Raw genomic sequence first — 72089 nt, 5'->3', positions numbered from 1 at the left:
GGAGCCGTTGAAGACAATGATATAACCTTGTGTGCAGCTACTGAATGAGCACATTGTGATCTTCATAGAAGATATGAACCGTCTCTTAGGTACGCGTACCCAGACATGTCGGAAAAGAAAGCGCATTTTCTCATGCGCGGTTTAAGGCAACAGATTTACGCCAGACTGAATCGTAAGCCGGCCTAAACCGTCGCAAAATTTCCAACGGCAGCCACATTGACAAGACGCTGCAACTGCGCACTCGGCAACATAGCCGCCTAGTGCTTTCGCTGAGGCGCAAAATAACGCGATTAGGATCCGACAAGCTCCCAAAGCCCATCGGAGTTATTGTACGCGAATATGGGCGTAGGATGTTCTGTTCGACGCTACTTCAAGTTGCCTTAATTGCGGACATCGTCTGAGGACATATCCAGCAGTCATTGAGTCCCTGGGTCTTCGCAGCTCAAGCAGGAAGTGATGACCTACGTCGCTGTCATCTGCCGTCGACGTCCCCCTTGTTAGGTTTGGCCGGACGCCAAGGGCGATACGTCATCCCCCTCCCTTCTACTTGGTCGGACGCCAAGGGCGATACACCATCCCCTTACCATCTACTTCACCGGACCCCACGGTGCCGAAGAGGGCCATTCACCCGACCTTCTCCCCGGATTCGTCGAAAAGAGTATCGACTTCTCCTTCCCGTGCTCGGTAATGCAGGAGGAGGAACCCTCTCTCTGTGCCTGTCACGTGTCATCGACGGAAGCAAGATCCCGTCCACACTTGTAGAGAGCCTATTTAAGGGGCTCCGAAATGTACTTTTTATATACTTCATACCTGATACTTCATGCTCTTCTCATTTTCTTTCATCTACATGTGTATAAACCGTGCAAGTTTCGCACTAGCAAATCGTCTCGCCCTTGCTTGGTCGCCATGGTCTACCGGATGCCTGCAGCCCGCCGACAACGCCACGCTACCCAATAAGTAATGTCGGTCGAGCTTCGATAGGCAGGCGCCGCTACTTCTCGGCAGCAGTACGGTACGCTACCCTGGAGTACGCAACAAACTGGCTGGCAGCGATTGGGATACGGAATCCTGGAGACCCCAATTTGGACGACAACTACGAGATCGTAGCCTCATCGTCCTGACAACAACGTTCGGAAAGAAGGTGTCTGGATCATGACTGCATATGGTGAGTGCACCGCTTTTCTTCACTGAGATATCACTTGGCGTTTACGTATTTTTTGGAAAGTACATAGCAGTGATTTTTCTTTAAACCGTTGACGGAAGTTTGAGTACGTCAAGGTTGTACAGAGCGAAGGTTTAGCAGCACTAAGGGCAGCCATGAACTCGAAGGCACTAAAGAAGCCGGAATTGTTGAGCTTGGCCAAAGAGTTGGGCCTCCAAATTGCCGAATCAAAGAGAAAACCGGAGATCATTGAGGTGATCGAAGCGACCGGGGCTGACGACGAGGAACTGACGGAATGCCTAGATAGCATTGAAGAGAAATAAGAGCGCAAGCGCCTAGAGGAAAAAGAGGAGCGGGAGCGGGCTTCACGTGAGGCCAAAGAAGACCGTGCTGCACCCGACGCACTCGAAATGAAGCGCTTAGAGATTGGGCTTCTGAAAGCACAAAATAGCGAAAGATCTAGCACAGAGGCACGTGAAAGCGAGCGCAGAATGACAGACTTGACGGCACCCTACGCAGTAGGAGTCTTTTTCTGGTACAGTTTGAGCGCACGTGCGAGAAGGCAAAATTCGCGAGAAACACGTGGCCGCAACGCTTGCTTACGTTACTGCCACGTGAGGTAGCTGATATTATCGCCCGCATGGGGAAGGAAGAAGCAGATGACTTCGATGAAGACAAAGCAAATCTGCTCAAAAAGTATAGATTATCAGCTGAAGCATTCAGGCGAAAGTTCAGGGAAGTCGAGAAGACCAAGAGTGCGTCATATTCAGATTTTGCGTACACCTTGGTGGTAAACCTGAAGGAATGGCTCAGAGAGAAGAGGGTGCATTCGGCGACGCCGGAAAAACAATGCAGTGTGTTGCTATAGAACAGTTCTACCGCCGGCTGCCAGTAAACATCAAGCATTGGGTTCAGGATAGGCCAGGCGTAGACACTATCACGAGAGCGGCCAATCTCGCTGAGGAGTACGTAACCCGCCGTACGTTCGAAGGCGACGAAGCTCCTAAGGAGGAGGTGACTAAATACAGAGCCGACAAGCCAGAGCGTTGGTCGATGTTGAATCAGTATAAATCAAAGGAAAGGTCAGATTCAGTGAAAAGTAGTGACGAGAACAGCAAGGGAAGGGAGGAGTCACCCGAACAGAGGGCAGAAAGGCAAAAGAAAAGGACTTGCGAGGCCAAGAAACCAATAGTTTGCTACAACAGCCAGCAAACGAGGCATATCTCCGTGGGATGCAAAAATCCCAAACTAGTGTTGATGTCACTAACTAGTAACGAGGAAAACCTGAAATTGCTGGAACCGTACATTCGAGACGTCGTGGTATGCGGCAAACCGTGTAGGGTGCTTCGCGACTGGGCAGCCACAATGGACGTAGTGCATCCATCGTACGTAGAGGAAGGCCAGTTCACGGGAGAATGTGCTTGGATAAGGCAAGCCGTGGAAACCTCCAGCGTTTGTCTCCCTGTGGCCAAGATTCGTATCGAAGGACCTTTTGGAGTACTAGACGCTGAAGCTGCCATCTCGGCACAACTCCCGCCTCAGTATCCATATTTGTTTTCTAACAAATCTGAGGATTTGCTACGACGCAGGGGAATCGGGTTTAGTGAAGGGATAGTGCAAGCCTTGACTCGTTCCAAGGCACGGGAGCTCGCAGCCAAGGCAGTGCATGAGTGTCCAGTAGTGGAGGAAACAGGTTTGAAGGAGGATTCGCCCACCAGTACCAAACAGGACAGCCCTATAGGGGATGATGTGGAAAGTACACCAGCTAATGAAGTCAGGAAAGCAGCAGAGCCTGAAATGTCTCGCGAGGCAGAATGCAGACAAAGGTTATTGAATGTAAGCCCTGCCACATTAATTGCTGACCAGGAAAAAGATTCCACCCTGCGAAACCCAAGGCCGGACGCTAAAGAAGGTGTGGCCAAACAGAACGTGAAATTCCTCAAGAGGGCAGGCGTCCTTTATAGAAAGTACACCAGTCGAAAGGGTGTGCAATTCGACCAACTCGTGGTGCCGCATCCCTATCGGGAGCAGCTCCTGCACCTGGTTCACGGGGGCTTTTGGACAGGGCATCTGGGCATTCGTAAAACAAAGGACTGCTTATTGCAGGAATTTTACTGGCCCGGCTGCTTTCGAGAAGTAAAAGCATTTGTAAGAAGCTGCGACACATGTCAACGCATAGGCAAGCCCGGAGATAAGGCTAAAGCGCCAATGAAACTTGTTCCCATTATCACGGAACCATTTCGCAGGCTCATAATAGACACAGTGGGACCACTTCCTGCAACGCAGTTTGGCTATCAACATATTCTTACTGCACTATGCCCCGCAACAAAATTTCCCGAGGCAGTGCCTCTCAAAGAACTAAGCTCGGCAGAGATCGTCAACGCGATTTTATCTATCTTCGCGCGAGTAGGGTTTCCCGCAGAAATCCAGTCAGATCAAGGATCCGTCTTTACGAGCGCACTGACCTCGACGTTTCTGGAAAGGTGCGGTATTAAAATTATCCACAGCTCAGCGTACAACCCCGCAGTCCAACGCGGTAGAGAAAGTCCACTCAGTCATGAAATGGCTTTTGCGAGCCCTTTGTTATGAGTACAAAGCCGATTGGGAGAGCCGCTTGCCTGCAGCCATGTTCGCGCTTGGAACTGCACTGCACGAATCAAGAGTGTTTCCATATTCAGAGCTCGTTTACGGACGCTGCCTTCGCTCCCCTCTCCGCATTGTTCGAGAAGCCTGGGAAGGCCGGGCAGACGATCCTTCGGTTGTGGCATAAGTGCTAGAGCTGTTGGACCGGCTGCACGCTTCTCAGGAATTAGCAGGGCAGGAAATGCGTAAGGCACAAAGCAAGGCTAAGCGTTACTATGACAGAACGGCTCGCACGCCAAGCTTTGAAGTGGGGGAAAATGTAATGATCCTGAAACCCTCTTTGAAAAACAAACTAGAGGTTCAATGGGAAGGAACGGTGGACATAATTCAGAAATTATCTGAAACAAACTACGTAATCACTTTACTGGGAAAACGAAGGACACCACAAGTGTACCATAGCAATCTACTTAAACCCTACAGGCAGAGGGAAGCCATATTGAACATGTCCCTTAACCAACCTGAGGAAATGCCTGTCGACTTTCCAGAGTTAACAGCAGTGACGGAGACAAAAGACATTGACGAGACCATTGATAAGTTAGTAGAACAGGCGGAGTTGAATCCCATTCAGATGACCGAACTGAGGGAACTCGTGTTTGAATTTAAAGACGTATTTTCAGACACACCGGGCAGGACGACTGCGATCGTTCACGATATCGAGTTAACCTCGTCGGACCCTGTTCGTTCGAAAGCTTATCGCGTTTCGCCTCGTCAACGTGAAGTCATGACCACTGAAATAAACAAGATGTTAGAGCTAGGTATAATCGAGCCAGGAGAGAGTGATTATACCTCACCTCTTATCTTGGTTGAGGTCCCAGGAAAAGAGCCGCGGCCATGTATCGAATACCGCAGGCTCAATTTAATCGCGAAGGACCAGACTTATCCAATACCGCATATCGAGGAAAGGCTTGAGAAAGTGAGCAGTGCTAATTTCATTTCTACGCTCGGTTTACTTAGAGGGTATTGGCAGGTTCCGTTGACCGAGAGGGCAAGCAGGCTTGCAGCGTTTATTTCCCCGATGGGAACCTTTCGTCCGAAAGTCCTGAGTTTTGGATTGAAGAATGCGCCATATTGCTTCTCTAGCCTTATAGACCAGGTGCTACAAGGAATGGAGGACTTTGCACTTCCCTATCTCGATGACATAGCTATCTTTTCTTCATCATGGGCGGACCATATGCAACACCTGCGAACCATGTTGTGTCGTCTACGAGAGGCCAACTTAACTGTTAAGGCTCCCAAATGCCAATTAGGGCACGCGGAGGTAGCTTATCTAGGTCATGTAATAGGGCAAGGTCATCGTCGGCCTCCCGAGGTTAAACTGACCGCGATAGACAACTTCCTGCAACCACGCACCAAGCGGGACATCAGATCATTCCTTGGCTTGGCGGGTTATTACCAAAGATATATTCCGCGGTATTCCGAGATTGCAAATCCTTTAACGGATGCTCTCAGAAAAACAAAACCACAAACGGTAAAGTGGGATGACGCAAAAGAAAAGGCTTTTAGTATGCTAAAGAACGCACTAACGAGTCAGCCAGTGTTGAACGCACCCGACTACTCTAAGCCATTCATTCTTCAGTGTGATGCCAGTGACAGGGGTATGGGGGTGGTGCTCTGTCAAAAGAAGGATGACGAGAACGAACATCCTGTACTGTACGCCAGTAGAAAGCTTTCAGTTCGTGAGGAAGCATACAGTGCATCAGAAAAGGAATGCGCCTGCGTAGTTTGGGCGGTACAGAAGCTAGCTTGCTATATCGCTGGCTCAAGATTCGCCATAGAGACTGATCACTGTCCCCTCACATGGCTGCAGTCCATGTCTACGAAAAACGGTCGTCTTTTGCGATGGAGCTAGGCTCTTCAACAGTACACCTTCGATATTCACTACAAGAAGGGTAAGCTTAACGGCAATGCAGACGGTTTAAGTCGTTGCCCCTAGAGTATCGAAAGCCTCATGCTCATCCGGGTTTCCGTGGCATTTTTTTCGTTCATTCATATGTTTTTCCGAAGTGAAGCCGATTGTTAGCTGATTTTAATAACCACGTCCTAACGCTTTCAAGAAATGGCTGTTTTTAGTGTTGAGGCGGAGAGGACGCGCGTAGGGAATGGGAAAGGTGTAGCGGGTTGTCTTTCTTTTTTAAATAGCCGGGTGTGTCTCGGAGGAGGGTGGCCTTGTGCTCGCTGTTTTTGGGTGTGGGTCCGGCACTGTTCTGGGGTGATTGCTTGCCCACGCAGGAGACGAAAAGTTGCGAGACCTGCTTGCAAGACCAATTTCACCGGGCCGGACCAAGGAGAAAATTCACAACAGCGCCACGAGGACGGATGACCACTCCCCGGAATCTACCTGCTACGAACGAAGGGTTCGTGATCTCTACGGGGAATCCGGATACCGAAACGCCGATCCCTCGTACAGCGGCTGCTGGCCCCTACACGTCGGCATCCTCCTCCCCAACCGGAGATGCCGTTAGGTATGGCCGGATGCCAAGGCCGATACGTCATCTCCCTACCTTCTACTTGGTCGGACGCCAAGGGCGATACGTCATCCCCTTACCTTCTACTTGGCCGAACCCCACGGCGCCGAAGAGGGTCATTCACCCGACCTTCTCCCCGCATTCGTCGAAAAGAGGATCGACTTCTCCTTCCCGTGCTCGGTAATGCAGGAGGAGGGGCCCTCTCTCTGTGCCGGTCACGTGCCATCGACGGAAGCAAGATCCCGCCCACACTTGTAGACAGCCTATTTAGGGGGCCCGAAATGTACTTTTTATATACTTCATGCTTGATACTTCATGCTCTTCTCATTTTCTTTCATCTACCTTTGAATAAACCGTGCAGGTTTCGCACTAGCAAATCGTCTCACCCTTGCTTGGTCGCCATGGTCTACCGGACGGATGCCTGCAGCCCGCCGACAACGCCACGCTACCCAATAAGTAATGTCGGTCGAGCTTCGATAGGCAGGTGCCGCTACTTCTCGGCACAGTACGGTACGCTACCCTGGAGTACGCAACACCCTCCGCGCCCGCACCAGAGTGCTGGAACTCTTTATTTCTGTCGCCTGGTTGCCGCCACCAACCCAGCCGCCCATCAGAAACTCAGGCCATCGGAAATGCAGGCCACGTCTACTGTCGACAACCATACCGTGAGATAGGACTACCATGCTTCGCGCGCTAAATCTCCACGTCCATATTGAGGGGAGCGACCACGTGAAATTCCCAACTACTTGACTGCAACTTGGGGCAGAGCCCGGCTACTTTCCCGATCGCCCTGGCCGCGTCACCAACTTTCATTGCAGTGCCCACAGTACACTGGCCGAAAACGTGGCCAGTATTTTCATGAACTCGTATTTGGCAGACTGAATGACATAGCAATCTGCACGACGTAGCAACGACGCGCTGCAATTTCGACTAACCTCCAATGGAAAAACACGCCGGCTACAGAGGGTGCGACGTAACTGCGAGGCAATGCGATCCAGACTTCATTCGAAGCCGCGAAATAACTAACACAGCAATAATAACTAGAAACCTCGACGTGTTTGAAGATGTTCACACAGTCGCCGCTTTAGTGGACACAGGAGCTGACTACTCCGTCATGAGTGAATCGTTCACCGTGCAGTCGGTGGAAGTTATGATTACATGACAAAGCCCCCGAATCCAGGCAGCTGGAAGTCAGCTGATAACGCTGACATGCAATGCTACAGAAAATACAGGCTTCGGCTGGTTGGTAAAACATAGCTACCCTGGAAGCATATCGTGCGAAGAACAATCCACAAAGGCTAGACAGGACAAGCGCTAACTTTCAATATAGCGTTAATTGCGGAACAGGAGCATATATACGAAACTGATTCTGCGAAGGGAAAGAAGGACATAAAAGCTTGACAAAAATGCCACATGCTGTCAGTCAGGAACTCGAGCTCTACATAATGCCACAGACGGCCTACTGACGCATAGATCACCTGCCCGTCCAATCTCGATTCTTCCTGGATTTCCTTTGTCAGTCCGATAGAAAACGCCTGTCTGATCGAGTATCAGGCAAAGGATGGCAAGGTGGTTGTGCAACACACTTTTTACAATGGGCCGCCAGATGACCGCCTATGGAAATATAGCCCGCTTTATTAATGTGCTCTTGGAGACTCACATTCAAACATCTGTCCGTTTGGCCAATGTAGTACCTTCCACACGAGAGCGGAATTTGGAACACAACCCCCTGTGGCAAGGCACGTAGGCATCTCTGTGTTTAATTGTGCATTCAGGCTTCCGCGTTCCAGTAGGGCAGCTCTTTTTTCAGACACTCAACAGCTTTTTTTGGCGCCGTGAAAACCATGTTTACGCTAGAACTTTACCCTACTTCCCTTCGATTGTGAGACACCCTATGCAGGTAAGGTATCACGGCTACTTCTTCTTTCTTCTTTTTTTGTTCCATTTCCTTCCATTTTCCAAGGTTGCAAAACCATCTTGCCATCCTTTGCTCGATGAGAAGGTCATGTTGTATCGGCACCGCAATGACCTGACAACAAAAATCATGGAAGCATCCGAGATAGCGCGGGCAGGGGATCTATGCGTCAGTAGGATGTCTGTGGCATTATCATCTACAGAGCTTGAATTGATGGCATGTGGCGTTTTATGTCAAGCTTTTATGTCCTTCTTTCTTTTAGCAGAATCAGTTGCGTATATATGCTCCTGTTCCGCAATAAGCACTGTGTTGAAAGTTAGCGCTTTTCCTGTCTAGTCTTTCTGGATCGTCCATTGCGCGCTATGCTTCCAGTGTAACTATGCAATGGTAGCGCACGTCACCGCAGAAGAAAATCTCGACGTCGTCAGCTTAAAGCACCATGCCGAGAAAGCACGACAACCTGCTTGCGTACGCGTCACGTGCTAGCCAAGAACGGACAGCCGAAGCAACAAACTTCGACGAAGATATGAGAAGCAGCAGCCAAGCGATCGTGTTTGAGCTTGGACCCCAATACACCGACATGGACTGAGTGAAAAGCAATGAAGTGTTCTGATGTATCGGAACATTATCGGTCATCCTCACTGATTGTATCTGTCACCTATGTTGTAGTGGGACATTTAGTAGTTAGATTACATGCATGACGCGAACAGTGTTGTACGTTGTGGAAGGCGCACGAACACATGCGATTATGCTCCAATCTTCAACTTATCATTTATACATAGCCGACGCTCTTGAGGCGAATATCAGCTTGACGACGATCGACACATGTGCTCGGCGCTTGCATATTCCACGAGTGTGACTTTTTTGTGGACACAGGTTTGCCCGATAAAGAGTTGATTCCCTGACTCACGCTTATTGCTACTGTGTTCCTCACCCTCCCTATAACGTGACAATATCGAGGAATAACGATTATCATAGCGTAAGTTTATTTGGTTTATACGGAGTTTCTAGGCTATGACGCCTTCCCAGAAATATCAGATAGGCTCGTTTTGGGGTATCCTCATTGGCATACCGAGCCCCCGTTTTTTGCCTACCTTTTTTAGCGCGTACCCGGTGCCTGCCGACCGCTTCGGGAATGGTCGACTCAGGCTTGGCCCGCCGCCGCTTGCGTTGCTGCTACGCCCTTCTTATTTGGCTCTGGGCCCCCCGATGAAGACACGGACATCTCGATCCAGAGCCCGGAACAACAGCCATGGGTTATGAACCCAACACGCCTCCACCTGCCCTCATCCTCCGCGGCACTCCGCCTCCTTCCACCTCGCCGCGACGCCGCGCACTCCTCCTCTCTACCTCCAAGCGCCCTCGTCTACCTGCACTCGGTGCCCTCTTGGAGCTGGGCAGCCTGCGAATTGACCTCGCTGGTTTCACAAAGTAGACTTGTACGCTTGCGCGTAAAAACCTCCCATCCAGGTGGAAGGCATCTGCGTTCAGTCACAGTGCGCCAATTGCAGATGTATTACCGGCGTGAAATTAAACGCTTATGGCGGAGCACGTGTTCGCTTTTACTTGAAAGCGAGAAAGCAAACGTCGAAGAAAGAAAACAGAAGCAACAATATTGCAGTATAGGTCGAGGGTCATCGTGCAGTGCGGTGGAACTGGGTGTGCGCACCTGTCAAAGGTTGTGACTGGCCGACTGCGCGCACTATACGTGCAGTTATGCTTCGAACGCGCTGTCCACCGTTCACGTCTCAGTGGACGCCCTTAGCGCAATACTTTAGCGCACTATTCTAAGGGAGAAAACGGGACACAGAATGAAAGGCAACGAGATGCGTAACTAGGCTTTGTTCAGTTTGCTACACTACACATGGAGATGTGGAAAGCATAAAGAAATAAAGTAGTAAAGCAGGAAACGAAAACGTTACCTTTCATATGCGAATCTTTATGATGCTGCTATTTAGCAGCATTGATAAACAAAAAGAAACGTATTCCGTCTACCGCTCACGCCGAATTTCATGGTTAAAAGAAATTATTCTGTACAACGCGTGCTTACCATGAGCGTGATTCTCTGATGGTCGCCAATCGTACAGCGAAATGGAAACGTCTACACATATGCCACCGGGAATACTGCAGTATATCCTTGAACAGTGCAAGGGGACCTCCAGAGCTCGGAACGATATGGGGACAGACAGACAATTTTGCTTTAATTATGAACATGTATTCCACTCGCTTATTTAGTTGTGAGCATAAGATATATACGAGGTCATGCAGTGGATCCTAACCAAGTGGAATAAATAATTGACCGCTTAAAGATTGCTCGGAAAAGTCATGTGAATACCGAATAGACCAATGCACGGAAAGTTGAATCGAAGAATGGCTGCCAGTTGGAGTTGGGGAGTTGCCGCGATGTAGGACCATCGCTATGTGTTTAAGTAATTTTTATCAGTATTAAATTGCAAGGCTGTGAACGACAACGTACTTCTGCCGATACATGTAACGTCACGACGCGTGTCAGACTCCAACCCAAGTGGCCAACAAAAATAAAAGCTGTTTTTGGACCACGAATTATACGGCGCCCTCTTAATATTTTAGTACTGCCTGCGATCATGGAATTGCATGTTTCTGGGCTAATCAACGCACTCAAAAGTAACTACAGCCATAACCAATGCTAGTCCATTGGGCCTCACCAGCTTGGTTATTAGAAAACACCATGAAAAGGTGGTGTAAAGGACAAATCCGTAAAGTAAATAGAGTCCTAAACTGAAGGGAAGCTTGTGCCCCGCGACATCGGCTTTCCAGTAGTGCGCAGTAAGATAAATATACTATTACCAGGCCGTCACTTAGTGCCCAAAAACTAAAACTGTGGCGATTCCGCATGAGTACCAAATACATAGAAGTGTACAGAGAATGAGCCAGAAGATGTGCAGTTTCGTTCGTCGGCGAATCATGTATAGGGACGACAGTAGGAGCGTTGGCAGAGAACGTCTTGGAAAGCTAGAATTATGAAGAGCTGCGCCAACGGCCATGCGTCGTCGCATCTCGATGCTATTCGACAACGAGAAAAAGTATCTCATCAATTTAGCGTCCCGTTTTATTGTGCATTCCATTATGTGTACACGTCGCTATCGTTTCCACACAGTTGACGCCGCAAGTGTTTACATGTCAGAAGGTGTTCGGTGTGCCGTGACAACAAAGACTCCATACCGTGGGGATCGCACCCTTCGGTGCATAATCGTGCGCGGCTCAGTCGTGTGCAGGAGAAAGTCGCTGAGGTCAGTGGGGCCCGTGCTGAGTGCAAAGGCTTTTTAAGGCCAGTCGGTGGAGGCATCACGCGCTTTTGTCTTGGGGCTCACGTATGCCCCGGACATTCCCATCCGTGAAAATTCTGCGGTCGCCTTTCTCTGTCCTCCTTTTCGATTGGTGTTCCTTTTTTCGTCTTTTCTTACTCAGTTCTCATATCCTCTCTTCCCAATTGTTCTCTATTTCTCAGGTGGCTTAGTTCGCCATTCTGTAGTGGGCCCAGTCTTGGGTATAGATAATCGAGTTACTGTACTAATGTACGGGCCGCGTATGCCTTGTTACGCGGTAAGTCCACCAGTGTCCCCTAGTTGGACTCCGTGCTAGGAGGCTGCCATTGCTCTTTAAACAAAATACAAGGGTATGAGAACCCCATCTTTTCCTTGACTACCTGATCATCGCTCTCCAAAAAAGGAGACACACCGATGGAGGCTTACCAACTCCTTTACTCGACCGAAAGACTTTCCACCGTTTCGTTGTAGCACGCTGCGAGCAAACTGAAAACCAAGCTAGAACACTTTCTATTTTTGTCGATCGCAATTCATTGACTGAAACCATAGGCGTGGGCGATAACGTGCTAAATATGGTCAGCGAAGAGCTCCTGCTCGAGGTTCGAGACAAACAGCAGCACTGAAAGCTAACCAGTCTTGTTCAATTGGGAGATATCCCTATCACCGGGAATACCCCACTGATCCATGAATAGTGCACTCGAAGCAATATCTGAGGCTAATCTATTCCATTGCCCCTCTCCGTTTAAAGAGGGATAAATAAAGTTCTTCATCATCATCATCATCATCATCACAATCGATCTGACCGAAATTGTGCTCCTCGAGGACTGAAAAAAACAAAGTGACCAATGCATAGCGGATCAACATTCTGTGTAACAAAAAATAGAAAATGTCCACGAAGCTTTTCATGCTGAGCTTTGCATCTAGCTTTCTGCCAGGGACTATAGAAGTGGGATGTATTGCATTCAGGAAAACGCGATCCTGCATCCAATGTGAAATCCTTGATCATCACGCAGAGGCGGGCCCTGGGTAGCTCACCGGTGCAAAACGTGCTGTCCAAGGCCACCCCTCGGACCTGTGTGTTGGCACAACCCGTTGAAAGACGTGAACCGCGATGGCGACTGCGCTGCATATTAACGATCATCTGCAAACAGGAATAAAAGGAAAAAGAAGTCATCCCCCAAAGGTCAGATAATATCTAATTAGGAAAACCCCTATAAGGAAGGTGTTCAGTATTGTACACTTGACCGCGGCCAAAAAAAAGAAACATGACCAGTCACGGTAAAGCAAAGTGAACGCAAAGTTCAATTTCTCCATGGCACATGCAACAATTTCCTTTTATTAGTACTACTATGGTGTTAGGGATAATGTATTCAAATCAATAGAACTAATTCGCAACCTTGATGGGCTTACCAAAACTATTATCTAAATATAAGCCTGAGGTGTTTTGAGTACAGTAGAGTCATTTAAACTCAGAGCAATCAAACTTCCTTCGATGATATTTCATCTACTGAAAAGACCGTGAAGACGTTGTTACCACATTCGGTGGTGTGACACTCACTGTATAGACTAGTCTGTCACTTCATATCTACAAGTAAATATGCCCCTCGAGGTAGTGTCGGTGCGAGTAATTCTAATTGATAAATTCGTTACAATTTCTTCTCTTCAGATTTATTCCATATTATTAAAAATTAGATATTGCGGTTCGTGGGTTCAGTGATGCAATATTTATAGGGGGAATCTCAGTGTGGTGCGACAGTTCGGCACATGTATCACGTACTTGTAACTTCCGGTGCATGCTTTTAGATAAGAAAGAGGCCACCTATTTCAATGTATAAAACAATTAATATGCTTCCATTGATTTAGCGATTGTGAAGCCACGCTTCTCCCCAACTTGGAATGGAATGTTGTTACATTCGTTTACAAAGGAACACATCCGAGTAGCATTTACGTCAATGCAGCAATACGCCTCTTTCACGCATGTCGATAGTTAGAACTAGTTTCAGAGGATTGGTCGCACATTGGTGCGAAAGCATCCAATGTCCCATTGACCAAAATAGACGGCGTCTGTAGCAGCGAAACGACACCTATATTCCCATTTGCTGTGGCGTCACGTCACGTGCACGCCTCGACGGAGCAGAGAGGGTGAAGGGAACGCCTGCTGCAGCTCTGATGTGCCAAGTGTTGCGTGAAGGGAGAGGGCATCGACGCGACGCCACGTCACTCTCATTTTCGGGTGACTGCGTTCTCCGAGGTCAGGCTCTCGCCTGCGTCCTAACTTCGCCTCGGTAATCGCAGGAAAGAAGGTAATGTTAAAAAAAACTGAAAATAAATTCGAATAAAAGCGATCGAGATAATGAGTTTCGAAAGTATGACTCCAAGCTCCGAAGCCGACTGTCTTACCCACTGGGTTATACCAGCGCCTCCTAGATAACAGGCCTGTGCACTCTGCATTACGCCATCAGGCTACTTACTGATTACTTACATTACTGACATCAGGGACTTAAATTTTCATTGCCAAACCAGGCGTGACTAATGGAGCCAAGTGAAAATTACTGCTTACTCAATGGCGTCCACTTTAGATTCTATGGCAGTCGGGCGAGGGAACATGATTTCACGAAACGAAGTGCTTCGGTCTTGGGCCATCTTGGAGGCGTCGCCCAAGCGTCTTAATGCACTCGCCTTCATGCGATGAGTTCATAACTCGAAGGACCACTCAGCACAGCGTTCAATTGGAGATTAATGCTTTCATACTTACAACTCACAAAAAGAGCTTAGGTGTCCTCGAATATTTAAAGAATCACCATGCCTAATGCACTATTATATAAGCGAGCATAGTATAGACGACACCGTAGCATACATTAGCGCTTTATTGGTTGATTCAGCAAAAACTTGCAGAGTGCTTAGGCCTCGCCTTTAGGAGTGGAACGCGATAGCATTCAAAGATCCCTGATTGGTTCTTAGGCTTCCCGGCAACTGCAGCTTACGCAAGCACAACGTTTTCGTGGAAACGTTGGCGGCGAACGCTATGCCCGAAGGCGAGTTTTCTGGTAGGAACGCGGCCTCTTGCTTGGGCTGGTCCCAGAGGTTGTGCACAGCCGCGCCGGAGAAATAAAGAAAAATTATCAGGTAACTGTTTTTGCTTGGAACTTTTAATATTTCAGTCTAAGAACATACAACGTAAGAACATGTGCTGTCGGTGGTTTGTTTCAGGACATTTGTTTGTGGGCTGTCATTCCTACAATTCCGTGGGAATACCTTGTGATGAATCTAAGACAAGGTATGAGATACGTTAAGGATAGAACTGTTATGCAATATAACCCCTATGTAGAGCATGTCATAAGCAAGGTGTGGCATATACATATACATTATTATACGCGTGGGAACTTTTGCTTTTGGGAACGTCTAGGTCGGACGCCGACGCCGCATTTTCTGCGACGTGGGACCCTTAACGCAATCGCTTTAAAGACGTTCTTTCTGCATACGAATGGCACTACGTCCAGAAGCCTGGTTGAATGAGGATTGTGCAAACACGCCAAAGAAATAAAACAAAGCATGAGGCACACTTCCTCGACACCCTATGACGGAAAATTTCATAAAATTAAGAAGGTAAGTCACATACTAGGCCTACAAAATTGCAGGCTTGTGAGCAGGCTGGGGAAACGTTCAAAAGGGACGGGTTATTGCAATTCATCTTTAGTTGAGTCATGAAGGTCACAGTAATGGCAGCTTCGGCTACGGTAAATTGTTTCTTGGCAATCAATAATTTTATCTAGATTTCTAAAACTAGCTGTGTTAACAAGCTTAGGAAGAATCATCTTTATGGCAAACAAGTAGAAACACTATGATCTTTAATTTTCAGGTAAGATATTGCTTAAATAAAAGTATTTAGTAGAGAGTATCACGCAATGGCAAAAGTGTTGCATAAGTTGAGTCAAAAATGTACTTATAAGCTTTACGCAATTGCGTGAACAATGTCCAGCTACGATTGCATTTGATATCTATGTTTATTGAGAGATTTACTGAGAAAGCTTTGAATATACTAAGCGTGCAAATAAATGCCGTTTCATTTGGCATTTGCAGCGCATTTTACTGTACAAAGGCTACATGCTAGCTGTCACGTATGTCATCACGTACAGTAACAAAAGTACAAAAATAAAACCAGCATACGTAGTCGGAAGAAATGAATTACTGGACTACGCTTGTATCACTTAATGAACATATGTGGGCTTTCTGTGCGACGTCAGTGCATTGCGCATGTAGACTTCTGTCCTTCTGAGAGACTGCATGTGCTCCTGTGCTGCATAGAGCGTGCTGGCGACACTTTTCACTCTTCCTTACGTAATAAATACTGACACAATTTATTTTTTTAAATTATCCTTGTCTGAGCAATTAGCGTGTTAAAATATGCTGTTGATGCTCAGTATATTTTATTTTCAACCGGCACAGCTAGAGCACACATAAATAGCACACTGAAGCCTGCACATCTAGTCCTGATGACCAGGAAGTCGAAAGCTTCTATGAAGACGTGGAATCGGTGATGGGTAAAGTGAAAACAAAATATACTGTACTGATGGGCGAATTCAATGCTAGATTAGGCAAGACACAGGCTGCAGACAAGTCAGTGGGTGAATATGGCATAGGTCATAGGAATACCAGGGCAGAGTTCTTAGTAGAGTTTGCAGAATGGAACAATCTGCGGACAATGAGTACCTTCTTTCGCAAGCGTGATAACCAAAAGTGTAGGTGAAGGAGCCCGAATGGCGAGACTAGAAATGAAATAGACTTCATACTCTGCGTTAACCCTGGCATCATACAAGATGTGGACGGACTCTGCAAGGTGCGCTGCAGTGACCATAGGATGGTAAGATCTCGAATTAGCCTAGATCTGAGTAGGGAGGAGGAAAGAGAAAAGTAGAAGGCAGGGAGGTTAACCAGAATAACGTCCGGTTGGCTACCCTACACCGGAGGAATGGGAAAGGGGAAAACAAAGATCACAGGGAGAGAGAGGAGGGAAGGAAAGAAGGAAATTGCGGCGAGTTCGCTGACGCGCGTGGTCTTACAGAAATCGCGTTAATAGTCACAGATGGTCGCACAAACCCGTCGTCCTTAAGAAACACAAAAGCACCTTCACCGCTTTATGGGCCGACGGGCTATGTGGGCGGTGTTCTAGCAGCACCTGCTCAGAGAGCGGCCGATTGTCCAGTTTTGGAAAGCTTTGGCAAGCTCTTGTCTCTCTGGGGCATATCTTGGACAGTGGCACAGCAGGTGGTCGCATGGAGACCTCGCATGCTCCACTGTCAGTCACTCCAATTAATGTAGAGTATGCCTTTGTGAAGGCCACTCCTAACCAAAGGCGGCAGAGAAGCGCAGCTTCACGTCGAGGAAGTTCGAGTGGAGGTCGGAGTTGCAGGGAGGGGTTTAGTCGATGCAGTCGCGTAAGTCGTAAGTTTGGAGAGTTCCACTCGGTCACTGTGAGACTGCGTGCCAGGTGTCGAAGCTGCCTTGTAGCGTCAGTCCTCGAAAGCGCAATTGAAACGCTGTGCTCTCCTTGATGTGCTGTGCGAGCAGCGTTATCGGCGGAATCATTGCCACTGATTCCACAATGGCCAGGTACCCATTGAAAAACGCTATACCTGAGTAAGGAACGGAAGAAACTGGTACATAAAAAGCCGATCAATGAGTTAGCGGTAAGATGCAAAATAGAGGAAATCCGTATCAAGCTGCAGAACAGATATTCGTCCTTAACTCAGGAAGAGGACTTTAGTGTCGAAACAATGAACGGCCATTTTAGGAGCATCATTAAGGAGTGTGCAATAGAAGTCGGTGGTAACTTCGTTAGACAGGATACCGGTTAGTTATCGCAGGAGACGAATGATCTCATTATGAGACGCCAATGTATGGAAGCCTCTAACCAATGCGTTGACAGGCTAGTTGGTGCAGCCTGTTGCCTTTCTTGTGTCCGTTGTATTGCGCTAAACAAGTATTTATGAAGCCTCTAACCCTACAGCTAGAATGCAATTGCCAGAACTTTTCAAGTTAATGAACAGGCATAAGATAGAGGACATAAGGAATTGCAATATGGATAGAATTGAGCATGCTCGGAAGGGAGGAATCCTAAAAGCAGTGAAGAAACTAGGAATTGGCAAGAATAAGGTGTATGCGTTAAGAGACAAAGCCGACAGTACCATTACTAATATGGATATAATAATTCAAGTGGCTGAGGAGTTCTATAGAGATTTATACATTACCAGTGGCACCTACGGCGGTAATGGAAGAAGCAACAATCTAGAGCAATTCGACATCCCTCGAGTAACGCCGGAAGAAGAAAAGAAAGCCTTGCAATCTATGGAAAGGGACAAGGCAGCTAGGGAGGATCAGGTAACAGCAGATTTGTTGAAGGATGGTGGGCAGATTGTTCTAGCAAAACTGGCCACCCTGTATACGCTATGCCTCAGGACCTCAAGCGTACAGGACTCTTGGAAGAACGCCAACATAACCATCTTAATTCATGTGAAAGGGGACGCAAAAGACTTGAAAAATTATGCACCGATCAGCTTACTGCTCGTTGCCAACAAAGTATTTACCAAGGTAATCACAAATAGAATTCGGAACATCCTAGATTTCTGTCAACCAAAGGACCAGGCAGGATTTCGTCAAGGCAACCCAACAACAGACCATATTCACACTATCAATCAGGTCATAAAGGAAGGTGTGGAATATAACGAACCCTTATATATAGCTTTCATTGATTACGAGAAAGCGTTTCAGTTAGTCGAAACCACAGCAGTCATGCAGGCATTACGGAATCAGAGTGTAGACGAGCCGTATGTAAAAATGCTGAAAGGTTCCTATAGCGGCTCCACCAGCCACCGTAGTCTTCCATAAAGAAAGCATCAAAATTCCAATAAAGGGCGTCTGGCAGGGAGATACGATCTCTGCAACGCTGTTCACAGCGTGTTCACAAGACGTATTCAAAGACCTGGATTGGGAAGAATTGGGGATAACAGTTAATGGAGAATACTTAGCGACTTGCAATTCACTGGTGACATTGCCTTGCTTAGTAACTCAGGGGACCAATTGCGATGCATGCTCACTGACTTAAAAGGGCAAGGAAGAAGGGTGGGTCTAAAAAAATATTCTGCAGAGAAGTAAAGTAATGTTTAACAGCCTCGGAACAGAGCAGCGGTTTCCGATAGGCAGTGATGCACTGGAAGTGATAAGGGAATACATCAACTTAGGGCAGGTGGGACCGCGGATCCGGATCATGAGACTGAAATAATCAGAAGAATAAGAATGGGGGGCTGGGGTACGTTTGGCAGGCATTCCCAGATCATGAACAGCAGGTTGCCATTATCTTCCGTGAGAAAAGTGTATAACAGCTGTGTCTTACCTGTGCTCTCCTACGAGCAGAAACCCGGAGGCTTACGAAAAGTGTTCCACATAAATTGAGGACGACACAACGAGGTATGGAAAGAAGAATGACGGGTGCAAAGTTAAGAGGCGGGAGATAAGAAGATAGCAGATTGGGTGAAGGAACAAACATTAGTTAGTGGAATCTAAGTTGAAATCAAGAAAAATTAACATGCATGGGTCGGGCATGTAATCAGGAGGGAAGATAAGCGATGGTCATTAAGGGCTACGGACTGCATTCCAAGAGAAGGGAAGCGTGGCAGGGGGCGGCAGAAAGTTAGGTGCGAGGATGAGATAAGGAATTTTGCAGGGAGAACTTGGTCACAATTAGCACAACACCGGTGCAGTTGGAGAATTATGGGAGAGACCTTTTCCCTGCAGTGGGAGAAGCCAGGATGATGATGATGATGATGATGATGAAAGCCTGCACGATGTAGAACAAGCTCAAAAACCATGGACGTGATAACTTTCAGCTATTTGTTCTCAGTATTCAGTCGTGTTTGCAGCGACGGAACCTCGTGTACCACAACCATTTTCACAAAGCTATGGAAGCACCTGTAAATGGCATCTGTCCCCCTCGTAATACAAACGACGGCGAAAGCATGAGCGTGAATCCGTTCACGGAGAGAGAACAGGGAAAACTTACTCGACTGTTGGCTTGTTTCTGCTCGCGGCCCCTTATATGTTGTGGCTCCACACTCGCAACTGTTATAAAGAGCTCACACTTGATTCTTTGTTATTCATTTTTGGTTAAAATTTGTGCAAGACAAATATTTGAAGACCAAAGTGGGAAGTAGAGTATTTTCTTTAAAGACAGCACCACTCGTCGTGCTGGGCATGAAACGCAATTTACGACTGTACAGCAATCACACAAAACTGTCGCCGCTGTGCTGTGTATGACTGAGCTACGGCTATTCACAGTGCATAAGCGTTTCTTACCGAATAATCGCTCCATGTGCGAAGCAATTCTAGTTCTGTATTGCTAGGTGTTAGCGAAGACAGCGCTGGAATTTGTTGGCAACAGAACAAAGCGAGCGCCACTCGTCGGGTGGTAAGAACTACCTGCTTCACTTCAACTGAGCCAGAATTGCAGCATCTGGTAGTCATACGCTAGTTGGACATACCTTGATTTGTATACCTCCTACACTTTCACGAGTGCTTACACGGGCAACAATTTCTTCTCAGCAAGATGTTCACGTAACTTTGAGAGCAGCATGAAAACAAAGAAACGATATCATCCGATAAATGTACATTTTAGTTTTCGTGGTTGTGATGGTTAGCTTGGGCAGATCATTGGGCGGAAAGATAGCTAGGCTTATCGGGGCGCCTCTGCTTGCGTGCAACTTTTTGCACAGTCGCGTCAAGCTAGTAGCAGACTCAAACGTCTCATTTTTTTCCAGCTGTGTGGTATCATTTTAATCGAAATCTCAAAGTGACTTTAGTTTTATTAGTTTCCGTTCTTTCTTGGGATTGAGTGCGCATGCGCGGTCATGCAAAGGTGCGCATCCGCGAATACACGCCAGGTCTACGCCATCAATACACCAGGCATGGCTGATGAAAGAAGCTACGAATACACGCCTCCTGAGTTTAGTACGACAGACGAGGCAACTGCAAGTACCACATGGGACGGTACCCCGGGTGCTTCATCTACTCTGGACGCCTACAATACGTGAGCTGTACCGCTTCTTAAATTTCATTCAATACTGTTACCCGATACTGTTACCCTGATATAACCCATATTACAAACTTGTATATCTGTACATTTGTGCCCACCGAAAACGGGTAATTTTGACAGCCAACTTTAGCTTTCAAGTCCGAGGCTTTCTTAGGTCTACACGCGTCGACCCACGCGGGGTGCGAATATATTTCCATGTTTAGCGCTGTTTAGCGCTAAACATGGCAATCTGGCAATCAACATGACAAGCTGTTCAGCGCTCAGGATAAGATTTCTCAGAACGTGCAGCGAGCATTCTTACAGAAGAAAATGTTTCGTTTCTGTTTGATTATTGCACTGCACACCCTCCATAGGGTACGATAGCTCGAAGTCCCGGGTTCAATCCTAGGTGGCACCGCCAAATTTCGATGAAAGCACAATGCACATAGGCTCCTGCTTATCTCCATTTAGTTGGTCGTTACAAAAGCTACGATGGTCAAAATTTATGTTCACTCGACTACTGTGGCATGCGTTTTATAAGGTCGTGGCTCTTGCACGAGGAACTTCGGAATTATTTTTAACCGCAGTCAGCAATTTGTGTGCCGAACCATAAGCTTTTTCTAGGCAACTCGTCAAAGTGAACAATAATTCCTATCATTTGGCAATTAAAAAAAAGTGACTAATTGAGTACTGCCCGCTCAAAGCTTTACTTATCGAAAACAATCGCTGTGGATGAAAAGACACAAGCTGGTTTAAAAGGATTGCTGTTCCATTTCCACGTGTTGCTTAAGGGCAACTAAATACACATTACAGAGAAAACACTCATTTCCTGCTTGAAGTATTTTGGCCGATGAAGGTATTTTTTTCTGTTGTTAATGTTATTGACAAGTGAAGTTTAAATTACTGTGTTGTAAATGTTTTTTTTTTCAAAGAGCAAACAGGGGCGACTTTATACTATCCCGATAGGGTAGTGGAAATCATTGTATTCTACGGTATCGTTTATCGTCCTGTAGCACGTCGCGCGTCAGCTATTTTTCATGCCGTTCTCACAATAAAATATTTAGAATTATTAAATAGGCTTCGGCGACAAACAGAAGCAAAGTTAGCATCGCTTGAAAACAAATATTTATGAACTCCATTGTAGTTCATTATTATCTCATTTGAACTCGGCATTTTTTTCGTAAGCGTTCAAATTATGACTTGGCTAAGAGCTTGAAATATGTTTCTGTTCTTCAGAGCAAGTCATTGGAGCCGATAATTTCAAATAACTAAATTACGATATATTAGTGATAGCTTCTGGATTCATCAGTCATATTGTAATTGGCGTGAAAACGCCGGATTCGCCACGGCGATGCCGAATACCATAAGGCGGGTAGAAATCGGAATTTTTACAGAGAGCGTCTTTACAGAGACCACCACTTTACCATTTTTACAGAGACCATCAGAGACCATTTACAGCGACCACCTGCACATTGTCATTCTTATACTCCAACCTGATTTATTGATACAAAGATATGTTCCATGCATCAAGATGTGATTCCGAAATTACTGCTAGTATTCCGTCTCAGTGGAAAGTGGAGCAAGCATGCTATACAGCAATCTACGTGGGACCTATTGTAAGTACTACAAAGGTTAAACTGACAGTGTTCGTGCAAGTAAAGGTGCGGTTTCGTGCATGGTGGATGAGTGCTCTTCACCGCATAGTGCCCCGAGTGTGCCGTTTCTCCTATGCCAGACAGCATAGTCAGTCTTTGGTAAGAACGAACTATTGCAAGTTGCGCGATTACAAAACACGACTTTACTTCTTGTGAAATTTGTTTCAATAAAAGATAAATTGAACCATTTTTGTCACAGCTAGTAATTGCCTGACCAATACTTTATTAATTGCAGCATTCCTGATGACGCCTGGAAGTACCAGTGGATCACACAGCCCACGCCGATACCCGACGGGGCTTTCAACGTCGACGGTACGTAGGCGATGGCCATTTGCCACGGGTGGAACTTGCGAAGATAGTTTACAACAAACGTAGGAGATTGCCCCTACGGTTACCGGAGCAACGGTAAATTTATTGGGTATAAGGATGCACTTTAACAGCGTCGTCAAGACGGTTTCCGCATGAGCCAACTTATGGGTCCTTATTGAGAAATTTGTGTTTATCTGAATATATGCAATTTTATACATAACCTAACCTATGCAGTGCTTGTAATATGTTCTTGTATCCGTGGGCAGGTAAAGGACGCTCCTAGATCAGGACGGCAGTAGCCGAGACTGTGCATTCTGTACAGGGATTAATTCCCTCATAAATGGGATCTTGGGACCATTGGTGTACAATTTTATTGCCAAGCAGAGTCTGTGGGTTCGTCCTCCGAACATCGCGATAATGTTTCCCTCATACCGATCAAGCTGCTTGGCAAAGGAAGTGCTTTGATGCAAATACAGATTAAGATGTGAAATCAGGGTGGCGTTTCCGATGTCTTTACTGGAGGGTAGTAACGGTACTACCACGTTTTCGGCCCAGTGCGATAATTACTCCTATTACGCCAACTACACAAGTTACAGCATACAATTGTGGACAGACCGAAATACTTTATATTTACGCTTTTTGTTACTTTCTACCAAGCAAGCCAAGTAACAGCCGCAGCATAAAGAATCTTAGCAAATTAATGAATATGTAAGCCAAGGACACACACAATTTTTGGGTAGTTGTTCACCCTTTGTTGCCTTTACCAAATAACCCAACAATACGCTTCTGAAACATGTTTCGTGTTGACAATCCCAGTAACAATCACAGTACCCAACAATTTACAGTAAGTGTGCCACTACTTCAAAACTGTAACGCTTTGATAACAAGAAAATCTACCCCATGCTGAAATACCGGCCTTCCAAACTGAACGTTCTTTTTTGTAAGGCGATTACCATTCCTTGCATACATCAAGCATCATTCATTGTGCCAGTATCTGCGCAACCTCTTACGCAGGCCTCACGAACGTTGCGAGCTTAGCGGCGCGACTAATAAAAAAAACAAGTTCCTCAAATTACGCCAATGCTATCACACTATATTTCATTCGAAGTCAAAGATGACACTCAAACCTTTAGTTCTGGTGGTTTGGAATCCGCGTTCAATCTTTTATGTGACGTACGAATGCTCAAAGACTCGCGCATTTGGGTGTAACAATGCCATGAATGCCATTAACATTCTTAGTGAACTCCCTTTCCCCCACCCCCTTCATATTCTAAATAAAGGTCTATTAAACAATGCGGCGTGTCCTTTCAGTTTTAATGCTAATTTCAATAGCGTCGACGGTCATCCTGAGGAAGGCTCTGCCGTAATTTTGGCCTTTTAAGTCTCTCGCGTTTTACTCTCTTCAATTTCAAGCAATTTCTGTGCAGTTATAGGAAAGATGTGCACCTAGCTACAATCCTTGCAGCGCTATCCATTCAGCCCACACTTTTAACGCGCTATGACGCTTTCCGTTGCAGAGTTCAGTGGAATTGCCCCATGAATTAGCACTTCCGCATCTATTTCCAAGCTGATCTGGCGACTGGAATAGGACTCTTACATATGCGCATTGAGAAATCTTTGTGATAGTTGTGTTATAGTCCGCTGATAGCCTATAGAGGAACATTGGCGAAGACGGTCATTTTGGCGTTCCTAACGATCTTCTAAACATGCAGTGCTTACTGCCAGTGCTTAGAAACTTCAGCTACTGGAGGCAGCAAACTGGTTTCGGATAATCAGTTTCTGAAAGGCGAGTACGTCGTTGGATGGCGCACCTATCTGTCATAAAGGGTCAACAAATTAAGGGCATACGACAAAGAAAAATTTAAATCTCTCCGTAGAAATGCGTCCTCTCAATTTTTCTTTGTCGTCGTCCGTGTTGGGCTGTGTCTGCTGCTCATAATAGATCAAAATAAGGCACGAAATTCGTGAGGCATCTAGTGTGCTTATTACTGGATAACACAGCAAATATATTGGGTCAAGGGTTCGACGAACAGGAAACCGACTTCTCGTTTCTCACTTCGAGCCCTGTCGTGTTCTGCTCGCGGTTTGAGGTAAAACCTGGGTAATATTCAGAAGAATCGAATACTGAACAATCTTCATCGTGCTTGGCTTCTTCCTTGCCAGGAAATTCTCGCATGCAATCTAGAAAGTTGCAGAAAGAAAAAGCACTGCGTATGGAAGCACAACAGTAAAGTTTCCCTACCACTAAAAGCTACTTCCCCTGTACAATGAGCATGGAATATCGATTTCTCATGAATTGCTCTTGCTGTACAGCGAATGAACACGTTTACTACACTTTTATGCCATACAGGCGTCACTGACACTAGCATCACAAGTTACCAGCAACTGGGGTGCGTCAGCAGCATCGATAATGCTAGGCCCAGCACAAGCCTCACTGGCATGGAGGAAGCATCAGCCAGTTTGGAAGACGGCGCCACGTAAGTTCACATTTAGAAATGTTCTAAAAAGCAACTCTGAGACAACAGCAATGGCTACCCGTGTAACAATATGCCTCTACTTCGTAATTTCACCTTGGGTGGGCTAGCTCTGATGGCTGAAACAGGTACTGCATCAGCAGTTTTGAGCGTTCGACTGGCGCAGCCTACTTTGTTGTACTTCATGGTTGCAACAGCGCCACCGGACCCGGACAGGGTAAGAAGGAGGGAACACCACACGGCACTGTCCAGACCCCATGCTGCAACTATTGAGTATCAAAAGCTCGCCCGATTTCCCATCCTCTTAACAGGCTGCAATGTGCCGTACACTTGCAGGTTTGCAACCTGCTTACTCACTCCCCATTTACAATATATGAAGATTGTGAAGGAAAGATACTCATATAGGAATCACAAAATTAAATAGGCTTATGTCCAAGTTTACTGAGGCAATGCCGCATGGGTACGCCGGCCGTAAGGAGAGTGTTCCAAGTTAATCTGAAGTCGACCACTCTGGCGTTCGTTATAGAGGTCGACGAATGGCGTTACAGTGGTTGAATTCCGTGGCATGCGCGGCAGCGGCATGCCAAGGAATAATAAGGGGCTTCCTTATTCCTAACGTCATTCTCTACACATTGCGTCCGTTCTCTTACGCCATACAAAAACCAACCTTCAACAAAGGCGACTGCCTTAAGGCGACTCTGCGAAAGGAATCATAGTGTATACCTTTGGGCGTGCATTCACGGAATGTGTCTTATCCTTGAAAGCGAATACGTAGGCGAGTTTTCCCGTACTCGCACAAGTTCTGTTAATCGAGTGTTCTATCAGAGGATAAATCGTAGTAGGTGCTTGAGAAAGTGCGTTCTCTTTGAAGCTTGCAAACACAGGAGCCATAGTGGTGCTGAGCTATGTGATAAACTGGCGCTGCATCGTGTTCTTGCATGGATGGGATTGCGAGAGGAGGTGATTTAGGATCGGCATCGTTCTCGCCGAGCCAGGACATTTTCAAAGCCCGCCTGGCAAGCACCGTTTCGTCCATGAAAATGGTTCAATTGACGTGCGCACCTTCAAAGGCTGCTTTGCATTGCAGGCTATAGCTGCGCGAGCACCCCATTGTAGCGGACAGAGTATAATGGTGCAATTTATTGTTTACGATAAAGTAAAATAGAGATTTCTTTCGTTTCGTCGCCTCAGGTGCTCAACAAATATCAGGAATTTTATTTTTGTTGAATAAAATCATACAGTGAGTCTTTTTACTTCAAAATGGTTTTTCGTTCTGCATATTTGTTCCATCCTCACACAGCCACGCTTCTATCGCTATTCCCCTAACTGCCCTTGCTGATGTCGGTGACTATCTGTTCTGGACCATATTTCGTGCGAAGCTTCGCGACCCATTTCGATCGACTTCGCAAACCACACCTGAGACCATAGAAGCGGCGAGGGTTGCTATTCTGAGGGGTGTTGTTTGTTAGTGCACCATCTGTTGAGCTTTCCGAAGAATTGCATTATCTTAACCACGCACCACGAGCAGCTCGGGAGGGAGGGGAATGCAAGTACAGAATAATCTCTTTATCTTGTAACTTGGTAATTTCCTTACTTGGTTCAAGCATCATTTATGGCTTTCATACATCTCATGCTTCATATCATCATCATCATCATCATACTAATAATCATTATCATGATAATCACCATCAGCCTGCTTGCACCCACTTCAGGGCAAAGGCCTCTCCTATAGTTCTCCAACCACCCCCGTTATGTACTAATGGTAGCCATGTCGTCACTCCAAACTTCTTAATCTCATTCACCCACCAATCTTTCCCTTGGAATCCAGTCCGTAACCCTTAATGCCCATCGTTTATGTTCCCTCCTCATTAAATGTCCTGCCCATGCCCATTTCTTTTCCTTGATTTCAGCTAAGATGTCATTAACTCGCGTTTCTTTTCTCACCCATTCTGCTCTTTTCTTCTCCCTTAACATTACACGCATCATTCTTCTTTCCATATCTCGTTGCGTCGTCCTCAGTTAAAGTAGATCCCTTTTCGTAAGCCTCCAGGTTTCTGCCCCGTACGTGAGTGTTGGTAAAGCACAGCTATTATACACATTTCTCTTGAGTTATAATGGCAAGCTGCTGTTTATGATCTGAGAATGCCTGCCAAACGCACCCGAGCCCATTCTTATTCTTTTGATTATTTCAGTCTCATGACCTGAAATAATCAGAAGAATAAGAATGGGCTGGGGTGCTTCATATCATGAATGCTAAACTCACATAAATGCACCTTCTCAAGGCGCTTGTTTATGTCTTGTAAATGTCTGATGTTTGTAATAAAAAAGAATTGCTGAAAGTCAGCGTTTCTTCTGCGTCTGTCTACACTGTCCCGCTGACTCTTATGCGCTGGAGGCTAAAAGAAAGTACCAACGTGCCCGAACTTATGTTCTTTCATATTATGATAATTTACGGAACTCTTTGTTATTTGCGGATAGTTGGGCAAGCACGTTCCTCAAAGTTACGCTCTCTCATAGCGTCCTATCTGGAACTGCGCCTTGTTCATCCCACTTCCACATGAAACTGGATCGTTCGGAGAGGAAGCTGCGGGTGACATTTGAAGCAAGCTTAAAGTCGCTTTCCGACGTCATCTTTCTGTTCAGAAGCGTTCAAAATGAGAGTTGCCTAAGAGACAACCATTGGTTCTATATCCTTCAGTGGAAGCCAGTTTTGCCCGTAATTTCATATATTGTGTTATATAAGATACATTCCCTTTAGCGCTGTTGCGGTATTCGTCACTTGTCCACTTTATATTGAAGACCGTAATGCCGCCAAGCTGATAGCAAATCCCAACAGGCACGTACGAAAGAGTATTCTTTTTGCGCGCCAATATTTTTAAGGAAATGGTTTCAAATGTTCCATTCAGCTTATTCGGAATAATGGTCGCGATTGTGCACTGCAAGTTATTGACACTGTGGCAGATGCAGAACTGCAGTGGAGAACTCTCACTACAACTACAAATAGACAGTTACCACTGACTTTACATAACTACAAAGTCCTAATTAGACCCGTTGTACTTGAACTAAAAACGTTAATTTCACAATGTTCGTTTATGTCAAGAAGGCGCTTCTACCAAGATTTATGAACTCCATGCAGCATATTTTGCATCGGGTGGGCCGTTAACCCTGTGCCAATAGGCTAGTGAGCGTTTAGATCAAATGAAACATAGGTATCACGTTCCTTTTCAAAATACCTGTTTCATTATTCCAAATTTGGTTTTAAGAAACTATTCTTTAGGCATATTGTGGCTTACCTGCAAACGAGCAGAGGAGTCTGATACATATGTAGAATTCCAGGATTTCTGACGACTCCTTCGAGGACCTATGGAACGCGTTGAACAGCCGGACCGATGCCACTGACGTCGATGGTATGTACGGCATGGCCTCCGACCCTTACCACTTGCGAAGACACTTGACAACCCACAGAGGAAAGAACATTTACATCGATCACGAACGCTGCGCACGTATTGCTAAAAAGAACAGCTTACCAGCGTCACCATGTCGGTTTCTGCTTGTGCAGGCTTAGTGTGAAATGCATGGGGATTACTTGAGTGCTAGTAGCGAATACTACACATAATGTACGCGCTTAAAGTTTTCGAATCAATTTATTTTCAAGCGAATCAATTCGTATATGCCATAGGCGCTTGGCGATTTTTCTTGGATATATCCTTGGAATGGGCTCATAGTAGCGAGTATTGCAACACGTAGCAAGCCAAGCACACATGTTTTTTTTTTCTTTACGTTTTGTGGTTTCTCGAGCAGCCTGTCGTTAAAGCACCCTTATCAGTCACCATTGCGAATTTCGTTTATCGACTGGAAATTATCTGCCACCGTCAAGGAGGCGTTTTGGTAAGACAATTTTTCAGATCAATTCCCTATCGGAAAGTATAGACGACATGAAACTGTCGTGCTACTGTGCCGCGAAGAGGCGAGTGTAATCGTCTGCAGGAACTCTCCCCCTTTGCCTCAATTAGTACCCGATTAGGACTAGCGTCCACAAGCATCGTTCCTTCGCCCTATCCCACACAGAAGTCGAGGGCCTAGGTCAGGTTAACGTATTGAGCTTCTCCTCCATTTTATACAGTTCTTTTCGGCCGCACGACACATCTTTTGTGTTCCGGCATTGAATGATAAATCGAACTCACGTGCTACGGGTGGTGCCTTTGCAAGGAGTCCTCATTGCACACAGGTATCAGTTTGTGGGGCCTTGACTGTCTCTCTCAAAGCGCCGCTCCTTCAAGAGGATGGGTGCGTAACCTTCTTTATAAAATTGCAACTGTTTCCTGGTTCGGAGCCATTCTATGCATTGGAGACACCGTTGCAGCCACCCGATTCTTAAGCCGCCCCATTTGTTTAAACAGACAAACCTGGTGAAGGGCCAATTAAGAAAGCTCTCTCGCTGATTTACGAAAAATTGGTCACACCTTAGTGGTGTTCTACAATGTATGCAGTCCTTCCGCTCAACGTATTGTGGCGTGGTTGCTGCTGCTAAACTGTTTATTGGCACTTGTCTCAGGATTTCAAGGTTTCCACGCGTTTCCACTCTGATCTGATGTCGCCGACATCACTCTTACATATGCGCTTTGGGCGACCTATTTTAAACAATGTGGTATGTGTCTAAGGTGCGTTGAAAGGTAGGGGCTTATATATGGTTTTCTTTTTCTTCTTTTATCAATAACTACAGAAGTTGGTGACTGTATGTATGGGATTGTAAAGCTCTTCCTGCCTAGCTCACTATTGGTTGGAGCTTGCATCTATCACATCAAGACGTGGTTTTCTGCGGTATTCTTCAGCCTCGAATTTGTGATCACAGTTTGGAAATTTGTACTGTCAGCGTGTCCTTTGCCCAAGACCCGAGGAGGTTACGTCTAATGCTAGGAATGAATAGGCGATGCTCAAAACCTGTAGGTGCAATGTTCCACAGCTATTGTTGACCTGTAAAAGATAGTGGATATCGGTGTAAAATCGAAATGAAGGTATTGTAAAGGAGATTTATTAGGGTTCGTAGTGACCGCCGGTTCTACGATGCACAGAGCAGTTCCCGAGCTCGAGCTTCTGCTGCGCACTTGATGCTGCCGATGCCGCTCACCCAGTGCGCACGTTCGTTATCTTCCTTACAATGGCCCCGTGGAAATAAAGGAGCCATCCTGGCGACTTAGGTTTCTGGAAGGACGGTAGAATCGTGATACGGCTTGAGACGCTGAACGTGAACGACTTCGCGGTTACGACATCGCATGTCGGACGGCACCGTTAGCGGCTCAATCAGGTAATTCACGGGTGATGTTCTCTCGAGAACGCGGTATGGCCCGTCGTACTTCGGAAGGAGTTTTGAAGCGAGCCCAGGCGTGCGGTGTGGCACTAACAACCAGACGAGAGCGCCCAGGAGAAAAGTGGGAGTCGAGTTCTGGGCATCGTGAATGGCTTTTTGACGGTTCTGGCCGTCCGAGGTGAATCGGCGGGCCAGCTGGCGACATTCCTCGGCGTGTTTGGTGGCTTCCGAGATAGGCAGGCATTCAGATGGGTCTGGCCGGTAGGGCAGAATGGTGTCGATTGTGTGCGAAGGATGACGGCCGTAAAGAAGGTAAAAGGGTGAGAATCCGGTAGTGGCCTGAGTCGCGGTGTTGTAGGCATAGGTGACAAACGGAAGAACGAGGTCCCAATTAGAGTGATCAGGTGAAACATAAATGGCGAGCATGTCACCAAGAGTTCGATTAAAGCGTTCCGTGGTACCGTTAGTCTGTGGGTGATAAGCAGTGCATTTACGATGAACAATAGCGCATTCAGCAAGCAGTTGTTCGATGACTTCAGATAAGAAGGCGCGGCCTCTGTCGCTTAAATGTTCACGTGGACCTCCATGACGAAGGAGAAAACGGTGAAGTATGAAATTGGCGACCTCTTGCGCTGTAGCATTTGGTAGAGCAGCGGTCTCCGCATAACGGGTTAAGTGGTCTACCGCAACGATTATCCACCTGTTGCCGGTAGGAGTCAACGGAAGTGGCCCGTAGAGATCTATGCCCACGCGATCAAAGGGTCGGGATGGGCATTGCAGAGGCTGGAGTTCACCGGCGGAGTTCTGTGGTGGTGCTTTACGGCGTTGGCACTCACGACAAGAGCGGACGAACGTTCGAACGAAATTGTACATTCCCCGACAGTAATAGCGGTGTCGAGGTCTTTCGTAGGTTTTGAAGACTCCCGCGTGGCCACACTGAGGGTTGACGTGGAACGAGGAGCAGAGCTCTGATCGCAAGGTTCTCGGAATGACGAGTAACCAGGTGCGTCCCTCTGGGGCATAGTTGCGTCGATATAGTAGCTGGTCTCGAATCGCAAAATGAGGAACTTGGCGCCGAAGCGTACGTGACGCTGGAACGTTCGACGTATCCGAGAGAAGGTCGAGCAGAGATGCAGTCCAGGGATCATTACGCTGTGCAGCAGCGATAGTGTCAACGTCCAGAGAGGATAATGTACACTCGCAGGCGGAGTCGTCACGGGCCTTCGGGGGAAGCGGCGATCGGGATAGCGCGTCAGCATCGGAGTGCTTTCGCCCGGAACGGTAAACCACGCGGATGTCATATTCTTGGATTCGCAATGCCCAGCGGGCAAGGCGGCCGGATGGATCTTTGAGCGTCGACAGCCAACATAGTGCGTGGTGGTCGGTCACTACGTCAAACGATCGGCCGTATAAATATGGGCGAAACTTGCCAAGCGCCCACACAATGGCCAAACACTCCTTTTCTGTAACGCTGTAATTGGTTTCCGCCTTGGTTAACGTGCGACTCGCGTATGCGACGACGTATTCTGTGTGGCCAGGTTGACGCTGTGCCAATACAGCGCCAAGGCCTACACCGCTTGCGTCGGTATGTATTTCGGTTGGCGCTTGAGGGTCAAAATGGCGAAGAATGGGTGGCGTCGTGAGAACACGGCGCAAGGTTGCGAAGGCGTCGTCACACTCTGGAGACCATGATGAGAGATCTCTAGCGCCACCAAAGATCAGCGTCAGAGGCGATATAATTGACGCAAAGTTTCGAACGAATCGTGGGAAGTAAGAGCAGAGGCCGATAAAACTGCGTAGCTCTTTCATAGTGGTAGGTTTTGGGAACGCAGTAACAACACCTAGCTTCTCGGGATCCGGGCGAATGCCCTCCTTTGACACGACATGGCCTAAAATTGTGAGCTGACGAACAGCAAATCTACACTTCTTCAGGTTAAGTTGCAACCCGGCGTTGGTCAAGCAAGTGAGTACGTGCTGGAGACGGAGCAGATGCGTTGCGAAATCAGGGGCGAACACCACAATATCGTCAAGATAGCAAAGACATATTTTCCATTTGAGGCCACGTAAAACATTATCCATCATCCTTTCGAACGTAGCAGGAGCGTTGCAAAGTCCGAAAGGCATGACGGTGAATTCATACAAGCCGTCTGGTGTAACAGAGGCAGTTTTCGGTTGATCGACCTCTGCCATCGACCTCTGACCTCTGACACTTGCGCAGTTCTTGCCTCAGGAACTACGTCGTCTAGTTTCCCTCTTCGTTAAAGATGGGCCGTCGACGCATAGGGGAAAGCGATCGGCGACGTGGGGAGGGTGACCGGAGGCGTTCAAAGCGAGGACGGCGATCAGTCTGGGAGCGAGCTGGTGATGGGTCGAAGGAGCCGTAAGGCGCAGGTGGATCAGGCGGCACATAGGGCGCGCGGCGATCGCCATCGAACGCCTGCGATCGGCGGCGGCAGAACCTTGCGACATGACCGGGATACCTACAGGCGAAGCATATAGGGCGATTGTCCGGCGTACGCCACGGGTTAGTGACGGCAGTGGTGGTCCAGGAGACGGGAGGGGGAGGGCGGTGTACAGGCTGCAGGAAGCGACGCACGGGCACAGTACTAGGGGCCATTGCAGCAACCGTAGCATAAGTGAGTGGTGTAGTCACGACATCTTGCTGGGGAACAGCCGGCAGCGCTTCCGCGACCTCTTCATGGATCACGTTACGGAGATCAGACGGCAAAGTGCTGGCAGACTCCTGAGTAACGGACACCAGAGATAGCTGTCGTGCAACTTCTTCGCGGCCGAAATCCTTGATTTGGGTTATCAGGGAGGCTTGTTCTGGGCCGGTGGTCAGGCTGCAGAGTGACGTCGCAGGCTGCAGAGTGACGTCGCATTCGGCGTGGGATGTCGCCTTGTCAGAGCTCGCTGCTTACGCAACTCATCATAGATCTGGCACAAGCTGATGACGTCGCCAACAGTGCGTGGGTCCTTGGCCAGAAGCATCTGGAACGCGTCATCATCGATTCCCTTCATGACGTGCTTGATCTTTTCCGCTTCCGTCATGGCAGCGTTCATGCGCCTGCACAAATCTAGAACGTCTTCTATATAGCTGGTGAATGTCTCACCCGTGTCCTGTGCGCGTGTACGCAAACGCTGCTCGGCTCGGAGTTTCCTGACGGCGGGTCGGTCAAATACTTCGGTAATCGAAGTCTTGAACACCGACCACGTTCGCATATCCCTCTCATGATTTCTGAACCAGAGACTGGCCACGCCCGCGAGATAGAATGATACGTAAGCCAGTTTATCTGAGTCATTCCATTTGTTATGAACGCTCACCCGCTCGTAGGACGATAGCCACTCTTCAACGTCGTTGTCGTCGGTTCCGCTGAAGATGGGAGGCTCCCGTTGGCGAACGGTACCAGGGCAAGGGACGGGTGGCGGTGGAAGAGTCTGCTGGTCGGCGTCCGGCATGGCAGAGGGTAGCGTCCGAGAACGGAGTTCCAGGATGGTAGAGTGGAACATTACCCAGCACGGCTCCACCACTTGTAAAGGAGATTTATTAGGGTTCGTAGCGACCGCCGGTTCTACGATGCACCGAGCAGTTCCCGAGCTCGAGCTTCTGCTGCGTGCTTGATGCTGCCGATGCTGCTGACCCAGTGCGCACGTTAGTTATCTTCCTTACAGTATCAACATGCGGGTTGGTGACGTCATTAGTTGTTCCCTCCATTCACTGTGTTAAAAAAATATCCGAAGAGGAAGCTTCAGCTTATCGCCATTTCACATTTTCCTATCCAAATGCATGTAAAATGGAGATATGTTTAGAAGAACCAATCTTACAGTGATATGAGCGATGTTCGTTGCATTTGAGAAGGTAAATTCCAGTGATTGGAAGCAGCGATTTTTTCGGGCCTACATATTATACGAAAATGCCCGGAAGTTGACAAAATTAGACTGATCGACAATTACGATACTCCCTGATGCGAAATTTTAGTGGTGCTCAAGACAGAGGTACCCCTCAGGGAGCTATACTCTCTCCACTGCTATTCAATGTAGGGATGAGAAAGCTAGCCCTGGAGCCAGATAAACACCCGAATCTCGGTTGTGCGATATATGCCGATGATATCACGTTCTGGGCTCACCAGGGGTCCTACGGGGACAAACAAGAAACCCTTCAAAAGGCCATAGACGCAGTCGTGGAATACGCGAGGGCGGCGGACATGGCATGCGCACCCGAAAAATCGGAATTCATTCGGGTGCGTGCGAAGTACGCAAGAAAGAAGGACTGGGTGCCGCTCACTCTGACTCTCGACGGGGTGCCAATTCGTGAAGTGGAGACACTCAGAATATTGGGGATGTGGATACAACAGAATGCTGGAACATCTCACACCCTACAAAAACTAAAGGCGGTCACAGGAAACGTGGCCAGAATGATAAGGAGAGTGGCAAGAAGCAGAGACTGCCTAACTGAGGGAGAGACCATCAGCCTGGTTCACGCATTCGCAATTAGCCGACTCATATACGCCCTTCCGTATCAGGCCTTGACAAACCAAGAGATTAAACAGGCAAACGCAATAATAAGAAAAGCCTTCAAAGCCGCCCTTGGTCTTCCCGAATGCACTAGCACAGAGAGATTCGAGGGACTGGGCCTGCACAATACTTTTGACGAGTACGCAGTCGCGACGTTATATGCCCAGAAAGAAAGACTCTGTTCTTCAACTCAGGGCAGGGAAGTATTGGCGAGGTTAGGCTTTCCCCTGAGACCCCAGTATTGCGGAGAGAAAACGGCACAGATAGACCGCAATGTTCGATCGCACATCGCGGTGGGCCCAATTCCCAAAAACATGCACCCCAAGTACCATCCCGGACGACGCAGAGCAAGGGCAAAGACCCTTCACAAACGTTTCGGCATGGGACCGGGGGTGTATTATACGGATGCCAGTCGAGCCAGCTCAGACACTTTCAGCATAGTCTCTACATGCAACAACATAACAACGGCATCCTTCAAAACCTCCTCGGCATGTGTGGCAGAGGCTGCAGCCATCGCCTTGGCCATTCAGGACGCCGAGCGCCAAACCAATTCGGCTGTCATATTATTCGACTCACAAGCGGCTTGCCGCCTGTTTTTACAATCAACGGCACCCAAATCAATAATCAAAATTTTAGGCACTCAACTAGAGGGGCACCACACTATCGTCTGGTGTCCGGCACACGAGCGACTGGCAGGAAACCCTAGGGCAGACCGTATTGCTCGAGGTTTGAACGTCCGAGCAACGACATGGCCTAGCGACGTCCTTCCACCGAATTCTCGTGACGTCCTCCTACAGCAAAGGCAGGAGCGGAGATGTTTTGAACATCCTCACACCGATTTAAACAGCGAACAGGAGAGGGACTGGCGTCGTGTTCAGACGAATACATACCCCAACCTGCACCACCTACACAGAATACACCCCACGAGGTTCACTGACGAGTGCTCGTGGTGCACAGACACACCCACACTAAAACACATCACATGGGAGTGCCCCAGGAGGCCTCCGCACATAGACAGTCCCATATTGCACCAACATCCACTAATGAGGAATAGGCAGTGGGAGGCATGGCTTGCGGACGAGGGTCGGGAGAGCCAGTTGGCTCTTCTGGACCAAGCCCAGCGAGCCGCTCTTGCCAGTGGGGCCCTGGAATAGGGGCTCCAACCATCGTGCCTTATTTTATTTACATTGAATAAAGTTTTACTCTCTCTCTCTCTCAATACGGGTTTTCATTTCACGATATATTGGGTGCAGGGACAATGTTTTCTCGTGCGGCACCTTGCAAATGGAGCGAAGTGCGTCGCGACTGCCTCGCTAATCTGGAGGCCCTGAAAGCCAGCGCATGGGTATGGCGTGGGCGCGATTCATAGTAACCGCCGTGGACAGGTCTCCCGTAAGACACGCGCTAATCTAGCGCCATCTATGAGTCATTGTTGCCGCAATATGGCTATCTTCTCACGGTTTTGTCATACACTCATCCGCTTTGCGCTTCACAGTTCCACTGCACCACCGTCTTCGCTTTCCTCCTCGCGCCTTTCAAACTCCGCTGTGCTGCGCGTGGGCTTTCATTTTTCGCTGTACTCGTTCACTCGGTTATGCCACCGAAGCCGACGTCGACGCAAGAACGGCCGCCTAATGCCCGAACCGCCCGCGCGCTAGCCGACATGCCCAGGTTGGCGTTCGCACGTCCACGCATGCGCAGATTGTGCGGCACGGCTCGTACGCGTCGAAACGCGGCACGTTCTGGGCGAACATCTCCTTTCTGTTATCCCACGTTTCGGCTGCCTCGCGTCGGCGCTCCTGGCTGCCCAGCTAAGGGTGTATGAGTAAGTGCAGTGAACGAGCGCTTTAGTGCGACTTTGGGGATGGAAAGCACTTTTTTCGTGACCTGCGGCAGATGCAAAGTGAATAGACGTGAGCTTGCGCGAGTCTGCAAGCGTACGCATGCTCTAGATTCAAGAGTTGCGTTCTAAAAGAGTTGAAACAGACTGGCCAGAATTTAGCAACTCTGCTTCGGAAACAAATATCGCATTTGTGTAAACTGTTTCCGTTAGGATTTCTAAAGCTGTCGATTTCGACTTAGGAATTTACAACACGCGAAAAGTACAAACATGTTTAGGAGCGCTTGGCAGTGTATCACTAAATGTGGTTTCCAGAATTGTGATATTGTTTTTATTCCTCTAATTAAGAGCTGTAAGCTTGATATTGTTTCTTTACAAAACTTTTCCCATCCAATATTTTTCATAAAAACTTTCAGAGCATGAACAAAATTATTTAGTCATAACATTTTATTATTTCCTTTCGCATTCAATAGGCGCCATAATTTTGTGCAGGGATGACCGAGAGAAACGACATCTTTTTTTTTCCGTATTTAGACAGGAGCCTCCGAGATCCGGGTTCCTTTAGTGCACTACTGCGTGAGAGGCTTTACAATAACGAGAACGCGTCCTTTTTTGTTCAAGACGTACCGGACCACCTCAGGAAAACCATTAATGTGGGACCACTGCCGAGAAATATGGATCCCAACCTACACGAAAACAGGCGAAAAGCTAGGGCCGAATACGTTGAGAGAACGCTAGGCCAGCTAGACAATACAGTATACACGGACGCCGCCGTATATCTACACGGAAGAGAACGCGTGGCCGCGACGGTAGTGGTTAACAAGGAAGGAAACCCAATCACGTATGCCACGGCAAAGGTCGCTGGCACAGCGGAGGCCGAGGAGATTGCCGTAGCGCTGGCGGCAGCGGAAGGTTATAGAACAGGCCGATCTCTCAACATACTGACGGACTCAAAAGAGGTGTGCAGGAACTATACGAGAGGCAGAATCAGCAAAACTGCCCTCAGAATACTCAGCGGAGCCACCTCCGCCGAGAAGGAAAAGCCCAGACACAAACTAATCGGGATCCCGGGTCACGTAGGCATAGGGGGGAACGAAAGGGCAGACAGCCTAGCTCGAGGCGAAGCGTTCCGAGCTGGGCGGTCGGATGCCCCGGAGACCCACCTACAGGCTTGCGAGGGGGGATACGCAGAGACCCTGAACTTACATAGAGGAACTAGAATTAGATATCCGCCACCACACAAAGACCTCACAAAGGAGGAAGCGACCAGCTGGCGCAGACTACAAACAAACTCCTTCCCCAACTTACACGTGCTCAATAAGATGTTTCCGACACAATACAGGGCCACCTGCCCTTGGTGCGGTGCCAAACCTACACTCTACCACATCACCTGGGAGTGCGAACGCAACAAAGCATTCCACAAACACGAACACCCGAGTGCGGAGCAATGGGAGAGTCGGCTCACCAGCAGCGAGCTCACGGCCCAAAGGGCCCTAGTGCAGCACGCGAGCGATGCAGCACGACTCAGTGGAGCCTTGGAATAGGGGCCCACCCTTGCTGAAGGGGAGTCTCAAGTCGCCAGCGCCAAGCGATGAAGACGACGGAGACCTCGTAACCGCGAAACTCTTGAAAGACTCAAAAGTTTTCACTCACTCACTCACTCAAGACAAGTTGGGTGTCTGCGAAAGCATGTTCATTGAATTTATCATATCATCCATTGCCACCTTGGTGAAGCATGGAATGCGCCTTTTACAGGAAATTAAAAGCACCTATACGATTTTTGTACCGCACCAAGAAATTGCGACCTGTCGTCTTTCGCTTAGAACGTGGTCGTGTTGTAATCTCTTGTTGTAATCTGTTGTAAGTTTTAGAAAAATTCACCCTTCCACGGATCTGATCGTGACTGTCTCTTTTATCCCTACGAAGTTCGTGCTCGCACTCAATGCAGAATTTCGGGAAAAAAAAGCCCCACACAAAGCGACACTGCAGCCGAGCTTCCCTGCCAAGAAATCTAAACTAAAACGTTTTGCATGCCACCATTTCTCAGCACGAAATTTGTATACTCTATGAATGACCTGTCCAGAGTGGTGAGTAAACATTTCTGCTGCTTTTCCCGGCCATACAGATGCCACTGACACCGGAAGCATCAGTTACCCGCCCATGATGTCCAGCACCAACGCCGATCCCGCCACACCTACTACAAGCCATGCTCGCATGGAGAAAGCAACGTTTATCCCGGAAGAAACCGGGAGGTGAGCCCACATTTCGAAATGTTCATTAACACAAAGCAACCCAAAGACCACCCGAAATGCTGCCCATAGTACAATCCTGACTGCACTCACCAAATTGTTCTGAGGAGGGGAGTGCTGATGCCTGAAAGGTGCAATATCTCAGCTATTGCTCATAGCAGGCTGCCCCTCAGGGCAGCGTGTTATGCGTTAGCATTCGTTAGGTGTGTAGCGACACCACTAAAGTAAGCACATGTGGTTCGGACCCTGCCGCGATCAGCCATGCGCGTCTTCAGCGGGTGCCGGGAAAAGGGGAGCCTCAGGCACCGCCAATACCGGGTGTTTGGACCTGTATGGCGCTTCAGTGGATGCAACAGACCTCTTGGCCACCTCTTCATATAGACGGCACCCTCGGACCGACCCATCTGAGCGAAATCAGGGATCTACTCTTACTGTTCCGCCTCTGCAAACATTTTCTTTCACTCACATTTTACATCTTTCGTGTTTTCTATACGCTTCTCCTGACTTCCGGCATTTCAGCCGTCAAAGGTTACTAACCTTGTGTGTCGTAACCGCCCTTGGTTACACATATTGGGTTATTGCAGAGTTGTAGGACTAGCGCACACAAGTCGTGGTCCTGTCACGACCCCTTGTTGGGATCCGTGGTGCCTGACTAATATTTCTGCTGAAAACAGGCATACATATATGGCAGAGTACTTTCCTTTCACCCTCAAAAGGCAGGGCTCACTGATGATTTTTTCCTGTTCTTTGGCATCAAAAAGAAAAAACTTTCCCAGATGTCATGTAATGCACAGTTACAGGACCGAAAATTCAGCCTGAATGATTTCTGATTTCTTCTAGTAAAGTGTATTAGGCTCCTATATAGCCAGAGTATAAAATCACGAAGACGGCGAGAGGTGACATTCTGTCAGAACTACGCGACAAAAAGCAGTACGGAAAGCCATCCACCGTAGCGTCACTTCTTGGACATCCCAGTGACCCTAACGAAAAACCACACGATGAAGGCTTTTCGAAGTGTTATTTCAGAAGATTACGTTATTGAAATGACTGAGGCAAAGCTTCTAGAATGATGACGATGCAAGACGTAATTAATGCTCCACGAGTACAGACGTCAATGAGCTTGTTTCGATTTCGCCGGTGCTAAGACATTAGACAAATATACACCTAGCTTCAAGCAATTATCCGTAAGCCTTCAGAGAAATGAAAAGACGCGAAGAGATAACTCAGTAGGAGGCGTAGGGTGAGGATCTGCATAGCAGGAAGGTCTAACCGAGGCCACTTGCTCTGGGCTATGATCTGCGCAAGCGCGAACGTTCTCAGTTCTGTCAGTGATTCACTTAATCATACGGCGCCGATGCGCACTGTGGTCGAAGTTCGCGAAATATATTAAAAGAGAGAGAGAAATAGAAGACAGGAATGGCAGGGAGCTTAACCAGACGATTGTCCGGTTTGCTACTCTGCCCGGGGGAAGGTGGTATGGGGAAGAAGAGAGAGCGCAGTTCCGCGCACAGTGGAAGATTCGCACCGAGTCTGCACACGGTTCCCAAGACCTGTCGACTTGATGTATTTTAAAAGTGCTTTCGTGGCTTTCAGTGTCATCGACGTGCACGGCCAGGATCCAAGAATTATCATTTCGGCAGATGGTTTAGAGTCCAGCTGGTTCAGTGCTGTCCGGAGAACTTCGCTCTCGACGTCGCATTGAGGACAGATACATAGGATATGTTCGATTGTTTCTGCGGTTCCGCATAAGTCGCACACGGGCGGATCCTCCATTCCAAGGCGGTACGAGTACGCTGTAGTAAATTCCACCCTGAGCCAGAGAAGGCATAATACGTTCGCCTCAGAACGGGATATTTTTTATGGCGCTTGTAGCTTTAAGGATGCATTCAGCCTATGAGAGAATGGGAGAAGACCAGTATCTGTGTGTCATACATTTAGCCACAATATGAAGCTTTCTTGCAGTGTCGATTCTTGATAAGGGGACTGGAACTGGTCGGGCATCCAGTGGGGCTTCGTCGGCGAAGTTATTAGAAGCAATGTCAGTACGTCCACGTAGCCACGGAAGTATAATTTCGTACACTTTACCGATAGTTTGATGGCGATGGTCTCATAATTCATTGTCAACTGCTCATGAGTGCTATGATATATGGCAAAATGCAGACTGAAACGCTGCCGCAAAAAATGACCCATTTCTGAGGTGTCTCTTGCAGGAGATATTTGACAGCAGCACGCAGGGCAGCAAGCTCCGCCGCCTTTGATGTTGTCATGTGGCACAGTTTGAATTTGATTGTGGCTTTCGTAGTCGCAATGACAACGGCACTTGAAGAGCTGGTAGGTGAGACTGAACCATCAGTATAGATGTGTATTCGGTCCCCCTATGCTCACTGAGTAATAGCAAAGTGATCTGTTTCAGAGCTATTGTTGAGTGATTGGCTTTCTTCTTTACACCAGGAAGCCTTGCTGCTGGTATGTATCCTAGTGGAAGACAATCTGTATGGGTGATTGTAACTTCAGAAAACGTTGCACGCAGTCTTTGTGATCGTAGGAACGCCAAGTCATGATCAGGGACGCAGGAAAGATGACGGATATGCGTTCTGAGACAATCCACAGCAGCGTATGTTTTGATAGAATGATCTTTCGCGAGCATGATTGTTGCAGCTGTTGATGCACAGCGAGGAAGCCCTAAACATGTGCACAATGCTTGTCCCTGTTAGCTCTCCAATGAGTGAATATTTGACTTGCACGTACTGGACAACACTGCAAGGCTGTAGTGTAAATAAGGAATAGAGCCACGTACAATTGAAGAGCGGAGCGTGCAGATGTGCCCCATGCTTTCCCGCACACGAGTCTCACTACCTGATCAATGGACAATAGCTTTTTCTTAAGGTACGTGCAATGAGGGCTTTAGGAAAAAGTTCTATTCATTATTAAACCCAAAAATCGATGGGTCTTTCCATAGGTGATATAGGTAAACATAGGTGATAGATGTAAAATATAGGGAAACAAATAGCAAATTCACGGCGCAAAAGAGCTCAATGTTCATCTATTGCTGAGCGCAGGCCTAAAAAATGCTGTCGACCACGGGAGCAATACAGGTTATTTATATACCATCAACGAAGATTGCAGTGGCTGCTGTAATGCATATTTTCACAACGAAATGAAGAAAAAAATATAGCAAGAAACTACTTCAGCAGCATATGCCATCAACCATGTGTGAAAAGACTGAAGTATTTTATGTATTTTTGCTCGCAAAGTATGGTGGAATTGATCATGTGCGCGCCGGGTGCACGGTGCCTTCGGCAGGAATGGTTTAGTGTTCGAATGCGAGTGGAATATTAAATGACTTGATTGAAAGACTGCAGAAATATTTGAACCCAGAAGTTTTTCTTCGTATTCCATATGCACGGATTGAGTTATGACGTGTGATGTCCGTCAGGAAGTCAGTCCACCAGTGCTGGTTAGAAATAACGCTAGTATTGCGCCTTTGCAGCATCATAGTTTACTAATGCGAAAGACAGGCGGCTCGTTGCGATGGCTGCTAACCGGAAAAGGCGGCTCTAGTCCAGAGACACAAAAGGTATCATCATGAGGCCCATCTGCGTAAGCAAGTATATATACAATGGCTGAATAATAATTGAGAAATCAAAGAAAGAACGAAGTAAAGAAAGAAAGGAGGAAAGAACGAAGGAAGAAGGGAAAGAAAAAAGAATAAACAAATGAAAAATGAACGAACGAACGAAAGAACGCAGATAAAAAGAACAAAGAAATAACGAAGAAAAGAATAATTAAATTCTGGAGTTTTACGTGCCAAAACCACATTCTGATTTGAGGCACGCCGTAGTTGGTGACTCCGGAAGGTTAGACCACCTGGGGTTCTTTAACGTGCACCTAAATCTAAGTGCATGGGTGTTCGCATTTCGGGCCCATCGAAATGCGGCCGCCGTGGCCGTGATTCGATCCCGCGACCTCTTGCTTAGCAGCCCAACACCATAGCCACTAAGCAAGCACGGAGGGTGAAGAAAAGGAAGAGAGAATGAGAGAAATAACAATAGAACGTTTAGGCACTGCATTAGGTTCTCGCATGTGTCGTTGATGAGGTCAACATACAGCGTCATACGTTTACTTCACACTGTGGTTAGTTATGTTTTGAGAGTAGTCTTACCCTTCCAATCGCATAAATTAATGCACTATCACGTGTGCAGCAAGCTTTCGCATTCACGTGTTAGAGAAGTGCAACATGGCGCCAAACTTTTTTCCACTCTTCTTAGCATACAAGGCGTCCTGAAAAACGTAGACGTATTTTAGCTGATGAGAAGCAGTGTATTCTTTTGCCTGAATATTCTTTCTGAGCCAGTCGAAGGCGCACATGTATTTTAAATATTTATACCTGCTAGGCTCCTTAACTAAACATCACTGACAGCCATTTCTGCTCACACGTACCTGTTTCATAGAAGCTATACATAATGTAATAAATAAAGCGTGGTTCTTGTGTTTCTTGCTGCTCGAACTGAGATCGTTCTTATATTCAAGTTTAACCACACAGACCATCATAAGCAGCAGTGCCCAATTTATGTCAAACTCGAGCCCAAATCGAGTGCCAAGACTAAATGCAGCAAGTTAGCGCTCAGGTTCAGAAAGTCGCCTGACCGTTAACTCGCCATTTAGTTTGTGAACCTCTCGATTTGCAAGAAGTGTTTCTAGCCTCCCGTAAATAGAGTCGGCCATACTGAGCTCCTTTGTCCGTCTACTTGCAGGAATAACACTGCAACCGGAGGAAGGGAACAGCAAGAGCTGTGCGGTGTCTGTGGCAATGTTTCGAGCAGAAGGGACGCCTTACAGCGGCACGCAAAGGAACACACGGGTGACACAGCCCACTTTTGTAAAGCATGTGATCACTCATCTGTGAAGGTGTCTAAGTCTCTAGAACACTACCACAACCGTAATGACAAAAAACACAAATGCAAAACCTGCGATAAACTCTTCCGCCGGGCTGATACTCTAGTTAAACATTACCGCACGCACACAGACGAGAGACCCTACAAATGCACAATCTGTGATAAATCCTTCCGGCAGTCTAATCATCTAGATAAACATAAGCGCACGCATACAAACGAGAGACCCTACAAATGCCAAATATGTAATAAATCGTTCCTTGAGTCTACTCATCTAGATAACCACAAGCGCACGCACACAGGTGAGAAACGCTACATTTGCAAAACTTGCGATAAATCATTCAAGCGGACGGAGAATCTGCGTAAACATCAGTGCACTCACGCAGAGTAGAAACGCCGCGTATGCCTAAAATGTGCTAAATCATTTAAAAACAAATATGATCTCAAGAGACATGTAGACTCGCAATGTGGAAAGAGCGCTTTCGGTGGCGAAGTCTGTGATCAATCCTTTCAGAAAAATTCAAATCTCGGTCGTGACCGTCGAACAAAGCACGAGGATAAAACACCGTATGAGTGTAAGCGTGCGGATGTCGTTTTGCAGACAAAGAAACAAGCTATAGGCATGTGTGCCAGAAGGAAGGCAAGATGTGAACGATGCAGACTGGCTTTTCAAGATTACGTGGCCGGACGTCGTCGCCAGGTTGCTTCAATGTCGAAAAATACGGCAGGTCTTGGCCAGCTCTGACTGTTCCATGAACTATGTTGTTGGTGAACGTTGCTTTATCAATCATTTCAAGACAAACTTTAATGTGCTGCAAGTTTTTGTTTTGTGTAACTAGAGGGTTGAAATGTCAACAAAAGATGGTTGACTCCACGTTTGGTTAGGGGAACTTCTTGTGCAGGTGTTTTAACACTGTACCAGCAAAAAAGCTTTAATGAACCATATTCGTGGTTATTTTGCAGCGTAAACAGAATATCTCTGATTAGGAACCATTTCAAAAAGGAAGTGATGTATTCTTGTCAATTAAAAAGTAATTTCTGGCATTAATCGAGGTCCAAAGGCCAAGTTGCCTTCGAGAGGCAGCACTTGTACATTCCTTTACGAGAAGGTATAGCAGTATTGTATGCGTATGAAAAGTATTTGCTCGAAATTTTGTTTTTTCTTTGGCGTGTCTATTCATACCGCAGATGTTTATTCTATACCATATAATACGCTGATGACGGTAGTCACACTGCATTAGATTCAAATCATTTGCACCTTCACTGTGTGATATAGTCTCCCACTCTGAACATTTTTAATTAGTCATGTTATATTGTGGAGGAACCTTTGAAGCTTAAGCAACAGCTTTTTTTACTCCCTCGGAAGTCGTCTGTTCTGACTCCGGCTGCTCTCTTGTTGCAGCCGTACAAAGTTTTTAGACTGATGTGACAAAGCTCTCAGTGCAATAATACCAATAAAGCTTTTACAAGTGTGCTAACATACGTTTACTCGCATACTCGTATACATTTTATCTCTGAACGCATTTCACCGGCTAAATAATGTTAGGTTACCACTCAGCGCGTGAAGCGCCTGAGTGTACCAGACACATCTTTCTCACCGATTATACATTCCTTCTATGCTGCAGCAGAACCTCTTTTAGTCAAATTGCATGCGCAATACGAATACAATTGTGCGTTGTTCAAGGCATGCAAGAACCAACGATTACGCTAGAATCTTAAACGAATCATGAAGCAAATGTTTGACGTTCATTACCGTCAATCACTTATTGGATGTTCAATGCATACTATCTTTCTACCCGAGTGTAAATCGTTCAGTACCTTCCCGTTCCCTGATTAGTGTTCCATTCGTAACTCACGGTTCTTGATAGTGTATTATTCACTGTCGCTACCACGCGGCTTCGTGTCGAGGTGCTTCGTCGTGACGGGATACACCCAGCAAGCCATGAAAACAAGCTAAGCATTGTCGTCGGCCAACGAGCTGGCCGCAACCTATAACACCAAACCGATCGCGGCCGCCAGGTCGAGAATACTAAGAAGATCATGGCCCAGTCATAAGTCCCAATGACAATCCTTGTGTCACCAGCAAGGGTCGCGTTGTAACAGCCAATGGAGCCACCGTTCTTCCATAGATCATCGATCAAGATCTGGAAAGCTGGCTGGAAACCTACGCCAGCTTCAATCGCCACATTCAGGAACTGAAAGTGCGACTAGCTGTGTCATGACTATTTCTTTATAAAAGACACTGCCAGGAAGTGGTTTGAAAAACGAGGGCGCAGCGTAACGGCGTAGGAGCTGTATTGCAGGGGCTTCCTACGAACATTCACGAGCGTCGTGTGCAAGGAGGGGGTTAAAACTATGCTATAAACCCGTGTGCATCTACAGCATGAGCACATCGCAATCTTCACGGAAGATATGAACCGTCTGCTAACCACGCCGACCCAGACATATCGGTGAAGAAAGTGTTTCCTCATGCGCGGTTTGAGGCAAAAGCTTTACGCCAGACTGATTCGTAAACGGCCGAGGCCGTGGCGAAATTTCTAACAGAAGCCACATCGTCAAGATGCTTAAAACGCCTGCTCGAGAAGGCAGCCGCCTAGTGCTTTCGTTGAAGTGAAAAATACAGGCACTAGGCTCCGACAAGCTCCCAAAGACCATCGGAGCCGTTCTCCGCGAATAAGTGCGTAGGACGTTCTGTTCCACACTGCCTTAATACGCTTAATTGCAAAGATCGTCTCAGGGGATATACAGCAGTCATTCTGAGTCCCCGAGTCTCAGCAGCTCAAGCCGGATGTGATGATCCACGTCGCTGTCATCCGCCGTCGACGTCCCTCTCCGCGCCCGCACCAGAGTGCTGGAACTCATTAATTTCATCGCAATTTGCAGCCACCAACCTAGCCGCCCATCAGCTCACTCAGTTCACCGAGGAAGACATACGTATGTTGTGCACCCGACCAGCGCCCGCTCTGCTGCGACAGCGGAAATGCAGGCCGCGTCTACTGTCGATAACCATACCGTTAGATGGGACTACCATGTTTGGCCGCGAAATCTACGCGTCTAAGCGAGGCGAGCGACTACGTGAAATTCCAGACTACTTTACTGCTACTCGGTGGAGAGCCCGGCGACTTACCCGATCGACCTGGCTGACGCACTACATCTCACTGCAGTGCCTACAGTGCGCTGGCCCAATACGTGGCCAGTATTTTCATGAACCAATATTCGGTAGACTGCACGACGTAGCAATGGCACATTGCAATTTCGACGAGCCTCCGAAGGAGAAACACGCCGCCTATGGAGGACGTGAGCTAACTGCGAGACAATGTGATTCAGACTTCATTTGACACCGCGAAATAACTAACCCAGCAATAATATATATAGTTCGAAATAGATATACTTTTCCGGCGGCGCGAACGCTCTTAATATACGATGCAGTATTCTCTTTCCATGTATACTATTGTCATTTGGTAGGAATTCGACCAATAAATCGAAAGTGAACGGGCTGTTACTACTGAAAAAAAGAAACTTTGTGTATAATTGAAATTTTACCACATACAGAGCACACCGAACCTGTCTTTGAAAAGTATATACTTCCTAAAGTTAGCAACTATACACCCAAACTCTATTAAAGAATGTTTACCTCAGTCATCGCAGACATTGCAAGACATTCGCTGAAATAGGTCACTTCGAAAATTGTCAACCTGCGCGTCTTACACGTCACACAGAAATGTGGAAAGTTCTACGGTCCCATACTAATTATGGCGAGGAAATGCTTTGTAACCTACCAAACGTTTGAATAGTTTTCACGATAGACGCATAGAAACTGGCAACCTAACTCTGTCAGATGTCAAATTGCTCATGAACCGTCAACCCTAATCAGTATGTTCCACAACACGCTAACACATTTTAACACTGCATAAATATTACCACTTTATTTGACATACTACTGATTTGTTTGATTTTTAAGCTACAATATTACCTAGAAGCTTCCATTATATACATTTGTTTCCAGTGTACTGCAATCTATATTGATCTGTTGCTCTGTGAAAGTGTTTCAGCACTACTTCTCTATTACATTATCTTGAAGCCGCAAGATCATCCTGAAGTGTGAGTTATATATATTTCCGTTTTCTGTGTATTGTATTTCATATTTCATATTCTATATTTATCCGTCGCCCTCTGAAGGTGCTCTAGAACGGTGTAACCGTGTGCGTAGGTCTCTTACTGTTGTTGCTAGTGCGGAGCTCGAAGGCGCGACAAGTTGCTTTCATGAAGCTTTCACCATGAGCTACTCCATCCTATTCAATGGGAAATAAAGAATAGAGCAACAAATGTCGCTGTGCCTTGCACTCTGTGAAGTAGGATGACCAGCGAAGTTATGTATGTGGGCCCCAATGGCGAACTGCACTGGGTCGGCCCAGTATTGCAGTATCATTGGATTCGGCCCACGTATGGGGAGCGCATAACGCCTGCTTCACCTCTGCCGCGAGTCGGCCCGGCGTTTGACTATCTTCGGCATCGGCCCGCGTAAGGAGAATGCTTAACGCCTGATTCACCTCCGCCGCGAGTTGGTCCGGCATCTCACTATCTTCGGGATCTGCCCATATGGGGACCGCTTAAAGGGAAGCTGAAGAGTCTCGAATTCAATAAGACGCTCATATACGGATGCGGAAACCTTATAAACCATGTAGGTAAAATTTGGGTTTTTTTTTTTTCAATTAGGTGCGACGTAATCGTCGGTTGAAATTGCGCTGTAGCTCCACCCCCCATCGAATGCCGCGCGTTGCTGCTGACGCTGACGATGCGAGCGGAGACCGGAAATCGCGGTGTTGTGACGTCAACTCTAGTGTTTCGTTCCTTCGCAGCGTCCGCGACCGTGCCTGACCGTGCTTGTTTCTGCGTGCGTGCCATCGTAATCTGCTTCGATCGACCCTGCATTCCTTTGTTGGTGCGTCTGCGTTTATGTAGAGTGGTAGTCAACGTGCGTGGTAGTCAACGTGAGTGGTAATCAACGTGAGTGGTAGTCAACGTGGTAGTCAACAGATGAAGGTCACTACACGTACTGCATGAACCGGGAAGCTTTTCACGCGTTTAAACCGTGTTTGTATTTTCACGCGTTTAAACCGTGTTTGTAGATTGCCGACAGCTTTGGACAGCGCACAAATACCGACGATCGCATCCCCGCTTATGTTCCACGAGGAGGCATGCAAGAACACAACACTACAGTTTGACCGGAAACGAGCTCACTAGATCGGCGAAAGATCGGCGAGATCACTAGATTGCTTTGCAAAAAACATACTCACCAAAGAGTATTTCCAACACGAGGAGATCCCAAGACTTTGCTTTCGTTCGCGTCGAAAGCATTGCTCGCACCAGCATCGTTTGCTTCTTCGAGAGGCCGGCTCTTCGCAATCGGCTCGTACATGTAGGGAGTAACGCCGAACTCCTCAGAAAAACGCAGTCTCTCTAAATTTTCCATTACCGTCTCAGAAAAACAGCACCAAACTACCTGGCACCGCGCTTCATGTGTAGCGGCAGCGTACGGTTACTAGTGTTGACGTCACGAGGCGCCCGACCAATCACAGGCGGAAACGAGACGCGCGAGCTGGGCGTGTCCGCTGCTGCACTTTTTGTCGAAATAAAATATATTTGCGCTTTCTTTCGCTCAATTTCGATACGATATTCGAATTCGGAGGGTTGAAAACCATTATGTACAGATGTTCACTCATTTTTTCTGGAAAACCTTTCAGCTTCCTTTTAAGGCCTGCTTTAACTCCGCCGCAATATTGCCCGGCATTGCACTATCTTCGGGACCCGCGCAGAGAGCGAGAGAGAAGTTTAATGATACGAAATGCGGACAGGTCGGCCTGAGGTATATTCTTCTAGCCAGCTACTCGGCATTGGGGGAAGGGGAAGAGGGAAAGAAAGAGGGAAGAAAGAGGAGCATGATGGGTGACGATGACGATAGAAGGAAGATGTAGAACATATGGCAAGCAATTTGACATGCTCAAAGTCTGCAATCCAGGCCCGTAATTTTTAAAAAGCTCAGTAATGCCTGCATGGCCTTGAAACTCGATTGAGCATCTGGCCAAGGGCCTAAAATAACGTCCTCCGACAACGGTGCGCTGTCGAGACGCATAAGGTCGTTGTCCAGCCTTTCACGCTCTTCCACGTACTTATGGCAGTACAAAGCACATGACCTATAGTCTCAGTGAACACCTCACACCTTTCCATTGAACACCTCACGGTGTGAAGACTCTGTGCATCGCATGAGGTGCACGTATCCGCGCGTAAACGCTACCCCCAGCCTTAGTCTGTGCGGAACACTGGCACAGCTGCGTTGAATTTTCGGTGGTAGCCTAAACTTCATGGTAGGGTCGAACCTCTGGAGTCGTATGTGGCCCACGTATGAGGAGTGCTTAACACCTGCTTCACCTCCACTTCGAATCGGGCCGGCATTGCACTATCATCGGGATAGGCTCACGTATGGGGACTGCTTAACGCCTGCTTCACCTCCACCCCGAGCCGGCCCGGCATTTCATTATCTTCGGGATCCGCATACGTATGGGGAGTCCTTAACAGCGGCTTCACCTCCATCGCGAGTCCGTCCGGCATGGCACTATCTTCGGGATCGACCCATGTATGGGGAGTGATTAATGCTTGCTTCACCTCCACGGCGAGTCGGCCCGGCATCTCACTACCTTCGAGATCGGCCCACGTATGGGGACTGCTTAACGCCTGCTACCCGTCCGTCGCTAGTCGGCCCGACATTTCACTATCTTCGGTATCAGCCCACTTATGGAGACTGCTTAACGCTTGTTTCACTTCCGCCGCAAGTCAACCCGGCATCTCAATAACTTCGAGATCGCCCCACGTATGGCGATTGCTTAACGCCTGCTTCACCTCTGCCGCGAGTCGGCCCGGCATTGCACTAACTTTGGGATCTGCCCACGTATGGGGAGTACTTAACGCCTGCTTCACCTTCACCGCGAGTCGGCCCGGCATTGCACTATCTTCGAGATTGGCCCACGTATGGGTGTACTTAATGGCTGCTTCACCTCCACCGCGAGTCGGCCCGCCATTGCACAATCTTCGAGATTGGCCCTCGTATGGGGTGTACTTAACGGCTGCTTCACCTCCACCGCGAGTCGGCCCGGCATTGCACTATCTTCGAGATTGGCACACGTATGGGGCTGCTTAACTCCTCCTTTTCCTCCGCCGCGAGTCGGCCCGGCATTGCACTGTCTTCGGAATCAGCCCACGTATGGGGAGTTTTTTGCTTACCGTGCCAACAACGGCTTGAGAATTTCCTTGGACGGTAGAGGTATACAGCTTTGCTGTAAAACAGAGTCACGTGAGTACGACATTGTCGAAACTAAGAAAAGACGAATCGGACTATTGATGTAAGCTACGTGATGTAGGGCCATCATTAGGTGTTTGAGGACTTTTTATTGGTTTAGGTGAAAACATTGCAAAAGACAAACCGCTGCTGCCAAAATACATAGCGTTCTTATGCATGGCAGGAAGAACACCTTAGTTTGGAGAGGACAGCGCAAGTTACGAGCGAAAATAAGCGCTGTTTCTATAAACGTGCGCTTCTACATAAAAGCCCGGGCCTATGTCATCGATACACAAACACGGAACTAAGAACTCAGAAGGTGCGTCACAGAGTGGGCCGACGCAACGACCGGCTGGTCGGGAAGCTCGGCGAAGTTTCAAGAGCGATGGTTTTATTTCCTCAAATCGGCGCGTTTTCGAGACCGTCCGAGATGCGGGCCTTTTCTGTAGCCACATAGGTCAATCAATCACAACGGAGGAGGCGCGCGTCATCACCGCTGGTTACCTTGTGTCACCACCAGCAGCTGGTACTTCTTGGTGCGAAGGAAGTAGGCATCGTTCTACAGGAAATGGGGACGGGATTCTTTGGTGCAGAGCCCAGCAGTGTTAGATTATCCTTATGCACCGAACTGTCAGTTGTGACCACTAGTTCATGCAGCCAGCAGAAAAAAGAAAAAAAAGCGTAATGACACACATGCACAGTGGCTAAGCAACAATTGCCGAAATGCACGCAACAACATCGTCACGGCGCGACCGCGCTAATCTCGACTGTAACGGTTCTTGAAATCCCTGGAACAAGCTACGCCTGCTTTCCGAGGAAGTCTTAGGGAACTGAACATGCATGTATAAACGTTGTGTCGACTTGTATTCATTCTATGTATTCGCTAATTGCGCCACGCATGTGAATATCTCAACCGGAAGCCATAGTACTTATCTTGAAACAAAGAAACAATACTAAACGCTTATTCATGTCTACTGTTTTTGGCTGGGCAAAGGGTTTGCATGAATTCGCTTTGATGGCTTTGATTGGGGCGCCTCTTCTGCGGTTGAAATGTAAGCACTTTGACATCGACTAGTGGCGCACTCTCTCGCCTACATTTTTCAGATGGGCTTTACGGTTTCTTTCGAGTTTCCCGAATGTCCAACGTTTTGTTGGTTCTCTTCCGTCCTTGGCACAGACTGCGCATGCGTGATGATTCAGCACCGTTCTGCCTCAAAAATGCATCAGCATCAGGCATGACCGAAGAAACAAACAGTGGACACATGCCTCCCGCGTTTACCTTCAGCGAAGGAAATACCGCGAGTACAAGCCGTGAAGGCGTCGAGGGTGCTTCAGGCACTTTCGTTGATTACACTACGTGAGTATTCTCGGATGTAAAATTTGCATTGAATAGTCTCACCTATAGAACCAACCTGAAGTACATGCTTTGATTGCCATGCATTTTCTCCGACTTGAAAGTAGGTATTTTCGCCTACAACTTATAGGCCGCCTAGCTGCGACGGTTTGTTATCACGGTAAATACGAGTGCCACTACAGGAGGCACATGTTTTCATCGAAGTATATATAGCATTTATTTATTACGAGAAAGCATTTGATCCCGTCGAAACGTCAGCAGTCATGCAGGCATTACGGAATTAGGGTGTAGATGAGCCGTATGTAAAAAACATTGAAAGATATCTATAGCGCCTTTACATTCACCGTAGTCCTCCATAAAGAAAGCAACAAAAATCCCAATAAAGAAGGGCACCAGCAGGGGCATACGATCTCTCTAATGTTATCCACAGCGTGTTTACAGGAGCTATTCAGAGACCTGTATGGGGAAGAAGTGGGGATAAGAGTTAATGGAGAATACCTTAGTAACTTTTGATTCGCTGATATTGCCTTGCTTAGTAACTCAGGGGACCAACTGCAACGCATGCTCACTGACCTGGAGAGGCAAAGCCGAAGGGTGGGCCTGAAAATCAATCTGCAGAAAACTAAATGTCTAACACTCTCGGAGGAGAACAGCAGTTTATGATAGGTAGCGAGGCACTGGAAGTGGTAAGGGAATACATCTACTTAGGACAGGTAGGGACTGCGGATCTGGATCACGAGACCGAAATAATAAGAAGAATAAGAATGGGCTGGGGTGCGTTTTGCAGGCATTCTTAGACCATGAACCGCAGGTTCCCATTATCCCTGAAGAGAAAAGTGTATAACAGCTGAGTCTTACCAGTACTCACGTACGGGGCAGAAACCTGGAGGCTTAGGAGAAGGGTTGTACTTAAATTGAGGACGACGCAATGAGCTATGGAAAGAAGAATGATGGGTGTAACGTTAAGGGATTAGAAAAGAGCAGATTGGGTGAGAAAACAAACGCGAATTAATGACATCTTAGTTGAAATGAAGAAAAAGAAATGGGCAAAGGCAGGGCCTGTAATGAGGAGGGAAAATAACCGATGGCCAAAAAGGGTTACGGGCTGGATTCCAAGAGAAGGGAAGCGTAGCAAGGTGGCGGCAGAAAGTTAGGTGGGCAGATGAGATGAAGAAGTTCGCAGGGACAACATGGCCACAATTTGCCCGTGACCAGTGTAGTTCGAGAAGAATGGGAGCGGCCTTTGCCCTGCAGTTGGCGTAGCAAGGCGGATGATGCTGATGATGATGATGGTGATGATGATGAGTATGATGATGTGTTTGGTGATTGTGTCTGATCGTCGCATCGCATGCCTGTAGCGTTAGTTCAATGGCTTGGACATTGCGCTGCTGAGCTCGAGATCACGGGTAATCTTTCACGCGCATTGGTCTATCACCAGTAAGTGTAAAATGCAAGAATCCTCGGGTACTTGGATTCACATGCGCCTTACAGAAACCAAGATGGTGAAATTTATGTTTTTAGCTCCCTCAAAGACGCAGTGACAACGAGACCTTGGTTCTATAACATAAAAGTCCTAGATATAAATAATTGTATGTGTTCTTCACTCTTCCTATGGCGGTCGAGTGAGCATAACCAGGAGGATTGCTGAAAAACGCACAAATAAACTGATTTGCGAAAAATGCAAGAAATATGTGACGAAGTGAGTAGCTTCCTTTCAAAATTGTTGCTGTTACTTGTTTTTCGGGATATCTAATGGGTGCGATTGAGGAGAAATATCGTACGGTTGTGAAATGAATGATGTGTTTATTTTTACGGCATGTGAAGCCTATCGGAAAGTGCTACCTGACGCCGCAACGACCGCGTCACTTTGACGCAGATGCGAAAAGCCGCGTTGAACGAGCGTGCGGACGTAATCATGAAATGGCGAGAACAGTGACCCACCGGAAATATTCAGAAGCGTGGTCGCAAACTTGCAGAGCCGTTTCGGATGCGGCTCGTTGACAGATTCGGCTGATTGTCGCGACAGCTTAACGAGAGCTAATGTGACGTAGAAAAGCCTAACCTAGCCTTGCCTTACCTAACGCATAACCTTAAGCTCTCGTACACCATTCAAACGCGCTGCTCACGGCAACAGAGAGCAAGCTTTTTTCTGTTTACTACCACACCGTCGTAGAGTTTTACATATGTACGTACGCTTCTTCATTTCACGGTGTTGTCTAAGTATTAAAATGCGTCTTAAACAGAAAACACACATTTGCACAAGCTGGCACTAAACTTGTTCGCACTTACCGTTTATCGGTTTGTCTGACAAAAGCAGTTTATTTGTTCGTGTGCTTTTTTACAAGCATGTTCTTATACCACCGGGCGAAACGTAATTAGGATAGATAGTTCTGAATCCTTTTTCAATGAGTAAACTTCGATGTCTCTCTGCGGCAGTGATAAAAAAGTCGAAACTTGTATTACTCCTTTTTTAAACCTTTAGCAAACAAAGGAAACACGAACTTCCGTTTGATTTCAGGAACGTGTGTTTTCATTTCGACCGGAATATTCAACTTGCCTAGCTCTAGTCTCTTGAGCTGATATTTTGAGGAAGGTAATTGATGAGCGTAATTTTACCGGCTGGATATTTCTCGACCTCTATAAAGCATGCGACACAATTGACCGCTTCATACTCTTTAAAAATGATGAAATAATTGGTATTCGTGCTCTTTCTGTGCTACTCTTGAAGTTACATAACGGAATTGAAATTGTCAGCGTTGTTGACGCTGTCTCTGATATCAAAACAGCTGATTTAGGTATACAGAGTTTATTCTTGGTCCTCTACTCGTCCTATTTTTACAAATGATATGCGTAACTATCTTAATCACGCCAAACTAACCATATCGCGATGACCAGATTATAATATAAATTATATTTATTGCATTTCGGCATTCGTGTCTAAACTGCACTCTGATATCGCAAACGTTTACAACAGTGCAATTAGAATAAAGTGCAAGAAAACCCCCTAAAATCGATTTTTTTTTGTTTTAAACTGTGGTTAACGTCTTATAGATAGTGCAGCTCCTGTACGAATTTGGTACCATCTATTCTCCACCAATGATTATGCCAGATACCGTTGAGTCAGGCTGCACCGCAATTTTAAATTCCATCATCATATAGAATATGAAAACAAAAAAGGCTTACGCCATGCATGTCCTCACCACAGCTCGTTCACATTTCAACCATAACACACTATATCGCTATGTGAAGCATTCAATAATTCATTGACATATCAACTATGCTGTCGCCTGTCGAGGGGAACAGATTTGAGGCTCATATTGGTTCGCTTCAAGTCAATCAATATCAAGTCTTGCGGGTACTAACTCAATCTCCTACAATGCGAATGCTACAGAAGTACTCAGAAAAACAGCGTCGTCACCGTATCTCTGATATTTATATATAATTTGGACATATTCTTTCAAAACATCCTAAACAAGCAGCTTCTAATTGACCTAATTACAGAACCGTCTTCTCTGCATGCAAACATTAGGAGATTGGCATCTTACAAATAATTTTACCTTTCTCAAAGCGTGCGGTAATGATGATACATTCTTTTTTCACTTTCCTTGAATTTCGTTGTCAAACTCCTTGGCGTTAGTTATGAAAGACCCCATACTTAATCTAAAAATAATCCTAAAATGTTTTTCATCATGTTCCTCTAAATGATGCGCGTATTTCATGTGTTTTATATTTGCTCGACATTTATATGGGCAGTACAAGTCATTCTTATCTGCATCTTACTTTGAGCAGGGGTCCCAATACAGTATTTGAATATGGCGGCTCCTTTTGTATTGCACATCAGTCAAAGCATGAAACCACTTTGTGAAGCAATAAACTCTTAAACAGTGTAGACAAGGTATAGACAACGCGTATCGCTTCCAGCAATCGTTATTTGACAAGCACGACATACGTATATAGGAGACAAAGAGCCAGCTTTCTCAAGTGCATTAGTACAGTTTCATAAGTCATGACGCGAAGCATAAAATATATGAAAGCAACAAATAATGCTAAGATGTAGTTAAGGAAGTGGTTAAGTTTTAAGATCACGAGATTAGACTGTACTGCCATACACTGGCGGCAGCTGCCTCCGTGTGTTGCCAATAATTCTTTAAAAAGATCATAGATGGTGTGCTAATGCAGGCGTCGCCTGCGATAGTACACCATCTAGGAACGCTAACAATAAGATACAGAATTCGAGCCGTAAAGGGGTGCCCAAACCGTATGCATGCAGAGAACAGAATTTCTTTACAGGCCGAAGGGGGCTTGGAGTGTTGAGTGCTAGTCACATTGTCGTAGGCCAGCCCGTTGGTTAGCACAACCGCTCGAAGGCTGTTAAAGTAAACAATTGTGAGAAGGTTGTAACGGGCTACTTTTGACTGACCACGTTGAAGAACCACGAAACACGCTTCGCAAACACCGGGCCACGAGAATTCAGACAAAGATTCAAAGACAAGAGAGAGAGAGAGCAAATGATAAATGAAAGGAAGGGAGGTTAACTAGGACTGAGCCCGGTTGGCTACCCTACTCTGCGGAAAGGGAACAGGAAAGGGAAAGAGTAAAGACGCCAAGGCAACAGAACGTGTTACGGGGCCGTTTGCAGCAGGCGAACTTTACGCGCGGGCCTAAAAAATTCGCTTTGCATTGTTTTTGCTAGTTGTCTTAGCACTCCCTTTTTGTAGTCGGCACTGAAATAGAGCCATTTATGGTTAGTGATAAATTAAGAGTTTTCTTTAGCTTCGTCACTGCAAGTGCTTCACGTATATCAGGAATGTTATTTTTGCTGAATGAAATGAAACAGTCTGTTTACGAAAAAAATTTGCTTGCCGCATATTTATTCCATCCTTACACAGCCGCGCTTCAATCACTATTCCCCTAACTGCGCTTGCTGATATAGGTGACAAACTGTTCTAGACCACATTTCGTGCGAATCTTCGCGACCCATTTCAATCGACTCTGCAAACGACACATAAGGCCATAGAAGCGGCGAGGATTGCTAGTCGGAGGGTTGCGTCCGTTACTATACGAGCTGTTGAGCTTTCTGAAGAACATTTGGATTATCTAGATTTGGATTAGAACACGCAAAGAGGGGCTACGGGATGGAGAGGGGATGGAAGTACAGAATGATCTCATCATCCTGCACCTTGGTACTTTCCTTACTTGATTCAAGCATAACTTGTCTTTGATATATTTTATGCATCCTATCATTAATACTAAAATTGCATGAATGGGCCTTCACAAGGCGCTTGTTTGTGCCCTGTTAATGTGTCTGATCTTTGTAATAATATACGATTATTGAAAGTCAGCGTTCCGTCTGCGTCTGTCGACACAGTCCCGGTGTCGCTTATGCGCTGAAGGCTAAAACAAAATATCAACGTGCCCGAACTTACATTCTTTCTCATTATGATACTTTACGGTACTCGTTAGCATTCGCCGACTGTTGCGGAAGCATGTCCCTTAGACTTACGTTCTTTTTGAGCCTCCGATCTGCAACTACACTTTGTCCATGCCACTCTAACAATAAAATGAATCTTTCGCAGAGACAGGTATGGGTGACACCTGTGAAGCAATGTCAGCGTCCTTTAACAAACTTAGACGGGCTAGTTGGTTGATAGAATATTGTTATAACGCCATTCCTTTAGAACGGAATTTGTGCATTCTTTCTGTGCTCTCTCCTCAAAACGAGCCGTTAAAACCACGTTCCATGAAGTTACGTTGCTTGCAACTATATATTTTTGCGCTGTAGGCTTCATTTCATCCGATCTAGTCTTTCTGCTCAGAAGCGATCGAAATGAGACTTGCCTAAAAGACAACCAGTGGTTCTGTATTCTTCACTGGAAGCCATCTTTGCCCGCAATTTCAAACATTATTTCATGTAAGATACATTCCCTTTAGCGTGGATCCGGAAAGCGTGACTGACAACTCACCCGCCTACATATTAGGCACCACTCATAGTCCAAGAGACGACGCTACAATCTTCGACGAGGCTATGTGGAATACCAGCCTGGTTACCGTGTCCGGGTTTGGACCCGATACGCCGACGTGGACTGGCTGAATAGCTACTACGACATTATTTCATACTCAACAAGACAATTCGTCTTACGGCGCGCAATCACAGCGATGCCTCCTCAGATACTTACGTAGTCCATTCTGTGCGCCTTTACACGTTCTACCAGTGCTGTCGATTTCTGAGAATTCGCTGTTTTGCTATTTTTCTTGACTGCGTGTGGTTTCGTTTTTCGCTCTTGTGCGGGGCTCATAACATCGCGACGATAATTCTTAAGACAGGCACATTGACAGTTGTACTTCTATTTTTCCAGAGAACGCGTTTCACCGGCTAACCAGTGTTATAGCATCGCTCGGCGCCTGACGGTCGCTCTTGTATCAGACCATTCACGTCCACACTCAAAGGTTTTGTCAGTTGTCTGTGTTGTCGTGGAGCTTTTTGTAATCACACTGCATGCTTGAAGAGAATTGCGCTTTGCATTCTGGAAGAAGCACGAGCAGATGTGATTAGTCGGGCCTTGTCGAATAATCATTTATAAATAACCGACGCGCTTCAGCTGGGCATCCGTTTTCTGACTATTCACGCATATACTCGGCGCTTACATACAGCACGAGTGTAACTTGTTTTCAGGGCACAGTTTCGTTCAATAAAGTGTTGGTTTCACGACTCAGGGTTCTTGCTGCTATGTTCTTCACCGCCACTGCAGTGTGAAAATATCGACGATTAACCCGCACCTAAGCGGAACGTTATTCGATAGTAACAGTGAAACCTCGTATCCTGTTGGGATGTATCTGCGTAGACTGACAATACTTACTGACGTACTATCTGCGTCAAATAAAACGCCAGCAGTGAAGCCCGCGTCCGAAGCATAACTGAAGGTAATGTGTGCACCATCTACCAGTCATCATCTTCGACATGTGCGCACACCCGGTTTGACTGCACTGTGCGAGGATTCTCTCCATATACGGTGATATTTTCGCATCTGTTCTTTAATTTTTTTACTCGCTTTGAAATAAAAGAGGAACTAAACAGAAGAGAATGTTGCAGTATAATGCGAACATCGCAGTTCGGTGAGGTTAAACAGACCTTTCCGCCTGTGAAGGCTGATGACTTGCGGACGGTGGGCACTAAACTTTTAATTATGCTTCTGACACTCACTCTGCTGTTCGCGTCTCATTTGGCAGCTATAGCAGGTTTACATGTAGGTCATGTTGGTCATTTCGTCAAGGGAGAAAAGGGGTTACCGGCAAGGAATGAAAGACAACGAGATGGTTACGTAGGTTTTGCTTCAGGTTTCTACATTACACATGAATATGCAGAAAGCATGTTTGATCTAGAAATAACGCAGGGAACATGTTTTTGCTTGAGTATGTGAATCGTAATGCTAATATTTATAGGCGCTAATACCAAGAATAAACCTTTTCGTGGCTAAGGTTCATACGCAATTCCGCGGTTAAAGGACATTTTTCTGCACAATACGTGCTTATCATGTCCTCAATTTTTTTGATGGCCGCCAGTTTTTTCACCGAAATGAATGTCTAAACACATCTCACGTGCCACGAGGCATAGTGCACTATATATCCACGAACGTGCAAGACCACCAGCAATTCTCGGAATGGTGTGCGGACAGAGGCATTTTTATTTAAGCGATGAACACCTATTGCAGTTGTTGCTTTATTGGGCAATGTAAAGATTCTGCCATGCTCTACCATGTATTCAAACCGAGAGCAAAGCCTATTGATTTCTTAAAGTTAACGTCGAGATGACATGTGAATATCCAATACTTCAAACCACGGAAAGACGAATTGAATAATCGTTGCGAGTTAGGTGATGTAGGGCCGTCGTTGTTTGGATTTAGGCGACTTTTTATCGGTTTAGGTGACAACAACGTAACAGAAAACATACTGCTGAGCGAAACTATAACGTCATTACGTATGCCAGGAATAACTCCACAGGTTCGAGACGGCAGCACAAGTCACCAGCACAAATAAATGCTCTTTCTAGATTCCAAACTGCATGGCACCCTCGTAGTCTTGAAGTACTATGTGCGAACAGGGAAGTGCCTGCTTCCGTACTAATCAACGGACTGAACAAGAGAAGTAATCATGGATGGCGAATTGGGCCTCATGAGCTAGGTTATTTGAAAGCACCGTACAAAGATGCTTTAGGTAACAGATCAGCAATATAAATGCTGTCCTAAACAAAAAAGGAGTTGGCACCCCCAGACATGTGCTTTCCATTTGTGCGCAAGAAGATAAAGAGGCGAGTAGCGGACCGTCACTAAGTGCGAAGAAACTAAAACTGTGGCGATTACGCGGGTTTACGAAATACATCTACGTGTTAAAAAATATACGCCAGGGATATGCAGTTTTGTTCGTCGGCGATTCATGTAAAGGTACTGCATGGTTGAGCATTGGCTGAGCACGTCTTGGAAAGCTGGAATTACAAGGAGAACCCCCGAGGGCTATGCCGTGTTCATATCTCGATACTAGTGAACACCAAGAAAGAGTATTCCACTAATTTCGCGTGACGCCTAATGTAGATTCCGCTGTTCGTACACGATGATGCGGTTCCTTCAGATTTGGCCCCGTAGATGCTTAGGTTTAGGCCGGTGTCTGGTGTGCCACCGCACCAAGGACTCCGGCTCATGGAGATCGGACTTTTTCTTCCATCATCGTGAACGGCTCAGTCATGTCCGCAGGAATGACGATAAGGAGAGTTGAGCCCATGCTGAGTTACAGAGCCTTTAAAGCCCCTGGCCGGAGTCACCACACGTTTTTGGCTTAGATTTCATGTATACCCCGACCTATGCAACCGTAAGGTTTACCGTGAAACGCTGCCAGTGAATGCTATCCAGGAAGACGAGGCTTCTTGTAGAAACGCCGCCTCTTGCGTGGACCATCTTGGAGATTGTGCAAAGCAGCACCAAAAACAAAATAACAACGCAAATTCCAGGTTTCCGTTAATTTTTGCATGTTTATTATTTCAGTCGCAGAAGATTCAACATGAAAGGTACGCGCTGCCGATGTTTAGTTCACGACATTTGCTGGTGGGCAGTCGTTCTGACATTCCGTGGAATAACGTTGTCAAGAATGTAAGACAAGGTATTCGCAGCCTAAGTGATATAACGGTATTGAATTGTAATTCCCAAATACAACAAGTCATACGGCAAGGCGCGGTATGTACATGTGCTTCAATATAAAAGAAACGAAAAGTGGTTAACCGTGGGGCCTAATTTTTATGAATGATGTCATTAGAAGCCAACAAACGAGGATTCCAAGCAAAACACAGGAAAAATTACTTGTGTTTACTAATTGAAATAAAGAAATGATAAATTAATGCAATTGAAAGCGGATGAAGAAACAACTTGCTGCAGGTGTGGAACGATCGCATGTCTTCGCATTACACGTGCCATGCTCTACTATATAAGGCAATGTTTCCTCACGTTGACGCCGGCCCCGGACCCCGACACCGGATTTTGTGCAATGCGTACGGGGCACTTAACGCTGTCTTGTTAAAATTTCTAGTTCCACAAACGAAAGAGAATAAACGAAAAAGATGGTTTTCCGGGGGGAATAAGGATTGCAGAAAGACGCGAAAGGAAGAAAACAAAACACAGCGCATACTTCGTTACTTCGTCGATGCTCAAGTACGGAAAATTTTATCGAATCAAAAAGGTAATTCGTAGAGTACTACACAAGGGCAGGCTGAAGAGAACGCTGGGGAAAGTTTCAAAAGTGAAACTTTATTGCAATTCATACTTTCGTTGAGTCTGGCAGGTAATCGTGATGTTAACTATGGGTGCATGCGGTAGGTTTTTTCTTGACAGCCAAATATAGGTTTGCATAAACTGTGTTTAACACGCTTAGCAAGCATGTACTTCGTGGCAAAGAAGTACAAATACGGTAACCAATGATTTTTCAAGTAAGATATTGCATCAATTAAGTATTTGCTAGACAGTGTCACGCAGCTGCAAAGGTGTTGCATGAGTTGAGTTAGAAATTTACTTACTAGCTTTACGTAATTACTTGAACAATGTCAAGCTATGCTGGCACTTGATAACAATGTTCATTGACAGATTTACTTAGAAAGCATTTCATATACTAGGCACGGAAATAAATGCCGTTCTGTTTAGCATTTGAAGCACATATTACTCTACGAAGGCCACACTGTCACGTGCTTAGTTTCCGAAAGGTATTGAATACAAAAAGTATACCCATATCGGGCAGTAGCCTTAAATGAATTGCTGGAGACAAAGCGCTAGAAAGCCGTGTAAGATGACAGAAGTGAATGAAGACAGCGCCTTCCTTCTGACGTCCTACGTGCGTTTTTACGCGTTGCCTCAACTTTTGTGGAGCCAACTATAGCCCTCCCGTCTGTTCTCATGAAGAAATGAATTACTGTACTGCGCTTCTATCGCCTAATAACCATCTGTAAGCTTTCTGTGTGACATCAGTAAATTGTCAGTGTAGATTGCTGTCCTTCTGAAAGACGGCTTCTGCTGTAGCGCTGCAATCACCCCATTGGCGAGACTTTTCACTCTTGTATACGCAATGAAAACAGACACAATTTAATTCATTAAGTTGCGTTGTTTGACCTATTAGCGTGGTAAAATCACAAGTTGATGCTCAGTATATATTATTTTCAACTGGCACAGCTACAGCAAATACAAATTGCATGTTGAAACCTGCGCGATCTAGAACAAGCTCAACAACAAAAGACGTCCTAAATTTTCTTGATTTGTTCTCGATAAGTTCATTCGTGCTTCCATCGGCGGAAACTTTTGTAGTGCAAGCATTCTTGTGAAGCACTGCAAGCACGCGTAAATTACACCTTGCCCCTTTACAATTCAAATGACGGCGAAAACATGGCCGTGAGCGGATTCACGTCCAGAGCACAAGAAAAAACTGATTCGACTGCTGACTCGGCTTGTTTGAGCTCGCGGCCCCTTATTTGTTGTGGATCCGTACCAGCAAATGTTATAACGGTAGCGAACTTGACTCTTTGTGATCAATTTTTGGGTAACGTTTGTGCAACACAAATATGCGAGGGTTGGAGTGCGCAGAAACGTATTTCGTTTAACGACTGCACCGCTGTTCGTGCTGGACGAGAAACGCAATTCACAACTTTGGAGCAATCACAAAAAACTGTCAGCAGTGTGCGGGGTATGACTGAGCTACGGCTATGCACGACGCGTGCACATTCGTTATCGAAGAAACGCGGCAAGTGCGAAGTACTTGAAGTTTTGTACTGCCAGAGGTTGGCGAAGACAGCACTGCAATTTGTGGGTAACAGAACAAAGCGAGCGCCACTCGCCAGGAAAGAACTACGTGCTTCATTTCAACTGCGCCAGGGAGTGCCACAACAGTCAGCGGAATTGCAGCATCTGGTAGTCATACGCTTGTTAGAGATAACTTAGCCTGTATACCTCCTACACTTCCTCGAGTGCTTACACGAGCAACAATATCTTACCAGCATGATGTGCACTTCACTTTGATAGGACCACGAAAAAAAGTTGCATTAAGAACCGATAAACGTACATTTTTTGTTTTTGTAAGTGAGGGTTAGTCTGGGTAGATCATTCGGCGGAAAGATAGCAAGGTTTACCGAGGCGTCTCTGCTAGCGTTCAAAAATTTGCACAGTTGCGCCAAGCTAGTGGCAGACTCAAACTTCTCGTTGTTTTTTCTAGCCGTGCGGTATCATTTCAATCGAAATGCCGAAGTGAGAAAAGTTTTATTAGTTTCCGTTCTTTCTTGGCATTGAGTGCGCATGCGTGGTGATTCAACATTGCGCATTCGTGAATACACGCCAGTTACACGGCATCGAATCATCAAGCATGGCTGATGAAAGAAGCTGCGAATACATGCCTCCTGAGTTTAGTATGACGGACGAGGCAACTGCAAGCACAAGCTATGGCGGTACCACGGGCACTTCATCTACCTTGGGCGCCTACACAACGTGAGTTTTAGGGCTTGGTAATCTTACTTTCAATACTGCTACCCTTATACACCACCCATATAATAGGCATGTATGTACACAGGCATGAATGTACATTTGTCACCACTTAAAATGCGTCCTTCACCCGCTCTGGTTGCTCAGTGGCTATGGTGTTGGGCTGGTGAGCACGAGGTCGCGGGATCGAATCCCGGCCGCGGTGGCCGCATTTCAAAGGGGGCGAAATGCGAAAACACCCGTGTACTTAGATTTAGGTGCATGTTAAAGAACCCCAGGTGGTCGAAATTTCCGAAGTCCCCCACTACGGCGGGCCTCATAATCAGAAAGTAGATTTGGCACGTAAAACCCCATAATTTAATTTTTTTTACACTACACACGGACATACGGAAGGCATGTTAAATCTCGTAATAACGCGGGAAACATGATTTTGCTTGATTGCGTGAATCGTTATGTTGCTATTTGGAGGCGTTCATATGAAGAAATACATTTTTCTTACTACCATTCACGCGGAATTTCACGTTTAAAGGAGATTTTTCTCTGCAACGCGGCTTCCCACGTCCGCAATATTATGATGGCCGCCAAATGTAAAGCGAAACATCCTACTGCTGCAATATATAACGTCATTTCACATCCAAGGAAGCACTCCATAGGTTGGAAACTGGAACACGGAAGTGCTTTCTTCCTTGCCAACCAACGCGCGTGAAAATACTTGTCGACTGGGCCTCAATGGCAAGGTTACCTGAGAACACCGTAAAAGTAGCTGTAAAGAACAGGTATGTAAAGTTGCTCACGTCTACAACTAAAAGGAAGCAGGCGTTCCCATACACGTGCTTTCTAGTTGTGTGATATAATATAAAAAGGCGAGTAGCAGACCGTCAGTTCGTTCCCGAATAATAAAACCATGCCGATCGCGCATGCTCACGAAAACATCTAGGTGTAAGAAAGAAAAAAAATGCCAGAATATATGCACTTTCGTTCGTCGGCAAATCATGTAGAACGTCCGCGAGTAGAAGACACTGCCTGAGGACGTCTTGGAAAGCTGGAATCATGAAGAACCAAAGGCCATGCATTCGTCGCATCTCGATAGTATTCAAGAGCTAGAAAAATATTCCAATAAATTAGCATGACGTTTAATGCCCATTCTGCTGCGTATACACGATGGTGCAGTTTCCACATGGTTGCCTTCGCAGGTGCTCATTGATCGGCATGTTTTTGGTGGGCCCTGACCCCAACGACTCCAGCAGATGGCGGTACTACCCTCCGTTCCCTCATCGTGCGTGGCTTAGCCGTGTCCGAAGGAAAGACGATGAGGGCAGTTGAGCCCGTGCTGAGGTGCCAGGGCCTTTTAAGGCTCCTCGATGGAGGCTCCCCACGTTTATTGCCTTAGATTTTTCGTCTACTCCGAATGACCTATCCGGAAAAATCCGGCGTTCGCATTTTCCTCTTCCCTTCTTCGAGTATTTTTTTTCTGGTGGCATTCCTTTCTCTCATGACACCTCCACTCTTTCTATTCGTTTGTACGGCTCACGTATGCATTCTTACAAGTCCTGCAACGTCCTGTTGAAGACTCCGCGCTAGGTGGCTGTTACTGCAATCTAAAGAAAATACAAGGCTATGAGAACCCGATGTTCTATTTCAGTATCTAATCGTAACGCACCAAGTAACTTCACGTACCCATGGAAGCTTACCAACTCCTTTCGTCGACCGAAGTACTTTCCGCTGTTTCCATGTAGCGACCTACGAGAAAACTGAAAACCAACCTAGGATACCTTCTCGTTTTGCTGCTGGCAATTCTTTGACTGACACCTAGATGTTGGCTATAACGTGATAAAAATTGTCAGCGGAGACCACGTGCTCAAGGTTCGTTACATAGAACAGCGCGGAGAGCCAACCAATATTGCGAAATTGGGAGGTATTCCAATCACCGCCATACTCTACTGATCCATGCGGAGCCCGCGAGGAGTAATATCTGAGGCTGGTCTTATCGATAATTATCGGAACAGAGCTCTTTGAGTACTGAAAAGAACGGAATCTGAATAATGCACAGAGCATCATTATCGGTTGTTGAGGCCCTGTGATCCACACAGAGCACCACACATCCGGTGTGATGCTCTCGTGGAAATAAAAATAAATGCCCACTGCGCTTCTCATACTGACCTGTCCATCTAGCGATCTACCACAGACCACAGAAGAGAGATATACCTGGAAATGGTAAGGCCCTGCGTTCTAAGCGCGCGACAATTTTTTTAATGTCAAATGGATGAGCAAGATCCACATAGCTGCAGTGGCCAGGTTACCTGTGAAAAACTTGGTGTCCAAGGCCACCACTCCAACCACTGCGCTGATACAATTCATTGCAAAAAGTAAACTGCGATGGCGACCACGCTGCATATTCACGATCATGGGCAACTGGAAATAAAAAGAGAAAAGAAATAGTGGCCCTAGGAGTCGAACAAGATATCATCAATAAAGCCCGTATAAGAAAGGTGTTCAGTATTGTTCACTTGACCGCGTCAAAAAGGGAAACAAAGTTGTTGGTCATGGCTAATTAAAGTGAACAAAAACTTCAATTTCTCCCAGGAACGTGCAACGATTTCCTTTTGTTAGTACTACTATGTCATTGCGGATAATCTATTCAAATCAAAAGGAATAATTCGCAACCTTCATGAACTTACAACAAGTATTATTTTACTTCAAGCCTAAGGCGTTTACAGACGAGGAGAGGCATTGAAGGATTGTATATCTGACATCGACATGCCAGACATTGATGTAACCGAAGCGGACATATTTTCCCTTTTAAGTAAACTAAAAATTTCTTCTACATGTGATCAAAATGGTATGAATAACACTATACTGAAAAATACACGTCATGGCATCTGTGGTATCCTGACGGCCCTTTTTTCACAATCCCTCGCGACAGGCACTATCCCTGATGATTGGCGAATAGCCAAGGTAGCACCCTTTTTCAAGTCAGGCGACTGTTCTACACCATGCAACTACAGACCTGTTTAGCTAACAAGTACCATATGCAAGGTCATGGAACACGTCATTCACTCCCAAATTGCAAAATACTTAGAAAGCCGCCACATAATATACCAGTATCAGCATGGTTTCCGCAAGGGCTACTCTTCTGAAACACAACTTGCAGGGTTTGTTCATGACCTACACTCATCCGTTGAGTGGCTTACAAGTAGGTGCAGTTTTAATCGATTTCTCCTAAGCATTTGATCGCGTTCCGCACCACAGATTACTTCTCAACCTTGCGTGCATAAACATTCTCCCTAACGTCCTCGCCTGGATTAAAGCTTTTCTTTCCTCCAGGCTCCAGTTGACTTCCGCTAACAACTACATCTATTTTCTGTTATTTAGGGCCATCATTAGGTGTTTGAGGAATTTTTATCGGTTTAAGTGACAGCATTGCAAAAGACAACCCGCTGCTGCTAAAGTACATAGCGTCCTTATGCATGGCAGGAAGAACACCTTATGTTGGAGAGGACAGCGGAAGTTACCAGCAAAAATAAGCGCTGTTTCTATAAACGTGCGCTTCTACATAAAAGCCCGGGCCTACGTCATCGTTACTCAAACACGGAACTAAGAACTAAGAAGGTGCGTCACAGAGTGGGCCGACGCAACGACCGGCTAGTCAGGAAGCTCGGCGAAGTTTCAAGAGCGATGGTTTTATTTCCTAAAATCGGCGCGTTTTCGAGACCCTCCGAGATGCGGGCCTTTCCTGTAGCCACATAGGTCAATCAATCACAGCGGAGGAGGCGCGCGTCATCACCGCTGGTTACCTCGTGTCACCACGAGCAGCTGGTACTTCTTGGTGCGAAGGAAGTAGGCATCGTTCCACAGGAAAGGGAGACTGGATTCTTTGGTGCAGAGCCCAGAAGTATTAGATAATCCTTATGCACCGAACTGTCAGTTGTGACCACTTGTTCATGTAGCCAGCAGAAAAAAGAAAAACAAAGCGTGATGACACACATGCACACTGGCTAAGCAACAATTGCCGAAATGCACGCAACAACGTCGTCACGGCGCGACCGCGCTAATCTCGACTGTAACGGTTCTTGAAATCCCTGGAACAAGCTACGCCTGCTTTCCGAAGAAGTCTTAGGGAACTGAACCTGTATGTATAAACGTTGTGTCGACCTGTATTCATTCTCTGTATTCGCTACTTGCGCCACGCCTGTGAATATCTCCACCGGAAGACATAGTACTTATCTTGAAACAAAGAAACAATAATAAACACTTATTCATGTCTACTGTTTTTGGCTGGGCAAGGGGTTTGCATAAATTCGCTTTGATGGCTTTGATTGGGGCGCCTCTTCTGCTGTTGAAATGTAAGCACTTTGACATCGACTAGTCGCGCACACTACCGCCTCCATTTTTCAGATGGGCTTTACGGTTTCATTCGAGTTCCCCAAATGCCCAACGTTTTGTTGGTTCTCTTCCATCCTTGGCACAGACTGCGCACGCGTGATGATTCACCACCATTCTGCCTCAAAAATTCGCTAGTGCTACAGAGTATCAGCATCAGGCATGAGTGAAGAAACAAACACTGGACACACGCCTCCCGCGTTTACCTTCGGCGAAGGAACAACCCCGGGTACAAGCCGTGAAGGCGCCGAGGGTGCTTCAGGCACTTTCGATGATTACACTACGTGAGTATTCTTGGTTGTAAAATTTGCATTGAATAGTCTCACCTATAGAACCAACGTGGAATACATGCTTTGATAGCCATGCATTTTCTCCGATTTTAAACTAGGCGTTTTCGCCTTCAACTTATAGGCAGGGTAACTGCGGCGGTTTGTTATCACGGTAAAGACGAGTGCCACTACAGGAGGCACATGTTTTCATCGAAGTATTTATAGCTTTCATTGATTACGAGAAAGCGTTTGATTCCGTCGAAATATCAGCAGTTATTCAGGCATTACGGAATCAGGGTAAATATGTAAATATACTGAAAGATGTCTATAGCGGCTCCACAGCCACCGATGTCCTCCAGGAACAAAATCCCGATAAAGAAAAGCGTCAGGGAGGGAGATACGATCTCTCCAATGTCATTCACAGCGTGTTTACAGGAGCTATTCAGAGACCTGGATGGGGAAGAATTGGGGATAAGAGTTAATGGAGAATGCCTTAGTAGCTTGCGATTCGCTGATGATATTGTCCTGCTTAGTAACTCAGGGGACCTATCGCAATGCATGCTCACTGACCTGGATAGCCAAAGCAGAAGGGTGGAACTAAATATTAATCTGCAGAAAACTAAAGTAATGTTTAACATTCTAGAAAGAGTACAGCAGTTTACGATAGGTAGCGAGGCACTGGAAGTGGTAAGGAAATACATCTACTTAGGACAGGTAGTGACTGCGCATCCGGATCATAAGACTGAAAGAATCAGAAGAATAAGAATGGGCTGGGGAGCGTTTGGCAGGCATCATGAGATCATGAACAGCAGGTTGCCATTATCCCTGAATAGAAAAGTGTATAATAGCTGTGTCTTTCCAGTACTCCCCTACGGGGCAGAAACCTGGAGGCTTACGAAAAGGGTTCTATTTAAATTGAGGACGACGCAACGAGCTATGGAAAGAAGACTGATGGGTGTAACGTTAAGGGATAAGAAAAGAGCAGATTCGTTGAGGGAACAAACGCGAGTTAATGACATCTTAGTTGAAATCAAGAAAAACAAATGGGCATGGGCAGGACATGTTACGAGGAGGGAAGATAACCGATGGTCATTAAGGCTTACGGAATGGATTCCAATGGAAGGGAAGCGTAGCAGGGGGCTGCAGAAAGTTAGGTGGGCGAATGAGATTAAGAAGTTTGCAGGGACGACATGGTCACAATTAGTACATGACCGGGGTTCTTGGACAAGCTTGGGAGAGGCCTTTGCCCGGCAGTGGGCGTAACCAGGCTGATGATGATTATGATGGTATCGGCCCACGTATGAGGAGCGCATAACACCTGCTTCACCCCAGCCATGAGTCCGCCCAGCGTTTCACTATCTTCAGCATCTGCCCGCGTAAGGCGAATGCTTAACGCCTGATTCACCTCCGCCGCGATTCGGCCCGGCATCTTACTGTCTTCGGTATCCGCCCATGTACGGGGAGTGCGTAACGCCTGCTTCACCTCCGCCGCGAGTCGGCCTGGCATTGCACAATCTTCGGGATCGGCCGACGTGTGGGGGGAGCTTAACACCTGCTTCACCTACACCGCATGTCCGTCCGGCATGGCACTACCTAAGGTATCGGCCCACGTATGGGGAGTGATGAACGCTGGCTTCACCTCCACGGCGAGTCGGCCCGGCATCTCACTATCTTCGAGATCGGCCCAAGTATGTGCACTGCTTAACGCCCGCTCCACCTCCGTCGCTAGTCGGCCCGGCATTTCACTATCTTCGAGATTGGCCCACGTATGGGGTGTACTTAACGCCTGCTTCCCCTCCACCGCCAGTCGGCCCGGCATTGCACTATCTTTTAGATTGGCTCACGTGTGGGGATTACTTAACGCCTGCTTCACCTTCGCCGGAAGTCGGCCCGACATTTCGCTATATTCAGGATCCGCCCACGTATGGGGAGTGCTTAACACCTCTTTCAGCTCCGCTGCGAGTCGATCCTGCATTGCACAATCTCCGGGATCGGCCCATGTATGGGGAGCGCTTAACACCTGCTTCACCTCGACCGCGAGTCGGCCCGGCATTGCACCGTCTTCGGGATCAGCCCACGTATGGGGAGTTTTTTGCTTACCCTGCCAACAACGGCTTGAAAATTTCCTTGGACGGTAGAGGTATACAGCTTTGCTGTAAAATAGAGTCACGTGAGTACCAAGTTGTTGAAACTAAGAAAAGACGAATCGGACTATTGATGTAAGCCACGTGATTTAGGGCCATCATTAGGGGTTTGAGGACTTATATCGGTTTAGGTGACAACACTGCAAAAGATAACCCACTGCTGCCAAATACATAGCGTCCTTATGCATGGCAGGAAGAACACCTTAGGTTGGAGAGGACAGTGCAAGTTAACAGCAAATATAAGCACTCTTTCTATAAACGGGCGCTTCTACATAGAAGCCCGGGCCTACGTCATCGATACCCAAACATGGAACTAAGAACTAAGAAGGTGCGTCACAGAGTGGGCCGACGCAACGACCGGCTGGTCAGGAAGTTTGGCCAAGTTTCAAGAGAGATGGATTTATTTGCTAAAATCGGCCCATTTTCCAGACCGTCCGAGATGCGGGGCTTTCCTGTAGCCATATAAGTCAACCAATCACAACGGAGCAGGCGCGCGTCATCACCGCTAGTTTCCTTGCGTCACCACCAGATGGCTGGTACTTCTTGATACGAAGGAAGTCGGTGTCGTTCTACTGTTACCGGGGACGGGATTCTTAGGTGCAGAGCCCAGCAGTGTCAGATTACCCTTATGCACCGAACTGTCAGTTGCGACCCCTTGTTCGCGCAGCCATCAGAAAACAGAAGAAGAAAGCGTGGTGACTGACATGCACCCTGGGTAAGCAACAATTGCCGAAATGCACGCAACATCGTCACCGCCCGACCACGCTACCCTCGACTTTACCGGTTCTTGAAAGCCCTGGAACAAGCTACGCCTGCT

At 46.8% G+C, this 72089-nt stretch overlaps 1 protein-coding gene across 2 annotated transcripts; it reads left to right on the top strand.

Annotated features, from left to right (window-relative positions):
• Window positions 1–20399: 20399 nt before the first annotated feature.
• On the top strand, window positions 20400–45260 carry LOC140217170 (uncharacterized). Of its 2 annotated transcripts, XM_072287561.1 has the most exons (6): window positions 20400–20569; window positions 22445–22521; window positions 24869–24995; window positions 28329–28399; window positions 38781–38907; window positions 43659–45260. In XM_072287561.1, exons 1-6 carry the CDS (start codon window positions 20448–20450, stop codon window positions 44185–44187), a joined length of 1053 nt encoding a protein of 350 aa, XP_072143662.1. In that variant the 5' UTR covers window positions 20400–20447; the 3' UTR covers window positions 44188–45260. The 2 variants fall into 2 exon arrangements, with proteins under 2 accessions (XP_072143662.1, XP_072143663.1); XM_072287562.1 differs by lacking the exon at window positions 43659–45260 and having other exon boundaries at window positions 38781–38996.
• The last annotated feature ends 26829 nt before the right edge of the window (window positions 45261–72089 follow it).

The sequence above is a fragment of the Dermacentor andersoni genome, chromosome 4 (assembly GCF_023375885.2).
Source record: "Dermacentor andersoni chromosome 4, qqDerAnde1_hic_scaffold, whole genome shotgun sequence".
NCBI classification, from domain to species: Eukaryota; Metazoa; Arthropoda; class Arachnida; order Ixodida; family Ixodidae; genus Dermacentor; species Dermacentor andersoni.
The sequence above is the reverse complement of the archived record's forward strand: the minus strand, read 5'-3'. Positions and strand labels throughout refer to the sequence as shown.

Bases quoted from the DNA above. Each gene is read 5' to 3' on its own strand.
- LOC140217170 (XM_072287561.1), top strand. From the start codon at position 20,448: ATGGCTGATGAAAGAAGCTACGAATACACGCCTCCTGAGTTTAGTACG. The intron at 24,996-28,328 runs GTAAGTTCACAT...GTAGAATTCCAG, and splicing joins AGTTTGGAAGACGGCGCCAC to GATTTCTGACGACTCCTTCG. The intron at 28,400-38,780 runs GTATGTACGGCA...CCGGCCATACAG, and splicing joins CGATGCCACTGACGTCGATG to ATGCCACTGACACCGGAAGC.